The sequence below is a fragment of the Eublepharis macularius genome, chromosome 3 (assembly GCF_028583425.1).
Source record: "Eublepharis macularius isolate TG4126 chromosome 3, MPM_Emac_v1.0, whole genome shotgun sequence".
In the NCBI taxonomy this organism is placed as follows: Eukaryota; Metazoa; Chordata; class Lepidosauria; order Squamata; family Eublepharidae; genus Eublepharis; species Eublepharis macularius.
Genome location: NC_072792.1, coordinates 188,075,035 through 188,144,919, shown reverse-complemented (window position 1 = coordinate 188,144,919; position 69,885 = coordinate 188,075,035). Strand labels below are relative to the sequence as shown.

Sequence of the window (69,885 nt, the reverse complement as noted above, 5' to 3'; positions counted from 1 at the left end):
CTCAGTGTTTGGGTCCATGCAGAGACCCGTCCCAGGGTCACTGGCAGGAGCCCCCCCTCCCTCCACTGGGTTTGGATGGGCCCAGCCTGGCCTGTCGGGATGGTGGTGCCCCTCCATGCGCTTCGTTCTTCCTCCAGATGGACCACGGAGCATCTGGGCAGACTGACGTGGGCCACGGCCAAAAGCCACCATTTCCCCAAGAGAGGCCCTTCACAAGCAGGGAGCCTGACACCTCCCCCCCCCCGGTGTGGTAAAGCAGGTGCCTTACGGGGCTTTTTCTTGGGGTGAATAAAGTGGGCCCTGCTTAATAGGATCGCTCCCCTAGTCTGCCATTTGTCTTCCCGAAACGCACCCGTGCTTTCCGTGCTCTTTTGTGCTGGCTGGAGAGGATGGCCGGCCAAGCCCCTGGAAGACCAGAGCTGAGCAGAGATCTCCACCGAGACAGAAGCCCAGGTCTCTTCTGGAGAAGGCCAGCCCTCCTCTCACCACGTAGTCCGGCCTCTTCCTCTAGCAATGCTGGGATTCGCACCCCAATACGAAGCACCTCGGAGGCCGCCTTCTGGAGCCGTCCCGTCCCGAGCACGAGAGCAAACACAAACGGATCACGCTCTCAGGGTAGATGGGGACGGGTTTCAGCCTCAAGCCACAGCCTGGGGTTTTGTGGCAGGAAAACGGAGATTCCAGAGCTGTAAGCCACACCTCGGATGACTGGCGGCCTAGTTTAGGGGTGAGAGGAAGAACAGCCTTGACGTGGCACTCTTTGCCTCCTTCCTTTGCTGCAGGTGAGGAACAGAAAGATTACAGAGCAGAGTTTCTGCCCTGTGGAAAGGGCAGAGTTACCACACTCTAGTCGGAGCCTGGATGTAGGAAAGGGACACCGGCCAGCCCCAAGCCCCTCTTTAGGAGGGGATCTTCTGCCCCGAGAGACAGCCGCTTCCGGGGCCCCTGGACCGCAGAAGGTCCCTCCCAGTAACCCTTCTTGAGGGGCTCCGTGCCAGCCCCTCCAGGCACGGCCTTGGGGGCCCTTTGCACACCAAGCAGGGGCCCTTGACCCACACTGAGCAGCAAATGTCTTCAATCTAGATCTGAAGGTGGTTTCTGAGAGTCACGGGGACAGACGTCTCAGAAGCATATCCGTTCGGAACACCGGTTGGTGCCAAGAACGTCCCTGCTTTCGGATCAGGAACTGAATATACACTTACGAAGGACACATTCTATGGCAAATGTTGAATATCTGAAATGGCATCGAACCCTTTCTGAAGGGGCAGCCACCCCAGGTGAATTCCCCGCTGGAATTTCTCCCCAAATGTCTGATTTCCAAAGTGCCCAGTCTGGTTTCCACCGTGGGACCCATCTCGGATGAATTCTCCATGGGTTTTTTTAGGGTTCTGAATATGGATCCAAGCCCAAGGGGCTTTCAGCAGCAGCGACTCCTGGCCAGTCCCTCCCTTGTTTTCTGTTCAGGAAGTTTGGGGGTAGCCCCATTTGGATTGCTCAAAGCCTGTGAGAAAACCCTTCCTATACCCTCTGTTTCGCATTCCTACATTTAACAATGACCATGTAAAGGCCTCGAAAAGCACAGCAAGCACTGCAAATTCATTTCCATTTCACATCAAAGGTTATAATTGTTTGTGCCCACAACTTTTATTTCTGGCCTTGGGCATGTTCCTTCCTGTGAGATGTTATTAAACGGTTGGCGCCGTGCAGAATGTTTTGATTACAGTGACCTTTCATGGTGAGACCTGTCATTCCATCGTATTTATTTTATTATGTTTATATCCTCTCCCCGTGAATGGGCTCAGGGCAGTGCCCAACAATAAAATACAAGAGTGACAAAATTAACAGCATAAAATACCAAAAATCAAGGACAATAATCTAAAACATCAGGCGTCAACAGATACAAAAGTCTATGATTACAAAAGCTACACTGAGGAAATCGTGTAACTTTGATTTATTTGAAGAACTGGCAGTTCATAGGGCTGTAAGAGATCCTCTGTGCTGTAAACAATATTGTCTTGTGTTGCCGGAAAGGTGTAAATGCAGATGCTGACAGGTTGTTGCTATGCACCCTGTAGTAATAGGGTGTGCATCAGGATTATGTGAGAACTTCTCATAATAAACCTTTTCCGCTTCAAAGATCACCAAGTGTGAAGCCTTGATTTATTATTCGGACAAAGAGAGAAGGGGGACCTCAAAATTGGCAAGCAGAGGTAAGAAAACTTCCCCCCAATGTTTTCTCTGTTTGCATAGAAGGTGCATGACTGCACAGACATTTAAATCGTTCCAAAAAAGGGGATTGTACCATTTGCTTCTATATTAATAGACAGTATTAATATCTTGCCTTTCTCCAGAGTTTCCACATAGGCGAATAAAATGCCAGCAGCCAAAAAGTACAATAAAATATATCAGTAACGATGATAGAGACAGCCACAGTACAACAACCATAAACGTGCTCATTTGCCCCCTACACAATTTCCCAGGACCCCCCAGCCATCAGCGTCAAGAGAGGCTCTTTGGAAGACGACCGATTTGCAAACCCTCCTGTGGGTGCCCTTGGAGTCTCCTCTAGCAAGTCTTTCCAAAAACAGGTCCACTGATTGCCCTAGAATGGGCACTTCCATGAAGGTACTTTCAGGTAGGTAGCCGCGTTGGTCTGCAGTAGAGCAGCAGGACTGGAGTCCAGTAGCACCTTAAGAGACGTCCCTGTACCTGAAGAAGGGAGCTCTGACTGTCGAAAGCTTATTCCCTTGAAAAATCTTGTTGGTCTCTGTGGTGCCGCTGGACTCAAATCCTAGAAGGGACAGAGGAGGGATGAGCTGGCTGAGTGAGGAGGAGCGCAGCTGGCACGGGGAGGGGGGGGGGGACACAGCCAGACTCTTTGGGGGCTACGCCCCCCCCTGCATCAGTGTGCCTATGGGGTAGTGTACCTTGAAAAAACCAACAAAAAGCCTGATGTGCTCATATGAATGGTTGTATCAAGAAGTCCATTGTTGTGCGGGATGGACAAAGGCACTAGTGTGCATGACAGAGCATTGCGCATGAAGAAATTGGTTATGCAGTCACAGGAACGTTTATCTTAAAGATAACGGGTTGTTTGGTTTGTGCCGTGTGTCAATGCACAGAAGTTGCCTGATGATGGAGACAGAAGAAAAGGTAGCTAAAGGTGAGCTGAAGGAGCTGAATTGGGGGACTCCGAAGTTCTCTTGCATCCAGCTTCAATGCAGACGGAAAGTCTTATGAGGAGAGGTCCAGAGGAGTTAGTCGTGTTAGTCTGTAGTCGCAAGATAGTAAAGAATCTAGTAGCACCTTTAAGACTAACTAACTTTATTGTAGCATAAGCTTTTGAGAACCACAGCTCTCTTTGTCAGATGCAACTTTATTGTCGCATAAGCTTTCAAGAACCACAGCTCTCTTTGTCAGATGCAACTTTATTGTCGCATAAGCCACATAAGCTTTCGAGAACCACAGCTCTCTTCGTCAGATGCAACTTTCTTGTCGCATAAGCTTTCGAGAACCACAGTTCTCTTCGTCAGACAAAGAGAGCTATGGTTCTCGAAAGCTTATGCGACAAGAAAGTTGGTTAGTCTTAAAGGTGCTCCTGGACTCTTTGCTATCTTATGAGAGTGACTCCCTGGAGTCCAAAGGAACTGACTGGGGGAATTTGTCCGTCTCTAAGACAAACAGCCGCCCCCTGCCCCCTTTGGCCTGATAGGTAGGCAGAGGGGGAGCAGCTTCCAGCTAAGAAGCACCAGGAGCTGGTGGGGTGGCAGAATTTCGTACTCGTAGCTTTTCCCTCTAGAATTTGTTATCCTGTCTCCTTTCTCATAAGGAGTCTCATAGGTCCTCGTTGCCTTTCATACATCTAAACAAGTGAGCTGCGACTCGCAAAGGCTCATATTGAAATGAATGTAGGTAAAGACACCACCGGGCTTTTGTTTTTACTGCCCTCGATTTCTCCAGCCTTAGGGCCGGGTGCTTCTGTGCTCGCAGTGGTCTTCCGCCATTCAGACGCTTCCCCTTCTTCTCTTTCTTTTCAGCTTCCTCGTCCACTGGGTGATTCTGTGCCCCTCCTTTGCTTGGTCTTTTTGGGTGACATTTTTGGAGTGTGCTGTTTGCATCCTTCTCCCTTCCACCCCACCCACGTCATGGCTCAGCCCTGAAGTTTGCAGAGGCACCCTCCGGCTGATGGAAGAAGCCAACCTCACCCGCTTCCAGCCTGCTTCCTTCCACCTCACTGGCTTCCCAGGCCTGGAGCCTTTCCACGCTTGGATCTCCATCCCTTTCTGCGCGTTGTACTTCACCTCCATTCTGGGGAACTGCACCATCCTCCTCATTGTTGCGCAGGACCGGCGCCTGCACGAGCCCATGTATTTTTTCCTGTGCATGCTGTCCTTGAATGACTTGGGGGTCTCCCTCTCCACCCTTCCCACCGTGCTGGCCATCTTCTGCTTTGGCCTCAGGGACGTGGCCTTTGATGCTTGCCTGGCTCAGATGTTCTTCATCCATTCTTTCTCCTTCATGGAATCCGGGATCCTGCTGGCCATGTCTTTTGATCGCTTTGTGGCCATCTGCAAACCCCTCCGCTACTCGTCTACATTAACCAACCCTCGGATCGCAAGGATCGGCCTGGCCATCGTCCTGAAGAGCACCGTCATGCTCTTCCCCTTCCCGTTCCTCATCAAGCGCCTGCCCATCTGCCAGTCCAACGTCCTCTCCCACGCATACTGCCTCCACCCAGACATGATGCGGCTGGCCTGCGCAGACATCACGGTCAACAACATCTATGGATTCTTCGTGGTTCTCTTCACCTACGGCCTGGACTCCACGTTCATCATTGTGTCCTACATCCTGATCCTCAAGGCCGTCTTGAACATTGCATCCCGGGAGCAGCGCCGGAAGGCCCTCAACACCTGCGTCTCCCACATTTGCGCTGTCTTGACCTTCTACGTCCCCATCATTGCTGTCTCTATGCTGCACAGGTTTGGAAAAAATGCCCCTCACGTTGTACACATCATGATGTCCAACGTTTACCTTTTCGTCCCTCCGTTGCTGAACCCCATCATTTACAGTGTCAAGACCAAGGAGATCCGTAAGGGAATCCTTAGGATTTTGGCATGAGTAGGAACACCACTTGTGCTCGAGGGCAGTGGCCGAAGGCTTCCTCAGCCCCGCCCCCTCCTTCTGCTTCCAGGAGCAGAGTCCATTTTGCCCGTACTCTGAGTTCACAGAGCACCAGTAACATTTGTGGACAGCTGATTTAAAAGGAAATTTTGCATGTAGTTGAAATCTAGGAAAATATCAGATGCAGGCATTCTCAAATATTGCTTCAGGATACTTTTTAAAAACTCCTTAAACTCTTCAGTCTGAAGCTACTTTTCAGCCAGTGTGGTGTAGCTGATAGAGTGTCAGACTATGAACGGAGAGACCCAGGTTCGAATCCTTGCTTGACCACGGAAGCTCACCTGGGGACACTGGGCCAGTCACACTCTTAGCCTAACCTACCTCAGAAGGTTTTCGTAAGGACAAAATGGAGGGGAAGAGACCAGTGTAAGCCTTTTTGGTTCCCCATTGGGAACCAAAAATGAAGCAAAGTAAAAACTGAAAATGGTCCCTTCTAATACATTTATATGTTGAAATGTTCTGAAGGTCCCCTGCCATTTTCTTTTGTAAACAGTATATAAATCTTGGAATGTAGAGGGGAGGGGCACAGAATATTAATTTAAATTTCAGAACGCAAATAAACGTGAGGATAATTTGCTTAAGGATTCTCTCGCCCCCATCCTAATTCATTTTCATTTCATTGCGGCACCCAGCATGGAAGCCATCTTCGGAGATGAAGAGTAACTTGGAGACTCAAGTGGACTTTGCCCCCCATGGTGGTGGCCAAGGGAGTTCTCTGCCTTTTGGGGATGAAGCGCCTCTTCGTCGTTTAGGCTGTTAGGGTGGGGATACATGTTACAAAGTGCCTGGGGACGGTCAAGTGCACCTCATTTCAGGTGTGCCCCCTCCAACTTCCCATGCACTTGCTCGCACAGGCACACTTTCATTTGCTGTGTGTGAATACATGCACCCGTTCAATATCTTTGCTTTGCTTTCTTTGCTTGCCCTGTAGTTAATATTTGACAAGGAACTTCTCTGTTTACAACTGTCAAATTCCCAGTTTCCCCCACCTCCTGCATCCATTCATTGACGTGCAAATCTTGACACTTTCTCACACCTTAAAGAAATGCAGATTGGCAGGTCAGAGGAGCCTGAAGTCTTAAAGGTGCTACTGGACTCTTTTTGATTTTGCTACCACAGACTAACACGGCTAACTCCTCTGCATCCCTGAGAGTTTTTGCTGTGAAAACAGAGCTGAATCGGCGCTCTGCCCTCTCGACTCGCTTGCAAATGCAATCACGTAAAGGGAGCTCTGGCGAAAGCGGCATGCACGTATGTCGAGCAAGTGACAGCCTGCACGTGAATTGAGGACCACACCTGAAATCATAGAATCATAGAAGAGTTGGAAGGGGCCATACAGACCATCTAGTCCAACCCCCTGCCCAGTGCAGGATCAGCCTAAAGCATCTCTGACAAGTATTCATCCAGCCTCTTCTTGAAAACTGCCAGTGAGGGGGAGCTCACCACCTCCCTAGGCAGCTGATTCCACTTGAGCTTTATTCCCCATTAGAAAATCTTTTCCAACCCTAAGAACGATTCCATCCATTTGGTGTAGTGGTTAAGAGCAGCAGGATTCTAATCTGGAGAGCCGGGTTTGATTCCCCACTCCTCCGCTTGAAGCCAGCTGGGTGACCTTGGGGCAGTCCCGACTCTCTCAGGGCGCTCTCAGCCCCACCCACCTCACAGGGTGATTGTTGTCGTAAAGATAATAATAGCATACTTTGTAAACCGCTCTGTGTGGGTGTTAAGTTGTCCTGAAGGGCAGTATATAAATTAAATGTTGTTGTTCTTATTATTGCAGTGACTGAGGACATGTGATGCCCAAGGGACGGGCAAACAGGGCCCCTGCAGCCATTTCCGCTATGGAAAATGGTGTGGGAGGGAAGGTGGAGGGTCCCCCCCCCAGCACTTGGAGCTTCACTCAGCAACCCCATGGATTTTCAAAGCGAGTCCCCCAGTTTTTCCTTTTGACTGTGAGCCAAGTTGGGGGATGCCCGACCCAGCTGGCGCCGCCTGCATCGTTTAGACGAGCTCTCGGTCTGCCTTCCACTGCCCGCCCCACTGCCTGGGTGAACACAGAGGCTGCTCTGGTCAGCAGAGGGGCTGCCAGCCGCGCTTTTGGCCTCAGCGGACTTGTCCCTCTGTGCTGTGTGGGAAGTGAAGGACGATGCCGCGGATCTGGGCACAGGCGCCACTGCTGTAGGGTGTCCAGCAACAAGGAGGGGTCGGATCATGTTTTAAGATTATGCTAACTTCAAATATTCAATATCTGATAGTTAATGTTATTTTTTATTTCAAGCTAACCTGTTTATATAGTTCACTAAATATCTGTTGATCTAATGACAAGTTTTATTGCAACAGAGGGAGAAAATATTCTTGAGTGTTACGACGAATATGATGTATACCTGAATTTTTTAATCTTAAATGTTATATGTTTATTACATTTTGGACAGTCCTTGTAATGTGTATTTCAGATTCCTTTTCTAAATCTTTACCCCCTTTCCCTTTTTTTCTTTCTGTACCCCTATTCTGTTTTACTAAATAATAAAGGGGAACAAATCAATAGACAGACCCATATACTATTATACTGACATGCCAATTGCCCATAGAAAAACTTACAAAGCCCCATGATGGTATGTGTGTGTTGTGTGTGTTGTGTGACTGCCATGGTGACACATACAGGGGAAATGGCTGCTGTGTGGGTGAGACAAGAAAATCTAGACTTTCCCGCCCACATAGCAGCCAGCCTGACTTTGCTGCCATCTTTCAAAAAATATGGCAGCAAAGCTGGTTTGGAAACGATCGTTGAAAAATCAAGGGAAACGGGGGTGGTGCAGAGAAGCAGAGAGAAAAATCCCAACAGCTTCAACCCCAGGGCACATCACTCGTGCGGGAGTGGCCTGAGCGGAGTTTGAACTGGTTTGGTGCCAACTCCCTCCCCTAGCCTTCGTTTACTTCATTTAGAAAATAGGTATGCCACCGGTCCAGAACCTGTTGGTTCAATGCTTTGGTTTAGTTTCTTACATAAATTGATTTGTTGGGTGCTTTGGAGATTTAATTGAAAAGTGGGATCTAAAGTGATGCAAGTGATGCAAGTGATGCAAGAACCCAAATGCCCTTTCAACAGCCACTCTGTGGACATCAACATGCCGGCATTTTGCCATCGACACAGTGTGAGTGGGAGGTGCAAAGAGCCAGTTTGGTGTCGTGGTTTTTAAGAGCGGCAGGACTCTCATCTGGAGAGCCAGGTTCGATTCCCCCCTCCTCCTCCGCTTGAAGCCAGCTGGGAGACCTTGGGGCAGTCACAGCTCTCTCGGATCTCTCCCAGCCCCACCCACCTCACAGGGTGTTTTGTTGTGGGGATAATAATAACGCACTTTGTAAACCGCTCTGAGTGGGCCTTAAGTTGTCCAGAAGCGCGGTATATAAATCAAATGTTATTAAAGACGCAACTGCCAGACAGCCACAGCCGAGCACAATTCCTTGGCTAGTGTTCACAGCAAAGCTATAGAAACATTTCTCCAATCCACATGCAAATTATACGAACAGGCAGGAAAGACCCAACTGTCCTGTGAAGCGCTCTGTTCCCTAACAGAACTGCGGCGTTTTGTCCCCGAGTGCGCCCCCCCCCTCACTTTTAACCCCCTGGGTCAGAGTAAGCACGGCAAGCTAATTTGCCTTTGCGAGCGCATGGCTGCTCCCAGGGGCCACATGTTGTGCCTCCCGTGAGGGGGTGCTGTGGTACAAATGCCATCTCTCAGAAAGCCTGGACTCGCACCCCAGCATTGTGCATGAGGAAGCACCTTCAGCAGCTGTGAGGGAGGGGGCTGAGCAGAGAGAAGCCGCAGGTAAGACCAGAATGGATTTCCAAAGAGAGACACTCAGGGCCAAGCTACAAGTCATCCGTCACTTGTAGCTTGGCTCTTATTGAATGCTGCTGAGGCAAAGGGACAGAGGGGCATAGGGAACCATTCCATGGCTTTAGAAAGTCATTTTACCTGAACGCCTCTCTTTCTTGATCTGTTGCAAGTAGTTTTTACGTGCAACACACACCAATTATTGTTACACAAGAAGAGAACTTGGTGCCCAACATAACGCATTCCAAAAAAGCCTGTCTCTGTGTGAAGTAGAGAACTACAAAATAGAAAAGGGATCTGTAAGCCTCCATTACCAGTTACTATTGCTTTGGAGATCATTGGCAAGCCATTAATTTGTCCTGAATAAAACCGTCCCAGGGCTTCAAAAGGCCCCTCTTTTTTCCTTAAGTTCTGTTCTTGTTTTCTGTTGTGCCGTGACTTTAAACCTTGGATCTGCTAAAATACTGTGCATTAGTTCCTGTAGGGGCTACCTTGGATGCACTGATTGAGAGAAAGGAAAGGAAACTGTGTTTTCTGTCTCAAAGGCCTCACTGACCAGCACAAGAGGAAGAGGAGGAGAGTGCCCTCAAGTTACAGCTGGTGGGGTTTTCATGGCCAGAGACTGAGAGAGGTGGCTGGCCATTGCCTGCCCCTGCAGCCCCGGTCTTCATTGGAGGTCTCCCATCCAATTACTAACCAAAGCTGACCCTGCTTAGCTTCTGAGATCTGACGAGGTCCGGCTCTCCTGGGCTCTCCAGTTCAGAGCAATAACCACAAGAGCCAACCCCAAAAAGTACAGTCAGCCACAGCATGATAAAAACACCCAGAGTGCCCTCAGGGAGCGAAATGCTGTGATGCGGCCCAGGATCGCCGGGCAAGCTTCCCTGGCCGAGAGGGGACGTGAAGCCGCTCGTTCCAGGCTCTAGTCTACGCCGCCGCTCCACCTGCAGGGCTAGACAGACACGGCACCTGGTTGTAATGTTAATCGGGGGTATTTCTGCACATGCAGAAGCTGGACAGGAGAATGTTTCTCTTCACGGGTTCGCTCAGAAACCAGAGCTTTGCCTCGCCCACCTTCCTCATGACAGGCATCCCAGGCCTGGAAGGCAGAAGCACCTGGCTGGCCATCCTTTTCTGCTCCGTGTACGCGGCTGCCATCTTGGGAAACAGCATCGTCATTCTTGTGGTTGCCATGGCACCTAGCCTCCACAAGCCCATGTACCTTTTCCTCTCCATGCTGGCTGGGAGTGAGCTGGGGGTGTCCCTCTCCACCCTCCCCACCGTGCTGAGCGTCTTCCTGTTTGATGCCAGAGAGATTGGGATGGACGCCTGCCTCGCCCAGATGTTCTTCATCCACTGCTTCTCCATCATGGACTCGGGAGTCCTCTGGGCCATGGCCTTGGACCACTTCGTAGCCATCTACAACCCCCTCCAGTACGGCACCATCCTGACCAACTCCAGGATCGCCAAGATAGGCTTTGGTATTGCCATGAGGAGTTTCATTCTAATGACGCCCTTACCCTTTCTTCTAAAAAGGCTGCCGTTTTGCAGAGTCAACGTTCTCCCTCACCCCTACTGTTTACATTCCAATTTAATTTGGTTTCCTTGTGCTGACACCACAGTCAACAGCCGTTGCGGGATGTTTATTGTACTCTCTACTTTTGGGCTCGATTCCCTATTTATTGTCCTGTCCTATGTAATGATAGTCAAGACGGTGCTGGGCATTGCCTCCAAGGAAGGCCGCCTGCAAGCCCTGAACACCTGCGTCTCCCACATCTGCGCAGTGCTGGTGTATTACGTCCCCATGATCGGCGTGGCCATGGCGCACCGCTTCAGCAAACATGCGTCTCCCCTCCTGTACTCTGTCATGGCCAACCTGTACCTCCTGGTGCCCCCGGTGGTCAACCCCATCGTCTACAGCATCAAGACCAAAGAGATCCGCATGGCCCTCAGCAGGTCTTTCTTTCGTAAGAGGTTCTTCTGACCTGGAATGGCAAAGACGTCTGCGAAACCAGGGACTCCGCGGTTTTTCAGCAGCAATAATGTGAGTTCTCATTTGTCTGGAAAGTCTTTGCAGTAATTTCCCCTGTTCTATACCTTCCTTGTAATGGTCTAATTATATTATTATAGAAAAGAGCAAGAGTCCGGTAGCACCTATAAGACTAACAAACTTTGTGGTAGGTTATGTGCTTTTGTGCGTCACAGCTCACTTCTTCATATCTGAGGCTAGATGGCCACCTGACGGCAATGCTGATTCTGTGGACCCAGCCAGTTCATGAGAGGGAGGGCAGGAAGGGTTGCATCAGTGCTTCTTAGTTCTCATGGCCTCTTCTTACATGCGCAGAGTAAGGCCGATCACAACCTTGGGGTCAGTTAGCAATTTTCCCCCAGGCCAGTTTGGCTACAGATCCTGACGGTGTCTTGCCATCTTCTGGGCATGGAGTAAGGGGCACTGGGTGTGTGCGTGTGGGGGAGGAGGGGTATTTGTGAATGTCCTGCAGTGTGTAGGGGATTGACTAGATGACCCTAGATGTCCCTTCCAACCCTAGGATTCTATGAGTCTATGGCTCAGAACAGCTCCTACCCTGCCATAAATTTTGTTAGTCTTATAGATGCTCCTGCTCTTTTCTACTGCTGCAGACAGACTAACACGGCTGCCCATCTTGATCTATATTATTATAGATCTTGCAACAGAGGTGATAGGACTGTGGAGGAAGAAGAGCATTCATCAGGAAGCAGATATTTCCAGCACTGTTGCCTCCATCTTGCACTAAGGGTCTCTTTCATTTCCCTTATTCCTCTGCTTCCCCCTACAGCTGCCACCCGCCCCCCCCCCCGCCTGCTGCTTCTCGCCTCCTAGAGCCGGCTGTCAGACCGCCTGAGGAAGACCAATATGGTGGTATGATACTGATGTAAGCATTTGCAGTAAGTTGATGGAGCTTTTATAATGTGTATTATTTATTTTGGATTGTGCAGCATTGCACTGTATTTTTAAAATTGTGTTGCTGTATAATAGATTTGAATGATATGCCTGTGAAGAAGTGATATCACGAAACGGGATGGCGGAGGCCACCTAATGTGATCAGACTCCCCCTTCAGAGTTTGCCCGTGGCCACTTCCACAACCTGTAGATCTGTTAATGTTCCTACGTTACAAGCTCCACTGCCGAGTGGCTCTCCACACCTTAACAACAACAACATTCAATTTATATACTGCCCTTCAGTATGATATTATTATTATCCCCACACAGAGGCATAGCATGGGGAGGACCAGGGGGGCGGCCTCCCCAGGTGCAAAATTTTGAGGGTGCGCCATGTCCACGCCCCCCCCAGGAGCATCCCCGCTCACCTCCCCACCTCTTCGCTGCCACCACCAACACAGAAGTGACATCATCGCACAGGGCCCTGAGCACGCGCGCGAAGTGCGGCGGTGGGGGGGGGGGCGAAGGCACCACCTCCTGCCCCAGGCAGCACTAAGGCATGCTACGCCGCTGTCCTCACAACAAAACACCCTGTGAGGTGGGCGGGGCTGAGAGAGCTCCGAGAGAGCTGTGACTGACCCAAGGTCACCCAGCTGCCTTCAAGCGGAGGAGAGGGGAATCAAACCCGGCTCTCCAGATTAGAGTCCTGCTGCTCTTAACCACTGCACCAAACTGGCTTTCCAGTGGCTTGGCTGCACCCTTGCCTCTTCCCAGCTCCTGACCCTGCTGGTGCTGGCCCAGAACTCGCCAGAACTCGGCGACCAGCCCAAGTCATGGTGTCTCCCTTGTCTCTGCAAAACCACTGGCCAGGTAAGGGGAATGGGGCAGTCTCCGCACTGTCTTGAAGTAACCTCATTAATTTAGTTTCCTAGTCCGCTTTTCTCTCTGGCAGAGAGACAAAATGGCTTCCACTGTTCTCCTCTCTGCCATTCTATCCTCACAAGAACTTTGTGAGGTAAGTTTTTAAAAAAATCTTAGAATTTTATTTGAAAGAAAAATACAAATAGCTATAGAAAGTGCATAGAAACTTATAAAAGCAAAACACTAAATCTGAACTACAACAGAAAAACATATTCAGAACATGTGGCAATACAAGTAACTTATGGAATGTTTCTCCTCTCCCTCTCCTTAATTACTTATATCTAAAATTTCATATCAATAATCTTTAATCAGTCATCTATTTAATATTTTTATACTTAACATGTTTAAGGTCTCTATTTTATAGTTAATCTATTTCCATATTAACTGCTCTTAATTTTTCTTAACTTCGAGCTACGTAAACAAAGAAACCTCCATTTTTTCTGGAATTCTGATATTGGTCTGTTATGCTCATAAGAAGTTAATTTAGTCTTCGATGCATATTTGTTAAGGTGGGTTTGGCAGAGGGTGTGTGATGTCATCGCTGCCATTTTATTTGATCTCTTGTGTCACTGTGGCTGAATCCACATTACCTCGGCGCGTCCCGGCGTTTCACTAAATGTTTGCTAAACACTCGGAAGTATAGCGTCTTTCTAGCGCAATTCAGAAATCGCGCTTGAAAGACACTATACTTCCGGGTGTTTAGCGAACATTTAGTGCAACACCGGAATGCACTGAGGTAATGTGGATTCAGCCTATATCTAAAATTGAACCGGGAACTCTGCTTTGTTTTAAAAGATCAACGTTCCCCACATTCTGTCACCACCACCACCAATCTGAAAGGGTGCCTACTCTTCTTGAGTCCTTTCAAAAGGAAGAATTTCCAGCGATCGTCGCCATTCTGTCTTTTTTCCACATCAGATTGTAGTGGTAGAGATCACAGACCACCTCAAATAACATCACAAAAGGATATTGGCGTGGCATATTATGAGTCTCATCTTTTCTTCCCAGAGAAATTGGGATGCTGGTCCTAGACTTCAGAACCTCTTACATTAGCACAGCAACTTTGCATCTTTGGTGAAATATTATTTAGGCCTCCTAAATCAAAAGCTGCTGAACTTTCTCGCTGCATATTAAATTCTGCTATATCCTCTCCTACTCCGAATTAAGCAAAGGTGCCCAATGGAAAAAGAGGCATGCATGAAGTGCCCATATTAAGCAGCCTAATTTACATTCCACATAAACTCTAAAGGTATAAAGGGAACCCCAAAAGAACCGTCCTGTGTCTATTTGGATTGAATTGCTCTTTGTACTTGCTGTATCATCAGCCTTGATTCTTGTCCTTTGGAACCAAGTTACACTGTTTGGGCCTTTTGGAGCACTCCTGTTCTACACCAGTTTGGTGTAGTGGTTAAGAGCATGGGACTCTAATCTGGAGAACTGGGTTTGATTCCCCACTCCTCCGCTTGAAGCCAGCTGGGTGACCTTGGCTCCGTCACAGCTCTCTCAGAGCTCTCTCAGCCCCACCCACCTCACAGGGTGATTGTTGTGGGGTAATAATAACACTTTGTAAACCGCTCTGAGTGGGTGTTAAGTTGTCCTGAAGGGCGGTATATAAATCGAATGTTATTATTATTATTATTTTTGACTAAGTCTCATGTTAGATTTTAGAGGCTGAAAGTGGCATTTACATCTGCCTGGTGAATGGGAAACGCTAGTGTAGATTGGTCTTCTTGTTGCTCTGTGTTAGCTGTAGTGTGGTTTTTGTTACTGCCTTCATTGTTATTCCTGTATATGTTTATCTTGAATTAGCCAGTTTGGTGTAGTGTTTAAGAGAGCGAGACTAATCTGGAGAGCCGGGTCTGATTCCCCACTCCTGCACTTGAGGCCAGCTGGGTGACCTTGGCTCAGTCACAGCTCTCTCAGAGCTCTCTCAGCCTCACTCACCTCACAGGGTGTCTGTTGTGGGGATAATAATAACACTCTTTTTAAACCTCTCTGAGTGTGTGTTAAGTTGTCCTGAAGGGCGGTATATAAATCAAATGTTATTATTATTAAACATTTTTATACTAGAAGCTCCTGAGTTGTCGAAGTGATTATTTTGAAGGTGGTCAGATGATGTTGATTCCCCATTAGAAAGCTGCAGCTTGGCAAAGGGGCTCCTCTGAGGGGCAAACGTGGGTAGCCATTCAGATAAGAAGTGTGTGGCTGTCCCAAGGTTACCCAACAAGCTTCCATGGGGAGGCAGGAAAGGTTGCATCGGCGCTTAGTTCTTGCGGCCCCTCCTTACATGCCCAGGGTAATGCAGATCGCCACTTAGGGGTCAGGAAGCTATTTTCCCCAAGGCCAGTTTGGCCAGGGATCCTGGAGGTGTTTTTCCATCTTCTGGGCATGGAGCGGGGGGGGGGGGGCACTGGGGGTGGGGGGAAGTGTTTGTGAATTTCCTGCATTGTGCAGGGGGTTGGACTAGATGACCCTGGAGGCCCCTTCCAACCCTATGATTCTATGATTCATGGCAGAGTGAGAATTTGGACCAGACTGTCCCCAGATATTAGTCTGACACTGCAAGCAGGACAGTACACTGGATCAATCCCACCGCTTCCATGATGGCTTTCCTGCTGATGGGATCCACCCATTCCTCTCCAGCTGCCCTTTAGCATTCTCCCCCCCCCCCCTCCAGTTTTGCATCTCCCACTTTCTGGTGGATGTTTCCGTCACCTCAATATGTCCCAGACAAAACTCCTGATCTCCATTCCAAGCTTTCCTTTCCTCTCCACAGAATCCACGCCCCCCCCCCCCCGGAGGAAATAAACCCTGTAGAGAAATGCCTTCCAACCTATAGATCACATTCGTATTCCAGAAAAGAGTCCAGTGGCACCTTTAAGACTAATCAATTTTACTGTAGCATAAGCTTTCGAGAACCACAGCTCTCTTCGTCAGATGCATCGTCTTTCATTCATAGGGTCGCCGTAGGTCAGAGGCGATTTGACAGCTCTACAGCTGACATTTCTTCCAGGGGAACTGGTCGCTGTAGTCTGGAGGTCAGTTGTATTTCTCGGAGAACTCCAGCCCCCACCTTGAATTTGTTATCCCTACCCTAAGCTGGCCTAACACCTGTCTTAATGTGTTTTAACCTGCCTTGATTTAAAAGAGCTCATAGTGATGCTTGTGGTTGTGCCTACTTTATTTTACCTTCAGAACAACCCTGCGAGGTAGGTTAAGCGAAGAGACAATGGCTGGCCAAAGTTAGCTTCATGGCAGAGCAGGGACATGGACCCAAATTTCTCAAACCTCGGCCCAGGATATTATCAACTACACCATACTTGCTCTCATTGAAAAGAAGTTGATAGGAAGCGCTGAATGCTTGGATTATGTGCACTGACAACAAAGAGCCAGCTCTCTCATGAAGCAGGAACAATCCCCACCTGAGAGAACAGGTGCCTTTAGCCCCAAATGCCTTCCCCTGCTGGCAGTCCCCCCCCCCACCACCACACACAGACCAGAGGAAGCAAAGGGAGCTAACTGGCCTGGTCTAAGTCCACGACGGGGTCCCTGTGGCCGCCTGGAGCTCTTCCCATGAGGGTGTGCGATGGTACAAATGCCACTTCCTGGAAAGCCCAGCCCGGGCACCCCGGGCCTTCTGCATGAAGGAGCACCTTCAGCTGTGGTGAGGGAGGGAGGTGGTTTTTTTTTTTTAAATAAACCTAAGCTGAAGATAGTGATAGAAGTCTTGGATTCCATAATATCAGCCACTCTGCCAAAAGATCGGACTCCTCCTTACCTCTGGAACAGATCTTTATCACAATCCATTTGACAAATTCCACTTGAAAAACCTTTGCAACAGAAATCTTCCTTGTGAGTTTACTGGGAGGAAAATCAGAGCCCCTTATATGTTCAGATCTTGGGTTACATAGGAAATGACACCATGAAAAATTCTGCCCACGTCAGACATTTTTAGCACCAAATAATTGCTATATATTTGCTATATATGATGACTCCCATGCGTGTCCTTTTGACATGGACAGTCATAAAAGGACATTTATTTATTTATTTATTTACTTACTTACTTAGGTTATTTATAGACTTCCCTTCTCACTGATCAGACGCAAGGCAGTTTCAAGGTCTTACTCCATCTTTGACAGGAATGGTGTTTCTCTACAAGTTTCTCTACTCCCAAATCCCCACCCCCTTGAGGTAACGGTCAGCTAAGGTCAAGCAAAAGACCCCCAGTGGGGAAGAGCAAAGCTGATGCAGGAAAAGTCTCGAGGTCCCTGGCAAGCCCCTCCTCCCAGGCTCAGGCGAGAGGAGTGTAGGAGAGCGTGCAGATAAGGGCAGGGACAGCCCCTCCCTTGCGTACTTTCACATCACAGACACAAAACAGCCTCAGCCTTTAGTTATACCCCGAGCATCAGAGCACAAACAAGCATTGCGCAGGGTGTTGTTGGGTAGGACAGGTGAACACACCTGACATCCCATTGGTTTCATTGGGATTTGACCGGCGTAGCACTCCTTAGGATTACACTGTAGTTCTATTAAACAACATAGGAACTATCTAGGAGGGTCATCCTTATAGCGACCGACAGCGCATAAAGCCTATAGTCCCTCTCCCTTTACTCGTGCATCTCTCAGAAACCACTTCCTTTCCGTCCTGCCCTCCTACTGGAGTAAAAACCCCTCTTGAGTAATTCAGTTTTCAGTTGGACATAGTTTGCACGCAGCAGGGCTTTTTCTGTGGTCACACCTGTGCTGTGCTTGTCTCAAGGGTGCCAGGGCCATACACCGGCACTTCCAGACGTGGTCCCTCTTGGAGATAACGTGAAACTGGAAGGCCTCGGGTTTGCCCCTGTGACATTTGTCTGATCCGCTAAGAACAGATTGAAGCCCTTCACAGAAACCCAATAACAACAGCCTCCATCACTCTCATGCTGGTTGTTACACGGGGCCAAAGAGCCAATGCCTATTTCATGCTAACTGAGATGTTTCTGAATATACAGGTGATAAATAGGAGAATGTTTGCTTCGTCATGGGACTCTTCAGAAACCAGAGCGTCGACCCTCCCACCTTCCTCATGACGGGCATCCCAGGCCTGGAAGGCAAAGGCCTCTGGCTCGCCATCCTTTTCTGTTCCGTGTACGCGGCTGCCATCTTGGGAAACAGCATCGTCATTCTTGTGGTTGCCATGGCACCTAGCCTCCACAAGCCCATGTACCTTTTCCTCTCCATGCTGGCTGGGAGTGAGCTGGGGGTGTCCCTCTCCACCCTCCCCACCGTGCTGAGCGTCTTCCTGTTTGATGCCAGGGAGATTGGGATGGACGCCTGCCTCGCCCAGATGTTCTTCATCCACTGCTTCTCCATCATGGACTCGGGAGTCCTCTGGGCCATGGCCTTGGACCGCTTTGTAGCCATCTACAACCCCCTCCAGTACGGCACCATCTTGACAAACTCCAGAGTCGCTCGCCATGATAGGTCTGGGGATCGCCACAAGGAGCATCATTGTTATAGCCCCGTTGCCCGTTCTGCTGAGGAGGCTGCCATTTTGCAGAGCCAACCCACTGGCCCGTGCCTTTTGTTTGCACCCAGATTTAATTGGGCTCCCTTGTGCTGACACCACAGTCAACAGCCGTTGTGGTTTGTTTGTTGTAGTCTCTACTTTTGGGCTCGATTCCCTCTTTATCTTCCTGTCTTACATTCTGATAGTCAAGACGGTGCTGGGCCTTGCCTCCAAGGAAGGGCGTCTCAAAGCCCTGAACACATGCGTCTCCCACATCAGTGCAGTGGTCATATATTATGCTCCAATAATTGGCTTGTCCATGGTACACCGATTCGGCAAACATGCTTCTCGTCTTCTTCACTCGCTCATGGCCAACATCTGCTACCTGGTTCCTCCGGTACTGAACCCCATTATCTATAGCATGAAGACCAAGGAGATCCGCAAAGGCCTCAGCAGGTTTTTCTCTTAATTTTTTTTTAATGTGGAATAACAAAGACTTTAGTGAAATAATCCTAGACCCCTCTGGTGTTTTAGGGGTGTGACCGTTTGGTTGCCAGTATATGTATTTAAGGGCTGTGTGCCTTGCTTGTTCTATATGCTGCCTTACGCCAGGCCTCGCTATTCCAGAGGAAGAAGAAGGGCTGCCATAAAGCAAGACAGTCCAGAAACATGGGCCAGGCTTGTTGCTGGAGGCCTTCTTCACTCACCTTTCGACGCCTGCTCCCTCCCCTCTTCTCTCTCACCCTTTGGCTCCATCTCCCAGCGCTTGGTGCTTGCCCCGGCGCCTGCTCCTGCCTCTTGAATCTGCCTTCTCCTGAGTCATCATCACGGCCTCCTCTGATCGGCAGCAGCACTCCAAGATCTCCCACGGAGGTCTTTAACCCGATCCTTTGGAAGTGGGGATTGAACCTGGGCAGGAGCAGATCCACTCTGAAACTACTGGAGCTTAAGCTGGAGGGGCCCTGAGGCGACCTTTTTTTAAGGAGCGGATTTTTCAACAAAATTGATGGAGTTTTTTAAAGTGTTTGTTACTAAAATAAGGCTATTTTAGTGACCGAATCATAAGCCAATGGGTTGAAGTACTTAATATTGACTTTAGAATATGCTCCGATACCCATTTCATATGACCCCAAAATGTCCCTGTAATTGGTCAAATTTCAGAATTTTCTCGGGGGCTTCCACCCAGCCGCCCAGCTGTTGCCCTATTTTTGCTGGTTGAGAAGGGCCCCCCGTAACAGTTCAGGCTTCAGGGTCCCAAAAACTATAGGCCCGCCCCTGAACCTGGGACCTTCTGCATGCAAAGCAGAGGCTCCACCGCGGAGCCCACCCCAAAGGTCTCTCCGTCAGCTCCTCTCTGCCCCTGTGGGAACCCGGTTTCTGTCCTCTGCTCTCTCATCCTCAATAATCTCCTCCCTTGTAGGTGCAGCATTCTCTTATTCCGTCTTTGTCCTCCTCCTTCTTTCTCCTGCTTTTGATAAGGTTTCTCTCTCGGGTGACGTCCACCTGGGCTTTCCCCAACTGCAGCAGATGCCGCCCAAGCCTTTTGCTGTCTGAAACTAGCCTTCCTATGGTTCCCCCCTGCTTTCTCTGTGCTGTCTCAAATCACCTTGGCTCCAGGGTTTCCTGCTACAGCTACCCAGCCCAAACATGTTTGCCTTCCGTGTGGAAGATACGCTGCTCTTCATTTTTTTACAAGGAAGGGAGCCACTAGCCCTTTTCGTGGCTGAGCTACCCTGATCCCTCTCTAGCTCTTCACAGAATGGAGACTTACAATGCTTGGAAGTTGAAACCTGGGAATTCATAGAACATAATATGTAGACTGTTATAATGGTCTAGCTATTTCCCCCCTGAAAAGGTCTTAATGGTGTGAGTGTGTGTGTGTGTGGGGGGGCAGCTAAGGAGGAATGGGGCCGGGAACCTAAAGGGAATCGTTAACAACAACAACAACGATTTATATACCGCCCTTCAGGACAACTTAATGCCGACTCAGAGCGGTTTACAAAGTATGCCATTATTATCCCCACAACAACAATCACCCTGTGAGGTGGGTGGGGCTGAGAGAGCTCTGGAAGAGCTGTGACTGACCCAAGGTCACCCAGCTGGCTTCAAGTGGAGGAGTGGGGAATCAAACGTGGCTCTCCAGATGAGAGTCCCGCTGTTCTTCACCACGACACCAAACTGGCTCTCCCAGTTGCCCCCACTCCCTTGCTCCCATCATTTCCCAGGATTCCGTCACTCCATCCTCTCCCGACTTTCATTTATTTACAGAATGCTGCGGCTAGGACGTTGACTGGAGTGGGTTGCATGGACCGTGTCCCTCCAGTCTTGTTCCATCTACAAGGCTGAGGGCCTTGGGGATGTTTAGTTTGGAGAAGAGGAGGTTGAGGGGGGGACATGATTGCGCTCTTTAAATATTTGAAAGACTCTCATTTGGAGGTGGGCAAGGAGCTGTTCCAGTTGACAGCAGAGGGTAGGACGCGAAGCAACGGGCTTAAATTACATGCACAAAGATACCGGCTGGATATTAGGAAAAACTTTTCCACGGTCAGAGTAGTTCAAAAGTGGAATCAGCTGCCTAGGGAGGTGGTGAGCTCCCCTTCACTGGCAGTTTTCAAGAAGAGGCTGGATGAATACTTGTCAGGGATGCTTTAGGCTGATCCTGCACTGGGCAGGGGGTTGGACTAGGTCGTCTGTATGGCCCCTTCCACCTCTATGATTCTGTGATTCTATGATTCTATGATTCTACAACGGCTTCCAATTTGCTTCCGGGCCCAATTCAAAGTGCTGGTGTTGACCTCTAAAGCCCTATATGGCTTGGGACCAGCATACCTCAAGGACCACCTTGTCCCGTATGAACCTCCGGTCCATCCCAACCATCTCTGGAGGCTTTGCTTTGAGGGCCCCACCATCTGAGACAAGACAGGTAACAGCCTGCAAAAGGGCCTTCTCAATTGTGGCACCAAAACTTTGGACTTCCCTCCCCAGGAAGATTTGCTTGTCTTTCTTTGTCATTGTCCTCCGTTGTCTTTCTGTTTTGTTTAGCGTAACACCCAGTAACTTTATTAGCCCTCATCCCTAGTTGTGTTGGTTTTTATTATATGTTTTTACTGTATTGTTAATTTTTATATATATTTTGAATTCTGTTTTAATGTTTTTAATGTTTTAATACCTGGTATTCACTGCCTTGCTGTCCCTTTATGAGTGGGAAAGTGGCATATAAGTTCATACATAATAAACAAGCAAGCAAGCAAGCAAATATTCTGTCGCCCATTCACCATTTCCACAGAAGCTCATCCTCTGTCCATGAACCTCCCATGAAACTTTTCTTTTTTTGGCCCTCCTCTCTCGGCTCTCCCCACGTGGTCTGCTGTGACTGCATCATTCTATGGCTTCCAGGGCCACGTTCTTGGTGAGGGCCTCCCTCTCCGCCTCTCTGGCTGCCCTCCAACATTCCTCCCCCCACCTTGAGTGCTGCACCTCCAACTGCCTGGCTGATATTTCCACCATCTCAGTGTGCCACAGACTGGATCTCTCATTTCCCCCGCAAGACTGCCTTCCCTCTCATCCAGTCCCCCCAGCACCTGCAACTGAAAGACCCCCACCTGAGGCCCTGGAGAGCCCCTGCCAGTCCGAGTAGACAGGGCTGACCACGGTGGACCAAGAGACCAGCTCAGCAGGCGGCGGCTGCCTGTGTTCTGGGCCTTCCCCTTGGGAAATCTCTGGTGGGCGCCCCGGTCCTCTCTTACCTTGGCCACTGCAACTCCACTCGGGCCAGCCATGCCTAGACCCCACTCTCCGTACAGGTGGCCAATTGACATGAAAATCACTGGCCTCCTTCATCATTCTAAGTAAGTGACACCCCTTATTACACTCCAGCAATGGCTTCCCTGCCTCTCTGGGATGCGTCACAAACCACTTGTCTTTACCTTTAAAGCACTCCCTGCCATTGCCACCCACCTCCTCCCCCTGTTTTTTTTAATCGTTTCCCCCCCTGCTGAGGGATCACAGAAACCTGCAGTCTGAAAGGCATCAAGGTGTGGAGGAGGTGGTGGGGGGGTGGAGGAGGAGAGAATCAGCTGTTGCAAAAGCAGCAGAGAGAAGGGGAATATCCCTTGGTGCACAGACTTGGGTTCTCCACCTTGGACTGCCTGAAACTCTCCTGCTCACTTAAATGACTTTCTGCATCTGACCAAGAGAGCTGTGGTTCTTGAAAGCTGATGATACATCTGACCAAGAGAGCTGTGGTTCTCGAAAGCTGATGATGCATCTGATGAAGAGAGCTGTGGCTTTCGAAAGCGGACGATGCATCTGATGAAGAAAGCTGTGGTTCTCAAAAACTTATGGTACAATAGAGTTGGTTAGTCTTAAAAGTGCTACTGGACTCTTTACTATTCTATTACTTCTCTGTCATGCCTGAAACCTCCTCCCAGATGACCAGTCTCTGGTACCAGCTAGCTCCCTCCCTTCAGATCTCTTCTGAAAACCCACTTTCTCCATGGAGCTTTTGGCACAATCTCTTGGGGGTCTCCTCCACGTAAGGAAGGATGTGCCATGGGGATTATTACAGATTTTCCTGCGTTATCTCCTTCCTCCACTTCCCTCATATCCCTTTGTTTCAGCTTCACTGTAACCACCTTGGGGCAGAGGCCTGGCCTCTTGTGCCGTGTTTACTGATGGTAACATATGAATGAATAAACAAATAAACAGCTGCCCAGTATTTGGAGGACTCTTTAGGGCTCTAAGTCCCATTGGAAATGGGACTGGGACTCAGTAACAAGTGGAAGCCAGTTCTGGAGTTCTGGGCTTTTGCTAACAGAGCCAGGCTAGAACTCTGCTAGCTGCAAAAAAATAAATAAATCCATTTTCTCCATGGAACTTTTGGCATAATCCCTGAGGGGTCCCCCTGCCCTGCTTAAAGTAAGCCCAAGGAAGGACATGGCAGGGGAAATGAAAATAATAATAACATTTGATTTATATACCGCCCTTCAGGACAACTTAACACCTACTCAGAGCAGTTTACAAAGTATGCCATTATTATCCCCACAGCAACAATCACCCTGTGAGGTGGGTGGGGCTGAGAGAGCTCTGAGAGAGCTGTGACTGACCCAAGGTCACCCAGCTGGCTTCAAGTGGAGGAGTGGGGAATCAAACCCGGCTCTCCAGATTAGAGTCCCACCGCTCTTAACCAGTACACCAGACAGATTCTTCCTACCCTGTCATCTCCTTTCTTTGTCTCAAATTTTAAACTGTAAGCTGTTCAGGGCAGGGACCAGCTCTGTAAACTGCCATGCACTGAATGAACAAATAAATGGCTGCCTTTTTCTCTTGTGGCAAGAATTCGTCCAATTGTCCATTTATGTGAATCTGCGGGTTTTAAATCGCCTGCAAGCTTTTTTTTTTTTGCAATGGGGAAGTCTCTATTCTGCCACAACTGCCCTCCGACTAATAGAAACACACCCCAAACATATTTTGTAAAAAGGGAAAGACGAGAGACCTAAGATGCATATTAAGCCACTTAAACCCTTCTCGAACAAAGCGTATTCCAACAGGATTATTCCAGAGCACCTCTGTGAATGAATCAGAGGAGATAGCCGTGTTAGTCTGTAGTAGTAAAGAGTCCAGTAGCACCTTTAAGACTAACCAACTTTATTGTAGCATAAGCTTTCGAGAACCACAGCTCTCTTCGTCAGGTGCATTATCAGCTTTTGAGAACCACAAGTCTCTTCGTCAGATGCATCTGACGAAGAGAGCTGTGGTTCTTGAAAGCTTGTGCTACAATAAAGTTGGTTAGCCTTAAAAGTGCTACTGGACTCTTTACTATTCTGTGAATGAATGTGTGTCAAGTTCTGTTACACTATCGCAATGCGAACATCTCACATTCAGTGTATGTGTAAGAAGCAAAGATGTGAATGCTGTTGAGTAACCTCTCCCCTACCCCCATAGTGGGTCAGGAAAACCTGGACCGGAGTATCCCCCTGCCCTTATTTGACACCTGATACATGAGGGGCCTGGTATAGTCCGGCTCGTATCTTGCTGTCTCACAAGCCATAGCCTACAGTTCAGAGAAGACAACAGCCTTGACTTGAGGCATGTCCAGGGAAGCTCTCTAAGTGGTTTCATTCACCAGTTTTGCTGAGCCAAGGCATTGTTATAAATCTCACTTCTGCAACAGCTTGCAGTTGTCGTCTCAGAACACGACTCCTCTTCACACAAATTAGCTGAATGTTCAGGAAAGACCCGACTGTCTTGTGAGACAGCAGGTCCATTTGGGCTGCAGGTGCCCCTCCCCGGCTGGCAGCACCTCCCCAGTCAGAGTCAGCACAGCAAGCTAATTGGCCCTTTGCAGGGATGGTCCCCTGCGGTGGTCCGACTCCTGACCACCTCCTGTGAGGGTGTGCACTGGTACAAATGCCACCCCTCAGACAGCCTGGCCTGGGCACCCCTGGGCACTCTACGCGATGGAGAGACTTTAGCAGCGGTGAGTGTGGAAAGAGACCAGAGCAGCAGCTGTTTTCTGTGAGTGTTGCGAAGAATATCTTCCTATTTGCTTATGGTGTTGAGGGGTTTGGAGACCAAGTCCTATGAGGAAAGGTTGAAGGAGCTCAGTATGTTTAGCCCAGAGAAGAGACGACTGAGAGGGGATAGGATAACCGTCTTCAAGTACGTGAAGGGCTGCCATATAGAGGATGGTGTGGAGTTGGTTTCCGCTGCCCCAGAAGGTAGGACCAGAGCCAGTGAGTTGAAATTAAACAAATGAGTTTTCGGCTAAACATTAGGAAGAACTTCCTGACAGAGCGGTCCCTCAGTGGAACAGGCTTCCTCGGGAGGTGGTGGGCTCTCCTTCCTTGGAGGTATTTAAGCAGAGGCTAGATGGCTACCTGTCAGATATGATGACTATGATTCAATATCAATTTAGGCAAACCAGGAGAGGGAGGGCATGAAGGGACGAGCCAGTGCTCGGTTCTCGTGGCCCTTTCTTATATGCCCAGGGTAATGCTGATCTCCACTTTGGGGTCAGGAAGGAATTTTCCTCCAGGACAGATTGGTCAGGGATCCTGGAGGTTGTTTGCCTTCCTCTGGGCTTACAGCAGGGTTCACTGGGGGAGGTGAGGGGGAAGACAGTTGTGACTTTCCTGCATTGTGCAGGGGGCTGGACTAGATGACCCTGCACAGTCCCTTCCAGCGCTATGTTTCCATGTTTCTTGCTCACAGTGAGCATTTGAAGTAGAGCCCAGATACTGCCTTCTAGTAGGAACCCAGTTTACTAATCCTTTAAAAACATTCTCAACAGCTTAGTATAGCTTCTGTAAACAATAATAGGACTGTGCTTATATGCCGCTCTTCTGGACCTATGAGTGCCCCACTCAAAGAGTTGAACAAAGTCAGTGTTATTATTATCCCCACAATACAGCTGGGGAGCTGGGCTGAGAGGAGGGGCTTCCCCAAGGCCACCTGCTGAGGCCAGGGCAGTGGTGGGATTCGAACCAGCAGAGGGCTGATTTGCAGCCCAACCATTGAACAACACTGCCACAACAGCTCTCAAGGAAATTAACTTTTAAGTTAGCAGCACAGACCATCACTCTTAGACCAAGAGCTTTGTTAGTGGCTGCGCCTACGCAGTGGAATGGCTTTCCTGAGGTGGTGAGACAGGGTTGCCGGTAATGTCATTTCTGGAGAAACCCAGAAAGGATCAAGATGGGTAGCTGTGTTAGTCTGTCTGGAGCAGTAGAAAAGAGCAAGAGTTCAGTAGCACTGAGACTAACAAAATTTGTGGGAGGGTAGGAGCTTTCGTGAGCCACAGCTCACTTCTTCAGATACAGCTAGAATGTGAGTCCATCCGTCTTTATACCTTGGAGAGTGGCGTGATTACAGAAGCCAAATGATAATAGCTGGTGAATGACAATAGCAGGCGTGACTGGTGTTAGAAGAAGGGACTGGCAATGTCTCTTGCAGAGAAGAAGGAAGGCGACAACCATAGAGTCACTGAGATAGAGAGGGTGCTATCAGTCTCCTTCTTGCCAGGGGAACGTCCTTCCTTCCTTCCTTTCCCCCTCCTCTCTCTCTTCTTCCCTGCATGCACCAGGAGAGGCAGCATGGTGTCTCCTCCTGAGAGAGATGGTCTACTTTCGATCTAAAGCCATCCTAGCTAGTTAGATCAGTTACTAGTTCTTTCTCTCCACTAAACTTATGTAAATATATTTCTTTAGATAAATAGTTATTGATGGTTGTTGTGGGTTTTCCGGGCTGTATTGCCGTGGTCTTGGCATTGTAGTTCCTGACGTTTCGCCAGCAGCTGTGGCTGGCATCTTCAGAGGTGTAGCGCCAAAAGACAGAGATCTCTCAGTGTCACAGTGTGGAAAAGATGTTGGCAGGTCATTTGTATCTGCTCAGGAAGGTGGGTTTGGGCTGAGTCATCCTGTAAGAGTTTCCCAGGGTGTGGAATGCTAATGGCGGGAGGCTTCACTGTATCCTGAGGAGGTTCTTTTGCATATTGGTGCTTGATACACATATCAAGTAATATCAAGCACCAATCCATATGCAAAAGAACCTCCTCAGGATATAGTGAAGTCTCCCTCCATTAGCAACATCTTCTCCACACTGTGACACTGAGAGATCTCTGTCTTTTGGTGCTACACCTCTGACGATGCCAGTCACAGCTGCTGGTGAAACGTCAGGAACTACAATGCCAAGACCACGGCTATACAGCCCGGAAAATCCACAACAACCATCGTTCTCCGGCCACGAAAGCCTTCGACAAAGAGTTATTGGTTCTCTAACTTGGATGAGAGCTTTCTGCGTGCAGTTTAGTTAACGTGCCTTAACTAAAACCGAATAACTGCATAGGGTGGGGTATGCAGAGGAGTGGTGAGTGTGGAGAAATCAGCATTGGTAACTGACAGGAAGACAATGTCATGATTCAGTCCAGGTGAATGCATAGTCTTGAACTTTGTTATCAGTTGCAATTCAGCAGTCTCTCTTTCTAATCTCCCTTTGAAATTCCTCTGCAGAATAACTACTACTTTTAGGTCAGCAGCTGAATGTCCTGGAGAGTTAAAATGTTCCTCCACTGGTTTTTGAACGTTTTGGTTTCTGATGTCAGAGCTGGGCAGAAAGGATGTTGCACCTCTCCAAGAACTGCCGAAAAAACTTATGGTTTTATTATAGGGTATCCAGTGATTCATAGAGAGGCAAGACATCACTTCTGGAGGAAACCAAGACGTGATGTCACATCTTTTAATTTTTTTCTCTCCTGCTGGCCACTGGAGTACCCACTAGGAGCAGAGATCTCCTGCCCTCTGCTGGCATATGGCAACCCTACGGAAAGAACAGATGTCATATTGTTGAGGTCACTCAAATTATGCAAAGCAGAACCATTCTAGAGGGTATTATTTTTTATGCTCATTTTAACCCACTAAATCTGGTTTTAGGGAAAGGTGAATTCAAAATCCAGTAAATACCTAAATATAAGTTTTTGAAAGTTTGTCTCTGTTTGCCCCACCCAGAGAGAAGTGATCTGGGTCTCAATATAATAGGGACCCTTCCTCAGCATTCTCTTCCTTGCACTCAGGAGGAAGCCAAATGGGTTTGGAGATGAGTGAGCAGAAATTTCACTTAGTATTCTTTTTGATAGAAGGTAGCTGCTTAGCTGGTTTCGAAGGAGAGTCGAAATCTCGAGGCCTGCTTCTTGTTTTCTTCCCTATTGATGGATTCAAGCTTGTTAGCCTTAGTTAGGTTGCTCACAACACTTCCAAGGTTGCAGCTACTGTGTTATCAGAAACTGGGCATTCATTCAAAAATTAGATAGGAGGCTCGGGTTGTTCTTCCAATTATTCAAAATAGGGCCAGTTTGCACTCTCTCAAGGAGCTAATTCTGGAATTAAATTCCGTATAAACAATAAACCACAGAGCTACTTAGAGGAGATGCTATCTCGCCGCCATCTTGGCTGCGCCCCTGGGCTTTGGCTTGCGTCCCTAAATATAAAAGGAACTTGGAGTATTTGGTCGTTGGACTTTTTCAGTCTTGAAAATGCACATGATTCAGCGACTTGCAGCCCTTGCCAGACATGGTTGCTCTTGGAGAGGACCTGCAAGCAGCAGGGCACTGGGTTTGCTCCCTGTGTGGCAATCGTGCTTTCAGTGGCCTGGCCCCCTCTCATAAGAACAGATTGAGGATCCAAAGCCCTTCACTGAAACACATTACTACAGCGTGCATTATGCTCACAACAGTTGTTATACAGGACCAGACGTCGAATTCCTGTCTCCATTCCCAGGTTTACACTTAACTGGCTTATTTCTGTACACGCAGGTGATAAATGGGAGAATGTCCCACTTCCCAAGACCGCTCAGAAACCAGAGCGTCGACCCTCCCACCTTCCTCATGACGGGCATCCCAGGCCTGGAAGGCAAAGGCCTCTGGCTGGCCATCCCTTTCTGCTCCATGTACATAGTCGCCATCGTAGGAAATTTCATGGTAATTCTTGTGATTGCGATGGCCCCAAGCCTCCACAAACCCATGTACTTTTTCCTGTCCATGTTGGCGGTGACTGAACTGGGGGTGTCCATCTCTACCTTCCCTACGGTGCTGAGCGTTTTCCTGTTTGATGCCAGAGAGATTGGGATGGACGCCTGCCTCGCCCAGATGTTCTTCATCCACTGCTTCTCCATCATGGACTCGGGAGTCCTCTGGGCCATGGCCTTGGACCGCTTCGTAGCCATCTACAACCCCCTCCAGTACGGCGCCATCCTGACCAACTCCAGGATCGCCACAATCGGCTTGGGGATCGCTACGAGGAGCGTTGTCCTGATGGCCCCGTTGCCCGTTCTCCTTCGGGGGCTGCCCTTTTGCAGAGCCAACATTCTCACTCACCCCTACTGTTTGCACCCAAATTTAATCCGGCTTCCTTGTGCTGACACCACAATCAACAACCGTTGCGGTTTGTTTGTTGTCCTCTCTACTTTTGGACTTGATTCCCTCTTTATCTTCCTGTCTTACATTCTGATAGTCAAGACGGTGCTGGGCATTGCCTCCAAGGAAGGGCGTCTCAAGGCCCTGAACACATGCGTTTCCCACATCAGCGCAGTGGTTGTATATTATACTCCGATGATTGGCTTGTCCATGGCACATCGTTTTGGCAGACATGCTCCCCCTCTTCTGCACTCTCTCATGGCCAACATATACCTCCTGGTTCCTCCAGTATTGAACCCCATCATCTATAGCATGAAGACCAAGGAGATCCGTAAAGCTCTCCACCAGCTTTTCTTTCAAAAGAAGTTCTGATCTGGGATGGCACAGAGTTCAATGTTAAAGAAGTTCAATGTTAAAGAAGACATTAATAGAGAATCATTAATGCTATGCAATATGTGCTAAAATGCTGGCTTCAGACACTGGTTCTAACTAATCCAGCAATATTGTTGACCAAAACAAAACGGTATCTTTGCTCACCACTGTAGCCTTCTATCATAAACTATTTGTAACAGTAATATGTTCACAAGAAGATTACGCTTCATCTCTGAAAGCCAGTTTGGTGTAGTGGTTAAGAGCAACAGGACTCTAATCTGGAGAATCAGGTTTGGTTCCCCGCTCCTCCACTTGAAGCCAGCTGGGTGTCCTTGGCTCAGTCACAGCTTCTCGGAGCTCTCTCAGCCTCACTCACTGGGTGTCTGTTGTGGGGATAATAATAACACTCTTTTTAAACTGCTCTGAGTGTGTGTTAAGTTGTCCTGAAGGGTGGTATAGAAATCTAATGTTGTTGTTACTATTATTACCAGTGATCATTTGGTTGGGAAGCATGTCCCCCTCTGGCAGGAGGCTGTTTGGATTCTCAACCACCATATGCCTGGCGGAACATTTCTGTCTTACAGGCCCAGCAGAATGATAGCAAATCCTGTTAGGCCTGGGTCTTCTCAGGCAGAGTTCTCCCAGGTTGGTGCCAGGACCGATAAGGCCCCGGCCCTAGACGAGGCGGAGTGAATCTCCTTGGGGCCCGGATCACCAATAGATGACTATTTGCTGAGCAGAGCACCCTTCGGGAAACATATGATTGAATAATATAAAACTGTCATAACATAGGTCCATGAAAGGAAGACTTTTACTGTAGAGTGATTTTTTAAAATCATGAAACAATATTCCAGAAATATGGGCCAGATCTTATAAAAGCCTATTGACTCACTTTTTCTCATGACACAATTCAGTTCCATGTATGCCCAACTTGTTTTCCAACTGGGAATTTCTTGTTCAGCCATAGCTTTTGTTCTGTAGCTTGGCTCCAAATAAGAGATCGCAAAGGGGTAGCAAAATGGGTGTGTGTGTTTTTGGTGGGGGGGAAGTCCAGTGGTACAGTAAAGACTAGCAACATTTATTTCAGTATGAGCTTTCAAGAAACACCGCTCACTTTTCCAGATATGTGAATAAGAGAAAATATTCTTTTGGGGGTAATCCTGGTGACAAGGGAAGGCCAAAACGTAGCCATCGCTGGAACGCAGGAAGACTCAAGTAGCAAGTTAGAACTTTTCAACGCTTCCAGCTCCAAAGGGACAGTGACCAAGACGGACATTGTCAGATCCCTCAGCCCCTCTCCAGTGAACACACTTTGGTTCCAACAGAAAAGGCTTTATTCAGGATTTTACGGTTCAGGCCTGAACTCCATCACGGAGCTTGGTAGAAGTGACAACTCAAAACAACAGGTCAATATTATACTTGAGTTTTCCTGCGTTTCAGCAATGGCTACGTTTTGGCGCGCAGGGTTACACGGGTCCTGTGAGAACCCATTGTAGTTATGGCTAAGCAGTGAGTACACAATACTGGATTCCCAGCATCTGGGCAAAGTAACAAATGCAGGCGCCTGGAGTCTCCGAGGCCGTCTCTCGCTCAGAGATGCATAGTTCTGTAAGACAACAGGGGGCCCATCCTGGCTGGAGGAATAAGAGCTATCATATGAAAAGAGCATGGCTACTGAGAGAAGACAGCCGCTTAGACATTAGGCATTCTAGACACTGCGGCATCAGTGACAGAACAAACAAGCAAACATGGCGTGGATATACACAGATGTGACAGACATTTAGGATGATAAAAAAAGGGGCAGATTGTGAAGCGCCTCAGGAGGAGCTCTCTAAAGTGAGTGAACGGGCCACACCCTGGCAAATGAAGTTCAATGTTGGTGAGCATAAGGGGGGAAAACTCCAAATATATGCTGACAAGGTTGTTACCAGAACTGCTCTTTATTATAATGGGGAATTAGCTGTAGCAGTCTGTAACTTAATATTAAGCGCGGATCATAACCTATGTATACGGAGGTCCCGATCCCAGACACTCTAGTGAAAAAGAGGCAGACAACAAATAAGTTCCAAACACGTGTATTTAGTGTGGCGTAAGCCTAACTTGCACAATCATACAAGGAACACACAAGATCTAGGAAATATAGAGTAGGAAATACAGAGACGTTCGCATTAGCGGGTTCCCAACGATGATAAGGGAAATACTCACAATCCTGGAGCGAAGCAGAGACACAGCAGCGAGGGTGGCCCAATGCCAGCACTGGGACCACAGACGGACAGCAAGGAGGTCTGGATAGGGAATGGCCTGAGCCACGGACAGAAAGGGGGGGGTCTGGATAGGAATGGCCTGAGCACCGAGTGGTCTGGGAGACCAGCTTAAATACCCCAAAACGTACCCTGGGGCTGGTGCTGTACTTGGTGGTTCTCACAGATTAAAACAAAGGGTCTAATGGGCTACTGAATGGCTTGGATGGGCCACTTTGGTAATCTGATTGTGATAAGTGACACCTCAGGAAGAGGGGACAAAAGAGGGAGGGGGAAATCCAAGTGGGCTGAAAGGATGTTCCAGCGGACAGGGCTTGTCCTGATGTCATCAGCTCTGGAATGCGGAGGTTTCTTTGAGATGCATTCTCTAAGTGCTTGGGATGGTCAGCACTTAGCTCTTCTCCGGGGCGGCTCCTAAGATATGCAGAGCGGGGCGAGGGGCTCTCGCTGCGGACGTGGTGTGCCCGCCTCGCCGAAATGGCTTCCCAAAGCAGTCTTTTCCTCTGGGTCTTCTGGGTGCCTGAGAACATGGATGCCGGCTGGGCATAGCTGGGGCTGGATAGCAGGCTGCCCGGTAGCGAGGGCAAGCTCGGGGACCGGCCCGCGGGAGGCTCCAGGCGGGAACTGACCAGGGAGCGCCTAGCCAGGCTCGCTGGAGGTTTCCCCGGCAGGCGCCCGGCTGCTAGCAGCGGCTTGGGCCCATATGAGGCAGGTTTCCATGGAGGCAGGGGGAACAGCACACAAAACACAGTCCAAAGCAGTGAACAGGCACGGTCCGTGGCAGATGGCAATGCAGGCACGGGGCACACTTGTAACACAGTCCAAACGCACACTCGGAAGTCCAGATACAAGTCAGGGCAGGGTTGCCCAGAAATAGAGTCCTTTGTGCAGTTATCCAAACATGGAGTCAGTAAACTACACAGTCTATAGCAGTAGCAAGGCAATTGACACGCAGGCAGGAAACTGACACGTGTATTAGAACACACACGTGCAAAGCAGTCTTTGGTGCAGCAGTAAAACAGCAACGCAGGAAACTTTAACACAGTTCATAGCAGGCTTTAAAGCAGGGGAGGGGACCTACTTGGCAACAATTCCCCCCCTCGGAGACCCCGTGACGTCAGGCGCGTGGGTCTCCGAACTTGACTTCAAAGGCGAGGTGGTCGGCAATGTCCGGTGTTCGAGCTTCGAGCGAAGAAGGAGTGGGAAGGGAAGGAGGGGGGAGGCGTCACTCAAAAATTTAGTTTGGAGAACCACCTAACCGAATAAGTGCAATTTAGATCAGCCAATGGGCTGCAGGTCTCTGGGATCACACCAGGGGGTGTGCTAAGTGCAACCGTCAGAATAAATAGCAATAATTCATAAGCGATAGCAATTCATAGTTACATCAGCAGTAATGAGCAATTCATAGCGATGAGTAATTCATATGCAGCGGCAAATTCATGGGTATAAGGTTAAAAGCAAAGGCAATTCATGAGCCAATTCATGAATACAGGATTAAAAAGGCGAAGGTAATTCATAAAAGTACAAGCAATTCATAGATAGGTGATAATTCATACAGGATAAAAGTGAAATGTGCAAGCAAGGCATAGACCAATTCATCAAGGGTGGAACAATTCATAGGTGATTAAAACCATAAATACATATATAGGATTAAAACAATAATTCCGGAAGTTAAAACCAATTTCATAGATAAAAGCAGCAATAGTAAAAGCAAGTGCGGGGAAACAATTCATGAGGGGTAAGCGGCGGAAGGGCTCATGGGGGCAGAAAAATAAACTCCACAATTAAAAAACCAATTCATACAGTCAGATTAAAACCAAAATCATAAAAGAGACCGTTCATGGGAGGTCCCGGTTAAAACCAAATTCATAAAACGATAAATAGGCTAGAATTACCTCGGCGGAGGGAGTCAGGTTAAAAAGGCAATTCATAAGGTTAAAATCAAATTCATAGGAGCAAAAATTGATAGGGGGTGATTAAAAGATCCCAGTTCATGGGAAGATCATGGGCGCACTTGCAATAGATAGAGTGAGGGGTTAATTCGGGGCTAAATTCATAGGGGGAAATTCATGAAAGCAATAGCAAGAAATTCGTAGAGACTTAAAACAACAGGGTGGCACAGATCACAGACGGCTCAGTCCGCAGTACAGCTGCTAGACTGGGTTGCATATTTACAGGAACAAGCAAGCTTAGTCCATGTGTTCCAAAACACACTTCCACCCCCCCTTGCTGTCTGCGTCAATCCGCAGAGCAGGGTCGGCGAGCGGCGAAAAGGGCTTCAGACACACAGTTCTAGTCCTCATGGAGGTGGCGCCGCTGGCGGTCGTTCGTAGGCGGGCCATGGGCTGGGAGGCAGAGAAATATGTCCCCCCCTAGTCCACAAGAGGGCCTTGGAGCGGTGTCCGGCAGCAAAGCGTCCATGGGGCCGGTGCAGAGTTCTTACACATAAAGGCACAAGCATAGTTCATACTCACACAAGCAACAAAATAAACAAGGGCTAAAAACGGGGCGCTAAGAATACCCATTAAGGCAAGAGGAGGTCGGGGTTATAGCGATCCATGCGGTGGGACATCTGGAGTTGCTGGAGCTGTCGGCGGCTCCAACAGCCCAAATAAAGTAGTGAGGTGCACAACAAAACTTGGAAAGCCAAAATAACAATGATCGGGTGCAAAGCCAAATTGTAAATTCCAGTGGCAGTGGGGCTCCAGCCAAAGAGGGTCTCCCACCACGAATGCTCTCCGGTGGTCTTGATCCGCTGGGCAAGATCCAAAATCTCCTTGCCGTTGTGGGACACAACCAACGCAGTAGTATCCCCGTCCCTCTGGATGCTCTGGAGGGTGCGGTGGAGCTGCGGGTGGGTCAGGAGCTCGTGGATTAGCTCCAGACCGATGCCAAGGGAGACTGGCTTCACATAGCGATAGATGGAGGGTGCCACCAGGATCTCTTCTTGGGTCCAGACCGGTACCGTGTAGGTGAAGTCGCAGGCTGCCACTGAAGACAGGTTGCAGAAGCAGCGGTTGACTCCCGGGATCACGGGCTTAAGCTGGAACGAGTTCAGGATCACAAAGTCGCAGGCCGTTCGCACGCAGGCACATCCTTTCCCAAGGTAGACCACGGCGGAGCTGTTCTCCCGGACGACCTCGAAAGAGCACTCGTTGAGGGCGTCGACTTGCGGGGCTACACAGGGGTGATGCGGTGCAAAGGCTTGGTCTTGGCAAATGAAGCCGGTCTGGTCTCGATGCTGGCACCCTTGGAGGCTGACGAGCTGCCATCCGATCGGGGTGAAACGGGCCCAATGGTCAGGGTGGCGGGCGTAGAGAACCTCGGTGTCGCTGACTTGGAGTCCCAGAGGCACGACTGGATACACGTGGAATGACTCGTGCGCACTGGCCGTTAATAAAAATAATTTAAGCTCCTGGGTGGTCGGTGAGAATGAGGAATTTACGAGAGACCACCAGGATTCAAGCTCCAGTTCTATGGGTGACAATTTGGGCATAATCAATCTTTTAATTTCCAGGGGCAAGTGCCCATCCGTGGCTTGCCGAATTAGCCCCATGGCCACAGCCTGATTTAATTGTTGGGCCTGCATACATGCCATGGCTATTGACACGTTGCGTTCAAAAGACTGTGTTCCTTTGAGCAGCAGAGAAAAATCTCTTTCAATTTGACTCTCCCAGTTAACTAAAATGGAGCTGATCTCGTGTTGCCCATTCGAAATGGAATTTAGGGACTGCACCACCGGTTTACCTAAGTCGGAGATGCTGGTCGTGACATGGGCAAACTTATTAGCGAGAGTCTCAATATTGACCGAATCCAGGATTGCTAAGCCTCCGGCTGCAGGAGCAGTCCAGTCGGCAATGCTTCGTCTGGCACGCGAGAGAGAGGGAGAGGGATCGATCCACAGTTGCAGCCATGCATTCCAACCCTTGCTACCGGCCTCCAGATAGGGAGCGCACTGCGGCAGCCTCTGGGTTACATTTAGCTCAGCTAAGTCTATGCGGATCTCTTTTAAAGACATTTGCGGGCGGACTAGAACTCTCTCTCGAATGTCAGTCTTCAAAACATGGGAGCCCACTATATGCGTGCCCCCTTGGCTTAATTGTTCATTGCTAGCAATCAAAGGGTCAATTTGGATGGTATGGGTCTCCTGGGTCCGGATCAGCAGGGAGTAATTGCCTGGTTCGTGAGTCAAATTTACAAAGAGCAGCCCAAGCCAGTGAAATTTCTCTACTAGGGGCTTGGTTTGGCATTCGGGCGTCCGTTGAACCAGTATCCAATCGGGTGGGCCGTGTTTGGCTAGGTCTTCCTCTTTTACGATCCAGGTCAGGTTCTCCCAGCGCTCTATAGCGAAGGAGAGAGCTGTGCCTGAAGGGGGCGTGATAGTGACTGATGCAGATTCAGTGGCAGTGGTGCCTAGTAGGATGGTCATTCTAAAGGGGTCTCCTGCCTTCCATACTGCGGCCGACACTAAAATAACTTCACAGTATGGTCCGAAAGCCTCAGTGACAAAGGGCGAGGTTTCGACATTGGCAGGGGTGGTATATTTGTCTACCACCGGGACTGCGGTGGGGGCTGGCCTTATACGGGGAAGGAACATACATGGGATCGGAGCAAGTGGTGAAACCGTGTCAGTAGGTGAATAGCATACTAATTCTTGGGACATAGTCTTCACTCCCACACATAAAATAACAAGCTCTGGGGGTCGGATCCACTGCTCTTCACAACTGCGGAAGTTTGTGCGATCCGTAGGGGTGGTCATATTGCTCTGCTGTACAACCTTGCAGACCATCATTTCGTTTCCTGCTAGTGTGTTGATACATCTCCAGTGGGGGTAGGGCATTAATTTGGACGGGCGTCCCTCTATTAGGGGGCCTGCCAGCACGAGCAAACACAGAGTAGCCAGGTGCCTCATCTCCTGGCCTTCTTTTCCTTTCTGTGGTGAAAATATCCTGGGGAGACCTGCGGATATAAGTACAGGTTCCCTGAGTTTGTTGCAGCAAAATAAATGAAGTGAAGTAGGGAAGAAGAAAAGGGAGGGCGTTTTTCTGCCAGCACTGTATGTTAAGCGGGGTTCGAACAAGAAGTCCCAGGGGCACTAAGCGAGCCTTCCAGCTTGTTGCTCTGGGGAACTCCTGTGCGGAGGCTTCTTCCTATAGCATGTATATTTCAGGGGGAACGTCTTTGCGTCGATCAAGGGTCGGCTGTGCGTTAGGCAGGATTATGCAAACTCGCCCTAGGGGTCCCTGGGTGCCTAGACTATGTGGCCTTCAGGTGCCCCTTGCTTGGTGGCGGGCTGTTTTTATTTTGCGGGCTGAGAGCTATCGGTCCGGCTCGGCCTGGCCTTGCCGCTTTAAAAGGAAAAAAAAAAACTAGAGAGCGGTTTCCATTAACTATAAGGGTTGCTGCAGACGGGGGCCCTCGCTTTAATTTTCAAAAATAGGCCTTCGTCATATATTTGCAGGACAACCAATTTTTGGAGGGACTCCCTCGGGAGGCCCCATCCTCTGGTTTAAAAAAAGGTACACCGGGCAAAAAGAAAAAATACACTGAGCAAGAAAAATATAAGGAGCAAGAAGCATACGGGTCTGGGGTACTTTTAGGTTGCCCTTACTTGGAAGGCCTGGCAGAGCTTCATTATGACTTCAATATGTCTCCCCCCCTTCTTTTCCCTTATACGGTACGGGCAAGGGAAAAGATTACTTGGGGCGGGCGGCTGCTGGCGGAAAGGGCCGAAATGGAGCCGAGGGCGTTCGGCGGCGTTTATCGAAAAGCGGCGGAGACGGCCGAGATCTGCCGGCGCCACTGGGTCTGGGTTGTTCGGGGGTCATCTTGGCGCAGGGGATCCTGGCTATGTAAATGAGGCACGCTGCCCCTTGTGCGTAGCGAACGCACCTCAATAACATATTCCAGGGGTGACATATTTACAAAATACTGGCGGGTCTTTTACCTTTGCACTAAAGCGTACTGGATGGTGGCGCCGTATAGCAACTCACCATGACGAATATGAACATTAGTAAAAGAGGGATGTTGGGTTTCCTGGGGGTCTTTTTCCAGGGGAGGCACGGCCCTCAAAGCCAAAGCCGACCATCATGCGAAAGCGTGGGTCTGGCAGGTGAGACCCCGAATCTACGTAGATGCGGGATCTTCACCAGCACGGCGGGTGAAATGTTTTCAAACAAAGAAATCACCTTTTTTGGTGGTTTCAACGTTGGAAGACTGCATTCACTTTTGGGCTAAAGCCTCTCCAAACACTTTCACACACAGCAAATCTCTTTTGCCTGTGCAATTTTTTTCCGAACATGCGGCTTAAAAATCCAATTAAGAATCACTTTCGGTGGTGGTCCTATTTGGCCTTGGTTGCCGTGTCTTCCCCAAGGGTCCCAACTGTGGGGCCCGCCTAATGAAGTTAAAGAATAGAACTGGAAAAACTTTTGACATTCACACCTATATCTACATATTCTACTGTTTCTTTTATACTAAGGCTACAAAGGTCTGGTCTAAGGGGACACAGGGTATCTCTGGCCCAGGGTGGAGGGATATCTGGCGGATCACTGGGCAGAGGGGGGCTGGGGTGGTGGCGACTCCCCCGGGGTCATACACAGGAGGGGCGGTTTGGAGCGGCTTCCCTTTCCATTCCTTTAATTGAGAGGCGTGAAAGTATTTTAGCCAAGTGCCTCCCGTCTTCCTCTGGATAGCTACCTGATAGACGGCTGGGGAAACTCTTTTCGTGATGGGGACTGGGCCTTGCCATTTGGCTGCTAGTGAATGCGCCTTTTGTGAGAACTTCCTGTACAGAACGAGCTGTCCTTCCTCCCACTGCCTGGGGTTCCTGACCCATCCTAATTTGCGGTCCATATCTTTCTGAGCTGTGCCCAACTTCTGGGCTACTTGCATGTGGACGGCGTGTATGGATGAGAGCAGGTCCTGGACCCAAGCGTCATTAATCACTACGGGCTGCATATCAGAAGGGAGCTGCGTATCTAGCCAGAAGGCCTCCGGGAGCTGCATTCTTCGCCCTGTCATTACCATATGGGGTGTGAGCCCATGAACTGCGGTAGTGCCTCTGATGGCCATTAGGATTATGGGGAGTTTTTCATCCCAGTCTCTCCCGGAGGAGCGAACCATCTTGCGGAGAGCCTCCTTGAGGGTCCGGTTGGTTCTTTCTATGGCGCCTGAAGCTTGAGGGTGGCCGGCTATGTGGAAGCGTTGCTGGATGCCTAGCGCCTTGCAAAGCTCCTGTGTGACTTCTCCGATGAAGTGTGAGCCTAAATCAGAGTCCATGACTCTCACAATGCCCCATCTTGAAAAGACATTGTTAGACAGTAGTTTGGCTGTGGTGGCTGCATTGTTGCGCTTACAAGGAAACGCTTCGACCCATTTGCTAAAGGGGTCTATGACAGTGAGACAGTAGCGATTGCCACGAGGAGTGGGGGGAAGGGGGCCGATAAAGTCAATCTGTATGCGAGCCCAGGGTCCGTCAATTCTCTGATGCTGGAGGGGAGCTCTAGGTCCGGTGGGGTCTGCATTGACCATAGCGCAGGATAGACAGTTGTCTACCCATTGCGCTACTTCGGTGCGCATGCCAGGCCACCATCCAACCTCTTTTACCCTTTCCAGAGTCAGGTCCTTGCCTCGGTGTCCCTGCTCGTGGACGAACTGAATTAGGTCGGCCCTAACTTCCAGTGGCACTACCCAGTGGCGTTCGCCGGCTGTATCTACTGCCCAAACTATGCCTTCCTCCTCTCGGATCATTAGTCTTCCTGTCTGATCCCTTCCTGCGGTTAGGAGGTCAGCTACTTCTGGGTCAGACAGCTGTAGTTGTGCGAGGTCTAGTGTTCCTGCGGTTCCCTGAGCCTGGCTGCGGGCTTGTGCCCGGGTGGTGACAGGGTGTAGGGGACAATCGGTGGCTGGTTCCGATAGGGGAGCGTTTTCAGTGGCGGCTGCCTTGGCTGCGAGGTCTGCCTGGTCATTCCAATAAGCGGTCTCTGAGTTTGTCTTCTGGTGTCCCTTGACATGGGTAACCTGTGTTGGGCCTGTGCGGGACTGAAGGAGCGCGGCTACTTGCTGCCATAGCTGTAGGTGAGCTACGGGTTTCCCATCACTGGCTCTCCACCCCTGATTCTGCCATACCGGGAGCCAGACCGTGGCGGCTTTGGCCGTCCAATCCGAGTCTGTGTAAATGGCAAGTGGGCTTTCTGGGGGCTCAAACTCAAGTACTGCCAGAAGCGCTTGCACCTCAGCCGCTTGGCTGGAATGGGGGCGGGCTGGACCTTTGAGGATATGAGCGTCGCTCACTCGCACGGCGCCGTAGCCTGTCCGAGGGGAGCCTCCAACGTGAAAGGAGGAGCCGTCACAGAACCAGCAGGTGAAGCCGTTCTGTCGGGCTTCCTCTAGCGGGACTCCCCAAGTGACTGGCCAAACAACCTGCGGCGGCGGGTCCAGGGGGCACTCGTGCTCAGTCCCGGTCACTAATAGGCCATAGGGAGCTGGTGGCTCGGTGGTTTCCTTTTTGAACTCTACTCCGCGGTTGACCAGGGCCAGGGTCCATTGTGCTATACGGGCGTTTGAGACTTGGCCATCTTGTATCTTGCCAGACAGAATATATTTAAGGGGCGTGTGAGTGGTTTGAACTATTGTGCGTGAACCTCCTATGATAAATTCCCAATGGGTCAAACTCCAAACTAGAGCAAGGCATGTCTTTTCGCATGGGCTGAACTTGGTCTCTACTGCGGTTAGGTTGCGAGAGGCATAGGCTACTACTCTAGCGGTTCCCGCTTGCTGCTGGGTGAGCGTGGCTCCTATGCTCTTGTCTGACACGGCTAACTGAATAAAGAATGGCTGGGTAACATCCGGATGGGCTAGGGCCGGGGCTGCGGCCAGGCTGCGCTTCAGCTTGGCTAAGGCTGTCTGTTGATCCGGTCCCCACTCCCAGGGAGTGTTCTTCTTGAGGAGAGCATAAAGGGGGCGAGCTTTGTCTGCAAAGGACTCGATGAAGTCTCGGGAAAAGTTAAAAGTTCCTAGAAGGGCTCTGAGGGAGGGGACATCGGTGGGTGCAGGCAGCTTGGAAATGACCTCCATTCGCTGGGCGTCCGGGGTGCGACCCTCGGGTCCTAGGGTCAGACCCAGGTACTTGACGCTGGTCTGAACCAATTGGGCCTTTTCCCTGCTTGCCTTGAACCCAGTCTCGCGGAGGAGTTCCAGGACTTCCCTGGTGATTTGGCGGGCTAATTCTTCCGTGGGGGCGTGGACTAAAATGTCATCCACGTAGCTCAGTACGTGGGGCCTCGAGGAGGGTTGGAGGCGTTCCCACATCTGGACTATGTGGGCATGACAAATACTGGGGCTGGAGTGGAATCCCTGGGGTGTCCGCTTGAATGCGTATTGCTGGCCGCGGAAAGTGAACGCGAACTTGTACCAGCAAGACTCATGCAACCGGATGGAGTGGAAGGCGTTGGCCAGGTCTATGACCGAGTAGAACCGGGACCCAGCGGCAATGGCCGTCAGGATCTCATTGTACTTGGCCACAACCGGGGCAACTGGAGGGGTGGTGGCATTCAGGGCACGGAAGTCGACCGTCATTCTCCAGGTCACTCCATCTGCTTTTAGAACTGGCCACAATGGGGCGTTGCAGATGGACTGCATCGGGAGTATGACGTCCCACTCAAGGAGTCCTTCTATAGTCTTGGCTATCCCTGCCTCAGCTTCCGCTGGGTACTTGTACTGTCTTTGGGGAGGGGGGTCCTTTCCTTCGATCAGGACGCAGGCGCCCTTCACTATCCCACACTCGGCCTTGTCTGTCACCCAAACTTCGGGAAAGTCCTGAACCCAGGGGTCTCCTGTAATGGGGGCGAGAGGAAGGGGGGCCTTAAGGGCTGCGCATCGATGGACCGCATTGACAAAGTCTGGGCCTCCTGGGATGCGCCACAGGAGCCCATTTGCTAGGTCAATGGTCAGTCCCTCGGCACGAAAAAATGGCATGCCCAAAAGTCCATCATCCTCTCCCCGGTTTGCGCATGCCGAAATCCGGGTGGCCAGGTTCCCAACGGAGAGGGGGATATCCTGCCAGACCGGGGATTCCTGCATGCCGCCTCCGAAACCGGCGAGCTGCATGGTGGTGGGGGTCTGAGTTCCCTTTGTGACTAAGGTGGGCCGGAGTATATTAAGTGAAGCTCCGGTATCTATGAGGAGGGTGGCAGGCTTCTTCTTTTCCCCGGGAGTCCCGATCCCTGCCTTTACTGTCGGTCTCCCCCATGTGTCCGGCTTTAGTTTGGCAACTATGCCCACGGAAGGAGACTGGGACCCGGGGCAACCCTATTCTGATCCTGCGCCCTGGTCGGTGGAAGCGGCGCTTCCTCTAAAGGGGTTGTTGGGGCTCGGGCGTTCCCGGACCGCAGCTATCGGGGGACTCGAGAAGGGAGGGTCAGGCGGTAAAGGGGGCGCTGACGGAGGTACTGGGGGCTGTTGCTGGTCTTCCCACTCCATGATCGCCTTCATGAGAACGGACGTGGGCTTTCCATCGAATAGGTCCATGTTCACTCCCATGTTTTTGAGGCGCATCCAAAGTTCCCAACGGAGGGAGTCCCTGGACTGGGGCGTGCTGCCACGGTCCCGGTAGCCCTCGTGGTCGCCCTGCGATGCTCCCCAAGCATTAGACTGATCTGGAGGCGGGTAGACCTGATGGTTGTACGGGTGCGATGCTCGCGAGTGAGAAGGGGCTAGGGGCGCATCCTGTAATCGGGGCTCGTGGGGTCCCTGCTGGGAGGAGGAGCCGTAACTCGGGGTGGGTGCAAAGGAAACTCCCGGGCGGTAGTCCCTTGGTCCTCTTCCCCAGTTAAAGCTGCTGCTCCTTCCCCTCAGGATTCCTCCCCTTGCCTCCGAGTACGGGCTGCGTCCCTGCGGTCGGTACTGAGAGTGGGGGCCATGGTTGGCATAGGTGACTGCACTTATCGGCTCGCTCTCCTTCCTACGAGAGGCCGGGGACTTCACATGACGGATGGCGCCGGTCTCTCGCAACAGGCCAGCAATGCTCCTGATGCGGGATTCCAGCTCTCCCCATGTAATGCTCCCGGGCTCTACTCCTGCTAGGGCCAGGCGAGTGGTGCTGTTGAGTCCATCTATGACTGCCCTCCTGAATTCCAAGTCATCGAAGTCAGGCATGTCGCTCAAGTCTAAATCTACCTCGTCTGCTAGTTCGGCTAGAAGCTGCTTTCTGGCTAAATATGCCTCTGGATCCTCTCCGGGTTTTTGAGACTCTGCTATGTATAAGGCTTTCAAGCTCTTGGTGGGCCAGAGGAAGGCGCACAATTCCTTCATGGCACCATACTGACTGCGAGTGGCTAGTCTCCGGTTAGAAATATATGCGTTGAGAGAGGTGACTATTTCGGGGCTGGCACAATGGCGAGCCAGCTGAGCTACATCGGAGCCACTGGCAGAGGGCTGGGACATGGTCACGTGTGCGAACCACTGTATAGCTGAGTCTCGGTTCAGGGGTCCCATGCGGTCCGCTATGGCTTGGAGCTCATCGGGCCTCCAATTACGGGTCTCTTTAACTATTCGGTCTGTCTTCCTGCCATCCTCGTCTGTGGAGACAATTTCCTTGGTAGCTATCGGATGGAGGGGCTGTGGGGCGTCCGCAGGCTGGGGCGAAGGGGGTGACCAGCTATCGGTACTACCTTCGGGGAGGGCCAAGAGGGCTGCGGGATGCACGGCGGAAATTACGGCCTGCTGCATTCCCAGGTGCTGCTTTAGGGCCTCTAGCTCCCTCCTACAAGCGGAGTGGTCTGCTGCGGCTATCTTTGCGACTTTCTGCTCTGCCATGAACTGGGCAGCATGGGTTAATTTGGCAATTTTCTCCTGTCCTTCAATTACTGCGTGCTCAGCCATATCGGCACGAGCGGTGGCTACTTCAGCCTTGTGCTGGGCGTCTTGGAGGGCAGTGGTTAGTCCCTGCTTCTCCAGCATGAAGTTAACGCGTTCTGAACGCCACTCGGCTGCTTTCTCCTCATGTTCCTTCTTTTCTTTCCTTAGCTTTTCTATCTCCTGTTCCTGTTCTTCCTGAGCTACCTGTAGCTTACTAATTAGGGACACGCTGTCCTGTAGGGCGGTGAAAAGTGCCCAAGCTCCATATCTATCTTTCTTACTGGACCTGGGTTTCTCCTTTTCACAAAAATCTTGGAAGGCGCTTCTGACTATCTGGAGCGGGTCGGGTCCCTTGAAGGAACCGGCTTCCCAAGGGCAATCTCCCTTCTTCACTAGCCACTTCTCCAGGCGGGGCACGGTGGGGGCTGCCCGGTACATTTTACTTTTTATTTAAGGCTGATCTCGGGACGGTTAAAGAGTGGATCAGCGACACCAGGGGTGGGGCGATTAAAGCTGCTCAAGGGTTTTAACAACTTCTTCCTCTCTATGTTCCTTTTGGGAGGTTTATCCTTCCCTCAGGTCCTCAAGGGTTTCTACCAGGGGGTTTTAAGGTCCTACTTTTAGGGTTAAAGGGTATTTTAAGGGTCCTACACTCGGTTCTTCTCCACCGGGGGAGAAAGAAAAATTCCTATTCCCGTTTCAAGCTTGCCTACAAGCCACGGGACCAGGAAAAGTTTATTGGCACAGACGGTGCTCTCAAGCTTCTCTAAGCCCAAGAACCAAAAACGCTCAGTGCTCCCAAGCCTCTGCTCAGAAGCCAAAGCTCAGGGGTCTCCCAAGCCTATACTCGGAAAACCAAAGCTCAGGGGTCTCCCAAGCCTATGCGCTCAGAAAACCAGAAAGTGTTCCCAAGCCTCTGCTCAGGAACTGCAACTAAGGGGGTCTCCCAAGCCTATGCTTAGGCAACCAGAAATGCTCCCAAGCCTCTGCTCAGAAGCTGCAAATGCTCCCAAGCCTCTGCTCAGAAGCCAAAATGCTCTCAAGCTCTCTGCCCAAGAACTAAACTCAAAGTGTCCCCAGGCCTCGTGCTCAGAGACAAACGGTTAAACTGTCTCCAAGCCAAGACCAAAAGACTGAATGCGCTCAAGGACTGCCTCTGCAAGTCCCCAAGCAAAAGTGCCCAGGAGTAAAACTACGGTACTCCCAAGCGGAAAAAGCGCTCAAGAGTTCAAACAACTCCCAAGCAGGGTGCGCCCATGAGTCTGACTTAAAACTCGCAAGCGGAAAGGCGCCCAAGAGTCTAACTTAAAACTCTTAAGCACGGTGCGGCCGGCTGCCGCGGGGCTTCAGGAACCTGGCTTTAGATTCCCAAAGCTAAACTAAAACGAACGGACTAACGATCCCTTCACGTTTCCTCCGGAGCGGGGATTGAAGCCTAAGTGCTGGCAGGAACGGGGGTTTGGACGGACTTAGGAGAGACGGGGGAGGGCGGAAGAGAGTTTTATATGTGCTGCTTCAGGATATATATATAGAGAGAGAGCCTACTTCTGGGATCCCACCCACATAGACGCGTTTAGGCGGCCCAGAAGGTGGCCAGGAACTTCACCAGTTCAGAGGTCCTCACCCACAGTACACCGGTTATAACGGCTGGAGGGCCTCGCGGTGCACCACAAAAGGCAAGTAGTCCAAAGCTGGCTGAAGGAGGAAATGGGGGAAAAAGCCAACCCACAAGATAGAAATGCTCGCTAGAGCCACACACACTCACACTTTTAATTCCCTGAGCTAAATTGCGCTCTTTACACTGAGGTCTGGAAAATTTTCCTCTAAGTCAGTTCGCTGAAGACACGCGTGTCGACTCACGTGCATTCACACGAACTGGGTTATGCCCGCATTCTCCACCAGTAAACTGTTACCAGAACTGCTCTTTATTATAATGGGGAATTAGCTGTAGCAGTCTGTAACTTAATATTAAGCGCGGATCATAACCTATGTATACGGAGGTCCCGATCCCAGACACTCTAGTGAAAAAGAGGCAGACAACAAATAAGTTCCAAACACGTGTATTTAGTGTGGCGTAAGCCTAACTTGCACAATCATACAAGGAACACACAAGATCTAGGAAATATAGAGTAGGAAATACAGAGACGTTCGCATTAGCGGGTTCCCAACGATGATAAGGGAAATACTCACAATCCTGGAGCGAAGCAGAGACACAGCAGCGAGGGTGGCCCAATGCCAGCACTGGGACCACAGACGGACAGCAAGGAGGTCTGGATAGGGAATGGCCTGAGCCACGGACAGAAAGGGGGGGGTCTGGATAGGAATGGCCTGAGCACCAAGTGGTCTGGGAGACCAGCTTAAATACCCCAAAACGTACCCTGGGGCTGGTGCTGTACTTGGTGGTTCTCACAGATTAAAACAAAGGGTCTAATGGGCTACTGAATGGCTTGGATGGGCCACTTTGGTAATCTGATTGTGATAAGTGACACCTCAGGAAGAGGGGACAAAAGAGGGAGGGGGAAATCCAAGTGGGCTGAAAGGATGTTCCAGCGGACAGGGCTTGTCCTGATGTCATCAGCTCTGGAATGCGGAGGTTTCTTTGAGATGCATTCTCTAAGTGCTTGGGATGGTCGGCACTTAGTTCTTCTCCGGGGCGGCTCCTAAGATATGCAGAGCGGGGCGAGGGGCTCTCGCTGCGGACGTGGTGTGCCCGCCTCGCCGAAATGGCTTCCCAAAGCAGTCTTTTCCTCTGGGTCTTCTGGGTGCCTGAGAACATGGATGCCGGCTGGGCATAGCTGGGGCTGGATAGCAGGCTGCCCGGTAGCGAGGGCAAGCTCGGGGACCGGCCCGCGGGAGGCTCCAGGCGGGAACTGACCAGGGAGCGCCTAGCCAGGCTCACTGGAGGTTTCCCCGGCAGGCGCCCGGCTGCTAGCAGCGGCTTGGGCCCATATGAGGCAGGTTTCCATGGAGGCAGGGGGAACAGCACACAAAACACAGTCCAAAGCAGTGAACAGGCACGGTCCGTGGCAGATGGCAATGCAGGCACGGGGCACACTTGTAACACAGTCCAAACGCACACTCGGAAGTCCAGATACAAGTCAGGGCAGGGTTGCCCAGAAATAGAGTCCTTTGTGCAGTTATCCAAACATGGAGTCAGTAAACTACACAGTCTATAGCAGTAGCAAGGCAATTGACACGCAGGCAGGAAACTGACACGTGTATTAGAACACACACGTGCAAAGCAGTCTTTGGTGCAGCAGTAAAACAGCAACGCAGGAAACTTTAACACAGTTCATAGCAGGCTTTAAAGCAGGGGAGGGGACCTACTTGGCAACAAGGTCTGAACTGGCAGAGGCGGGAATCAATCTGTGTGGAGTGTGATAGTTTGAGGAGTAAGTTGACGCATCAGTGTGTGTCAGTGGTCGATAAGGTTGCCAGGTCCCAATGGGCACTCAGCACTCGCCTTTTTAGAAGTCAGGCTGCCTGACGCCGTCACTTCTGGGAACGCGGTGTCCTTGCGCAGGCCATGTGCTGCCCCCGGGAGTGCTCCTGTGCTCCAAAGCGGGCCGATTTTGGAGGAGGTGCCTGGGAGGGTAGAGTCTGGGGAGGGAACTGGGGGGCTGCTGAACAGGACGCTATGCTGGCCCTGATCCAGCAAGGCTCTTCTTTTGTTCTCGCACACCAAGAGGATCTCCTGCAGCCCGGAATCCCTGACAGGAAACCTGAGGAAAAAACACGTCTGGAGGCGGCAACAAGCAGCACCCGAGGTGCCCTCCTCTGGCCAAGCAGGCGCTGGCTCCAGAGCCCTGAAAGGGAGATCTCGCAGAAGAGGGGCTGCGTTTAGTGCTCTGCCCTTTGCTCTCGCCCACCAACCTATAACAACTGCCCCCCCTCAGTCACTGCTCTTAGGCATTTCTCACGCTTAAAGAGGCACACACGGCTGGGTAGGCCCTTCACCAGCCTTGCCAACAGAGTCCTCCTCCCTGCCCCAGCCGAGCCCCCCCTCATTCACGCTGGGGTTGCCCACCCAAACATGTTTCATAAGCCCACACAGGCAACAAGCCCATTGGCCTTCCTCCTTCTTCCTTTTACCCCATTCCACCCGCACCCCCCCACGGAGCCCCGTGGCGCAGAGTGGAAAGCTGCAGTACTGCAGCCCAAGCTCTGCTCACGACCTGAGTTCGATCCTGGCGGAAGCCGAGTTCAGGTAGCCGGCTCGAGGTTGACTCAGCCTTCCATCCTTCTGAGGTCAGTGAAATGAGGACCCAGTTTCCTGGGAGTAAAGTGTAGATAACTGGGGAAGGCAATGGCAAACCACCCCGTAACAAAAAGTCTGCCAAGAAAACCTTGACCTTTTTACCCCGCCCCCCCCTGCCCCCCAGCTGTGGATCCCAGGCTTCCTACTTGGAGGCATCCCTCTGGGGCCCGCTTGCTTCTTTATGGCCAAAAGCAAACGTGACTCAGCTGGAAAAGGCTGGGCACACAAACCAAAGCACAGCCCAGCTGTCAGAGAGCAAGGGGCCTCTATAAAGAGAACCACACATCACCAGCTCACTTCTGCAACAGGTGGCTGTCGTAGTCTTAGAGCACGACTTCTCTGCACACATCCAGGGATTTTGGCCCCGATTCCATCCCCTCTTCCCACTAGCAGTCCCCCGCTCCCGGCAGAGTCAGCACAGTGAGCTAATTGGCCCTCTGCAGGGCCGCTCCCCGGTCACCATCCAGACTGCCTCCCATGGGGGTGTGCATTGGTACAAATGCCCCCAGATGGAAAGCGTGGCCTGGCCTGGCACCACCGGCATTCTGCGTGGAGGAGGGACTTCAGCAGGGGTGAGTGAGGAAAGGAACCGGAGAGCAAAGGCTGTTTTCTGGGGCTGGGCGTAAAACAGGGGGCAAGCAGTGCTGGCGGCGGCTGGGCGGGGCAGGGGGGCAGAGTCCAAAGTGGCCGAGCGCGGGAAGGGGCAGCGGTCCGGATGGGGCCTGTTTGTGGCCAAGGAAAGATGCCTTCCCTCAGCTTCCCATCTCACTCCGCTCTCTTTTTTGATCGGTTACTTGTAAATAATTTTTACAAACTTAAAAAAAATAAGCATTGTCACCCATAAGGCAAATGAGGCGCTCGTCAGGAAAAAAATAAAGAACTGAAGGAGACCGCATGGTTTTGGAAAGCCATTGATTTTTGTAGAATAAACATTGTCTAGTCTTTTTTTAAAAAAGAATCCTTCTTTCTTAAATTCTGTTCTTGTGTCATGAATGTAACACATCTACTAAAATACACGTGATAGAACATGGAATCCTGTTTGTGCTACCCTCTTTTTATTGAATGAAGGCAACTAAAGCTGACTCAACTCTTAACAAATCTGACAATGGGTATTTCTCCAAACATACAGCCATCATCCAAAATGGTTGTAATTAGTTTTTTAAACCTTCCTTCCTTCCAGGGCAAGCAGTGGCCATCCATAGAACTGGGGAATGCCTGAAGATTTGGAGGTGGGGCTGGGGGAGGGCAGGGTGTGGGGCGGGGCGGGGCTACAGTTGAATATAATGCACCACCTGCCCAAGCAGCCATTTTCTCCAGGGGAACTGATCTCTGTAGCCTGGAGATCAGAGGTCTCGAGGCTCCACCTGGAGGTTGGCAACCCTATCACAAGTCTCCGTTTCAGTTAATCATATGAGATTTGTGCTGTTCTGCAGTGAGCTCTGACAGAGCCACGCTGTGATTCTCCATGGAAGCGCATTTCCCCTCGTCATTTCCTTTAGGATACTGTCTCTCCTTTTTTTGCAAGAGCAGCACAAAAATTAGAACAGGACTGAAAAGGGGGTACACTTAGCAATTTGGGTTTGTGCCAAATTGTGAAAGGACATGGGAGTGTCTGCGAAAGGAAAGCTTCCCCATGAGGCAGAGCAGCAGGACTTTGGCTGCAAAGACTCGTGAAAGAAGGCACAGAAGGGTGGGGGGCCTGCCTTGCCCGGGCATTCTTGACCCACACATCAGCAGAGGATGTTCTGCAGGGGGGGCTGCAAGTGCCGGTGGGCTGGTTGAGGGCAAACAAGCTGCAGGTTAGTCCAGAAGAGGTGCCGATTCAGCCGGGGCAGAGGAATCTGGCTGCCCAGAAGGGGGGGGGGCAGTTGTAATAAAGCTCATAACTCAGATCGTGTGAGATTTGGGCCAACAGGTGGAAGACGGTCTCATCTCTGGCTGTCATGTCTTCAAAAAACAGCGGCTGGTGCAGGAACCCTGCCCTTTGCTTCAGAAGCAGGATTTGGCCCCAGGGACCGTGTTCTACGACAGTCAGGTTGGATCACCACAATATGCTCCATATGGGGCTGCCTTTGAAGACTGTAGGGACAGACCCATCGATGCGGACAGCATTCTGGCATGAGCTTTTATGAACTCGTTTCTCTGATTTTGAAGGAGCTGCACTGGCTACTTGTAGGAAATCACAATTGGCAATGAGGCCAGGTGGGCGAAGGACGAGGAAAAGATTTCTTGGTGTCGAGGTGGGTCAGTGATGGTGCCCCTCCTTTGGACTGCCTTCCCCGCTAACATTCACCTGAACCCAGTTGAGAGGCTTTCTGCACAAGGGAAGACTCTTTTCTTCTTTCCCAGGCTACTGGGTCATTCGGTGTCCCACACAACGGTATTCTTCCAGCTCTCCCTCAGTGTTCTTTCCCAGCACTTATTCCTTGGCTTTCACCGTTGCTGCCGTGCAGTTTCACAGAATCTGTTGGCTCCAATTCATTTTTCAATTGATAAATGACTTCATTGTTTTATTTTTAACATTGGAAAATACTTCTGAAGGCAGTGTGTGAAGAATTTACAGAACATTTCAAATTACATTTCTCAGTGAAATTGGGACCTCACAAAAATGTGTTGCAACTTGAAAGATATTTTTTAAAAGGCCAAATCTGGAGATAGTGATAGAAGTTTTACTTCCAACAACTTCATCAATACAAACTCTCTATTTTTGAACAGATCTTTGTAACTCTCCATTTCTTTTGTTTTGACAGAAAAGAACTGGGGAAAAGAGACCCTCCTTCTTGGTCTCTTGGGAAGAAAATCACAATCTGTGTATGTTAACAGACCTTTGATTCTATGGGTTTGATGCCATGAAAAATTCTGTCCAGGGCAGACATTTTTAGTACCAAATAATTGCTATTATTTGCTATATATGATTATCTGATGTAGACCACCATAAAACGTCTTTGCTCATAGCAGGGCCTTTTCTGAGGCGGCACCAGTAACCCTTATCCACCTGTGCTACCCTTGGCGCAGGGGCACAAGAATGCCAGGCCCATAGACTGAAGCTTCCAGACATGGCCGCTCCTGGAGGAGGTTTGAACTGGCAGGGCATTGTGGGTGCTCCTGTGACATTCCCACGCCTTCACTCATCCGAGCCCCTCTCAGAGAAACAGGCTGACGATCCCAAGCCTTCTCATGGAAACAGAGATGCCGTGAACTTGGTTTGAACTGTGCCCTGGATAGCTGTGATTGCTCGTGTGTGTCGAGCAAGCCATCTCCCCACCTTACTGCGGTTGGCCACAAATGCCTGCTGAAGGGGCAGCAGGGAGGCAGAGGGAGGCGGTGGCAGGATTCCAAGCACCTGCAGCGGGGGGACACACTGGGCAGTGGGGTGGCTGTGGCAGCAATTGTCGGGGGGAGCAGCATCTGCTGAGGGGCCGGGCGCTCCTTGCCAGGCCACTGCGGTCATATAGTGCTCCATGCCAGGAGAGGCCCGACCCACAGAAGCAGGCCCTTTGCAGGCAGCTCCCTGCTCATGATGACTGGGCAGGTGGGGAGGGGGGATGGCAGGAGCTGAGCTGGGTGCTGTTGGGGTGCCCATAACAGAAATGCAAGTGACTTGAAAGAATGCAATGCAACGATTTAAGAAACGCCTGCTCACACCACGAAATGCATTGCCTCCCTATAATAAATACCACAATACAGTCAGCAGCTGGGTCAGAAGATACATGTACAGAAAACATATCTCATTGTAAGCCTTCCTGAGCAGCGGTCAGAAGAGGAAGCATAGAAATATCCTAAATAAATAACTTCTTAATACAGTCATACCAGTATCTTCAAAATAACTAAACCTGACTGCAATGCTGCTGTGGTGTGTTCTTACTTTATTAGTAATTTATTAGTAGTTATTAGTAATTATCTTCAATTTATGATCATTCATTATCAAGACTAACTGATCTAATTATTCCCCCAATAATTATTTTTTAACAAATACCTATATTTTTACATATATAGACCTACCATGCCCTGACCTTCATAGCCCAGGTGAGCCTGATCTTGTCAGATCTCAGAAGCTAAGCAGGGTCCGCCTTGGTTAGTCATTGGATGGGAGCCAGTTTGGAGCAGTGGTTAAGAGCGGCGAGACTCTGGAGAGCAGGGTTTGAGTCTCCTCCGCTTGGAGCCAGCTGGGTGACCTTGGCTCAGTCACAGCTCTCTCAGAACTCTCTCAGCCCCACCCACCTCACAGGGGGATTGTTGTGGGGATAATAATAACACACTTTGTAAACCGCTCTGTGTGGGTGTTAAGTTGTCCTGAACAACAAAAACAACAACAACAACAATAATGAGCGAAGACCAGCGTTGCAGAGGCAGGCAATGGCAAACCACCTCTGTTAGTCTCTTGCCATAAAAACCCCACCAGGGGTCGCCATAAGCCAGCTATGACTTCACGGCACTCTCCACCACCAGGCTTACCGTATTCATAAAAATGCTATGCAATTAAATAAATCTATAGGAAGATGTAATTCTTTATGCCAACATGCATAAAACGGCCACCTGCATGTATTATACATTTTGGGGGAAAAGTTTTCTTAACATGATCATTCCTCAATTGAACTCGTTCTATTAATTTCAATAATTTTTGACAGTTTCCAAACCTTAGTTATCCAGCATTTAATTCTTAACTATTTTGTGTTCTTCCAATTGCTTGTTACTACCATCCTTCCAGAAACACAATTGTTGCAGCATCGATCCCTGACACTTTAGGTGTCATACAGTACAAAACAGCTGAGCTCCTTCGCCCCCACTGCCTCAGAGGTAAGTGGTATGTTTCTATGCTTGCAGGTGATCAATGGGAGAACGTCTGACTTCATGGGACTCTTCAGAAACCAGAGCGTCGACCCTCCCACCTTCCTCATGACGGGCATCCCAGGCCTGGAAGGCAAAGGCCTCTGGCTCGCCATCCCTTTCTGTGCCATGTATGCGGCAGCCATCTTGGGAAACGCCCTCATCATTCTTGCGGTTGCCATGGTACCTAGCCTCCACAAGCCCATGTACCTTTTCCTCTCCATGCTGGCTGTGAGTGAACTGGGGGTGTCCCTCTCCACCCTCCCTACTGTGTTGAATGTCTTCATATTTGATGCCAGAGAGATTGGGATGGGTGCCTGTTTTGCCCAGATGTTCTTCATCCACTGCTTTACCCTCATGGATTCGGGAGTCCTCTGGGCCATGGCCTTTGACCGCTTCGTAGCCATCTACAACCCCCTCCAGTATGTCACTATACTTACCAGTCCCAGGGTTGCCATGATGGGTTTTGGAATTGCTACGAGGAGCATCGTCCTAATGGCCCCGTTGCCTATTCTGCTGAGGAGGCTGCCCTTTTGTGGGTCCAACGTGTTAGCCCATCCCTACTGTTTGCACCCAAATTTAATCCGGCTTCCATGTGCCGACGTCACAGTGAATAACCAATATGGCTTGTTTGTTGTTCTCTCTACTTTTGGGCTCGATTCTCTAATTATAATTTTGTCCTACATAATGATTGTCAAGACTGTCTTAGGCATTGCCTCCAAGGAAGGGCGCCTCAAGGCCCTGAACACTTGCGTCTCCCACTTCTGTGCTGTCGTGATATTTTTTATCCCTATGATTGGTGTGTCTATGGTGCATCGTTTTGGCAGGCATGCGTCTCCCCTGGTGCACGCCCTCATGGCCAACGTCTACCTCCTGGTTCCTCCAGTACTGAACCCCATCATCTACAGCATGAAGACCAAAGAGATCCGCAAAGTCCTCTACAAATTTTTCTCCTGAAAAGAGTTCTAATTGGTAACAGCAAAGAGTTTATTGAAATGCTCATGGACCTTTCAGGCTTTTATGTGGTGTAATTTGCATGACACTCAGATCTCATCATTCCATTCCAGGAGGGTAGCCATGTTAGCCTGCAGCAGAACAACAACTTTCGAGCCCAGCGGTCCCTCCCAGACCAGCAAGATTTTCAGGGTGTAGGCGTGTCATGATCTGGCTGTGCCAGGAAGGCCTAGCAAGGCCTCAGAAGCCTGTTAGCAGTGGGAGTAGGCCTGCCTACGATTCCCAGGAGCCCCTGGGCCATTTTGGTGCACTTTTTGTCCAATCAGAACAGAGGGGGCTAGTGCTATATAAGCCTGAGAGGGGAAAAGCCTGCGTTCTTCCTCCCAGGGAGCAGCAGGCCAGAGGGGGTCTCTGCTAGGAGGGAGAGGCCCTCATCCAGGGAGGGTGAGAAGGTAGGCCTGGCAGACAGAGGGGCAGGGAGTTCAGTCGCAGGAGGGCCTTTTGTTTATTGTGCTTTCATCCTTCTATTGTTTCTAATGCACCTTGTTTGATATTAACTGACCTCTTTGTAAATAAATCCTTTTGTTTGTTGTTACTCTGCTGGGTCCTCACGCCTGCTTATTGGCCAAGCTACGGAGGTCAGAAGGTTTGGGACTAGGAGGGTACTCTGGGCCTTCCCAAGGGACCCTAAATCTCAGAGTGGTGGCAGCGTAAGGGGGCTCACCCCACCTGAGACATGACAAGGCTTCAGAGTTGACATTCCTTTTATCATCCTTTTGCGCAAAATCTCACGAAACACATTCCCTTGCATTAGCCAAATCTTTCCCAATAAATTATTTATTTGTTTGTTTATTATATTTGTAGAGTGCCTTTCTTGCTGAAACGTAAGGTGGATAACAGGATATAAAACAGTGCAACCAAACAGCATAAGCCACTCAGTGAACACTACGATACAACTAGGATTACAAAATCAGAAAACGAGAACAACAAACTACCTAAGATAAGGTATACCATAAACAATAGATAGAGTTGACTACAAGATATAAGACAATGCAGTAAATGCAAATGATACCTTCCATAATCATTGGACTGAACTACAATTGTACTCCATTATCAAGGTGTCTTCCTGTGCTACTCCATTTTACTACAGTTGTAGCATCTTTTTTAAAGAGCGCCCTCCTGGACATTTCTGTTTTTCACATTCTGTGGAATGATAGAAATGTGGGAGCTTTCTTGACCACCTCATGCAGGCCAGTCCACAAGGTAGGAGCCCGAACCTCCGTTGAGACTGCATGCAAACAGGCAATTGTTGATATTACCCATTTGCAGGGAGGCACCGGCAGAAGGCTTCCTGGAGACCAGGAGGAAATACAGTCATCCAGGCTATGGTATTCTCCATACTAGAGATGGGCATGAATCGAAATACGAACCAAATTTCGGCATGAACTGGGCCTGTTTGTGGTTGGTGAACCAGCAGTTCATCAGAGCCCATTTCTGATGAACCACCATGAACTTTAGGCTGGTTCGTTTGGTTCTTCACTGCAGACAGCCTGGAGCTGATCGATCAGTTTCCTAGGCAACAGGGGATGGACTTCCTGCAGACCTTCTGCTGATCCAGAAGTGACCTGCTGTCCTGGAAGTGACGATTTGCTGACCTGGATGTGACATTTTCACAAACTAAACAAACCGGTTCACGAACCAGGGCAGGTTCATGAAAGTTTGTGGTTTGTGGTTCGTGAAATGTGACGAACCACGAACCGCATGGTCCTTTTTTTCTGGTTCGTGTCCATCTCTACTCCGTACTAAATGATTGCTGTGCGTTCCATGTGCAGAATGCCTTTGAAGGAGTTTTAACCATAGTCCAATGACGACCAGCAACTGGCCCTGCAGACCATGAGAACCGGCTCCATTTTTGAACCCGGTTGAGTTCTAACAGTGAAATAGAAAGGTTTGGCTACCTCCACTCCCTGCTGCTGAGATGAGTCTTGCTCCAAAGGAAGAAGTCTTTCCCTGACAGAGAAAGAAATGCTCCCCCCCCCCCCGGGCACAACTGGTCACATGAAGGACAGGAGTTGCAGGATCCAACCCGTTACGTTTCCGTTTTGTTAACGGAAGATGCAATTTGCCGTTGATGCAGTCATCAGTTTTGGACAGTGACCGGTCGTGCCCTTCAGGATGAAGAGTTCCCGGAAAATGAGCTTGGTTTGTTGCACAGGAGTGCAAGTGATGCAATAGCTGACCTGGGCCTTCTAGTCAAGCAATTCAGGGCAAAGGAAGTGGCACTCAGGGGTTATTAGCACATTACTGCCTACATGAATTCTGGTAGCCAAGGGGCTGGTTCTTTCTTTTCCATATCAAAACCCCCAGACAGGGTAGTAATACTGGGGCATTCAGTTGTCTTTGGAGAAAAGCAGAAAGCCACTTCCGTCCCCAGCAGGATGCAGCAGAGCCCTTTGGCACCTCTCAGGACATCTCATGTGCAGGAGAGAATAAACAAGGCCAGCATAACCAGTTGCCTGGTTTGGGGCCAGGGTAGAGTTACCAAGACAGCCATGAATTGGGCTGCTGTAGCACAGCCTGCCTTTGAAATAATCAGCCATTTAAGAAAATAAACTCTTCCGTTCTCCTGTGTGTTCATTTGAGGTGAGGAGGATGCTGTCAATACATTCTTTTGGCTACAGATCAACTGCTTTATGGTTGGTACCATCATCGTCACATACTGAAGGCAGAAGAAGAGGTTCGTGAAGCTGTTCCGGATCAGAACCCTCTCAAGGACCCCTCCCCCTGAGGGTGTGCAGCAGTCAGTGAGGTCCAGATGAACCCTCAGCCTGCAAATATCACCCCACTGTCTGCTGCCGGGGGGGGGGGGGAGGATCAGACGTGGCACAGCAATTAAAGTAAATTGGCCCATTGCAAGCCAGGGCCTCCCTGGGGCTCGCAAGAGAGCCTTTCTTGAGGGAGTGACCAGGTACAAATGCTGCCCGGCGAGGCGCCTGGCCCTGGGACGCTGGCCGTTCTGCGGAAAGGAGAGATTTCAGCAGTGGTGGGTGAGGAAAGCCAGCCGAGAGCAAAGGGGGGCCTGCAGCTGAGCTCATGCGACAGCTGAAGGCGTGGAAGGTAATGGGGACGGAAAGGATGTGGGACCAACATCTAAAGTCGCCTGTGGTGGGAAGGGGCAGCTCCCCAAACAGGGACTTCTTGCGTAGCCCAGGAAATCTCCTTTCTCTTACCTTCAGGTCTCTCCTTCCTTGAATGGTTTTAAATAACTTTTGCATTGCAAAAAATTATAGTTACTGAAGAGGAAAGATGCTGATATTAACACATTGGTAATCTATGATCAAAATAGCGCCAAGCTTTATGGGGTGGCACCAAATCTGATCTGTTCCAGATTGGCTCGTTTTAGGGCTGAACCAGGCAAGAGCCTGGAAGGTCGGTCACTGCGTCTCCAGCATGGGTTTATGTTTGTGCATTTACACACCAGTGTTTTCATTTAAAAAACTGAGAACAGGTCTCTGTTCAAAAGCAAGCGGAGAAATTGAGTGTGCTCCAATCCTAACCTTCCCCACGTGTTTCTGAGATTGCAGCCCTATGAACTCTTTACTCCATGCAGCAGAGTATACTTTTGGTGAGCGTGCATGCGTGGGATCAGGCTGCAGATGAATTCACGGAGCGCTGGCTTGCCGAAGGCTCTTTTGCCCCCTGCAGTGCAGCCTGGCTGACCAAAGGCTAAACGATCTTTTGAAGAGCTGTCGCTGTGTCAAAGTGCTCCTCACCTTTTCCCCGTATGCACGGTGAAGTGCTGAGCGATCTTACCGAGAAGTGTGTCAGACTGATACAAGTCCAGAATGGAAGTCTGTTGTTGCTGCAGAATTAAATCTTATCTGGCACATTTTCATCCAGCACTTCGTTCAAGGAGCTCAGGGCTGAGAGGGGAGAAAAGCTCAACCGCAGCAGCAGCTTTCCTGACTCAGAGCTTCAGCACATGTATGAAACAGACGCTCTTGAGGTAGATTAGATATATTTATACTAAAAGATGCAAACCACAGAAAGGCACGGGAAGATTGCAAAATGGTGTTTCTGCTTGTAGGGGTGTGTAACGAAATGGTTACCAAGAGTGAGATGAGTGCTGGTTGCAGTTGATCTGCCTTAAAGAAAAAGGAAATGTTCCCCCTGAGGTTTGATGGGCTGTGGGGCCAGGGAGGGGCCTGCAGGAGTCTTGGTAGGGGGACGCCCTTCTTCCTGGACTACAACTCCCAGCTGCCCCGGGGCCAAGAAAGCCTCTATAAAAAGAGACCCAGCCCATCTTGGAAGGGGAGTCGCCTTCTTGGTTGAGGAAGGAGAGGCTCCTGCTGCTGGGTGCCTGGGCCCTCAATGTGGGGGGCCTGGGAGGCAGCAGGAAGGAAAGAAAGAAAGGGGGGACCTTCCCTGAGACCCCCACCAGCCCCGTAAGGCAGAGTCGGGAACAGTGTGGTAGGGAAAGCAGACGGCGGTTCTCTTCAGTTTGATTTTCTGCCCTAGGAGTTCTGAACGGGGGGGGGGGGTCTATACCCCTGTGTGTTGTGCCTTTGCCTGCTTTGTATATAGTGCTCTGTATATAGTTATTAAATTATACTTTTTTGGAATATAAAGGACCTTGTGGTGCTCTGACTACGTAAGCTCCCCCACTTGGCACGCTACAGGAAGGGAGGGAGCCCGGGAGAAACTGATACGGCCAGACCTTGGTGGGTTGCCAATTCTCCAGGGCCCACCCAAGGATGGGGGAATTCACTTCCCAGTAGGGAAATTCAGCCAGAGGGGTCTCACTGCCCCTCAGTCAGGCAGTGTACAAATCAGTGAGGGGTGGCAGTGACGAAGAGTGTGAGCCACGCCCACCAGGGACGGTGGGAGGCGGATAGCGGGGCTAGCAGGCCGTTGACGGCGGCTCGGTTGCCCGGACTGAGAGCCAGTGCCCGTTCCGCCACAGGGTGGCTGATGGGAGAAAGCGAATGAGGCTCCCTTAACTACCTTCCGGCTTTCTAAAACAGTACACACCGTGACTGAAGTCGGGGGAGACAGAAGGGGGGCACATTTCAGGGGAACACACGTTCCCCCACCAAGGCATGTTCCCCCATCCTGGAGCCACACCCAGCCTAGTTTAGGTGTAAACCTCTCCCTCTTTTTAACAGTAAAAAAAAGGAGGACTAAAAGATTTGTTTTGGGGTCTAGTTTGTGATGTTAGTGGAATGGCTTCAGGTCATAGAGTTGCGAACCCTTGCTGGGGGTAGGAGATTCCCCCAACCCCAGCTGCCTCCCCCACCCCTGCTCGCCTGCTTGGTGGAGGGGGGGGAGGAATCGGGAAAGAGGGGAGGCAGACTGGTAGACATACAGGTGAAATGGGTGCTCCCCCCAATGACTGCATCATTTCCTGTATGAACTGAAAGTGACAGGTCCCAAACATAGTGGAAATGTTATGTTTTGGGGTGATTCTTAAAGATTTGGCCCTTGGCATGACCTGTCACGTCTAAATTGTGCAGGAAATGACATAATTGAATGGGGACATAGATCAAGATAACCCACACTAAGGTATCCCCCATTACTATGTATGGATGTGAGACTTGGCCACTGAAGAAAGCTGACGGGAAGAAAATGGATTCATTTGAAATGTGGTGCTGGAGGAGAGTTTTACGGATGACACAGATGGCCAAAAAGGCAAATAAGTGGGTACCAGATCAAATCAAGCCTGAGTACTCCCTAGAAGCTGAGGCTATCGTACTTTGGACACATCATGAGAGGACAAGATCCTCTGGAAAAGTCGATAATGCTTGGAAAAGTGGAAGGCGGCAGGAAAAGAGGAAGACCTAAAACGAGATGGCTGGACTCCATAAAAGAAGGCACGCCCTCCAGTTTGCAGGATCTGAGCAAGGCTGTTAACGATGGGACATTTTGGAGGTCTTTCATTCACTGGGTCGCCATAGGTCGGAAGTGCGCACGCATGTATGCACACAAGTAAGTACCGTCACTCCCTGCAACGCCATCTCGGTTTTGGGTTGGGGGACCTGGCAACCTTGCTTGAAGACCAAGGGAAGGCCGCTCCACTAGCCGTCTCCCGTGGAGAGCCCGGCCCAGCTCTGCACCTTTGCAATCTGAGCGATTCACCCAAAGAAGAGGAAAACTTTAAACCCTGCCTGGACCTTGACATCTCAGCTCATTTGCCTGTATATTTGCCTGTAGTGGGGGGGGGCGCGCGGGGCTCATCCTGGTGATTGTGTCAAGATGTCGAGAGCATGTGTGGATCTTTAGAAATACAGTTCTGTTTCACAGTGTTGTTGGGAGGGATTCTTTGTGTAATTTCTTTGCTTCCCTAATGCATGTTGGGACACCAGCCTGCATGGGTGTGGAAGGGTAATAGTCTGTCCTGCAGAATTCTGCTCAGCCAGAAACGTTTAGCATCAAACTATGGCGAAGGAGGATCAGTCCCACGCTGTGTGCTCCCAGCCCTCTCTGTTCTACCGACACATAACTAATGCCAGTTTTACCAACTGGTTTCTTTGTATATATCAGCTCCTTTTAAAAGCATTTGTGCATTTGTCATTTCACAGATTATTAGCCCGGCTGAAAGGTTCAGTGGACGCGCTTATGCAGACCCATCACAACAGTAGTGGCTATTGTTCTCTGTTGTTTCGTATTTGCGTCCAAGCGCTCTTTTCATTTTTGGTTGTGCTTCTTCTAAAACCAGAAGTGCGATGGAGACACCCCACACCCCCTGCCTATAGCGCAGTAGCCCACTCCTTCCTGAATATTACAGCTGCTGCAGAGACATATAATTCGTTGGAGGTGCGGCTTGCCCTTCTCTGGCAATCCTGATTTCCAAGGATGGTGGGCTCTCTGCAGCAAAGCCCCCTCCCCAATCCATTGCACGCTTGGTTCTTTCGATACGGTCTTCCCGCAAAGATGGCAGGATGAGACTGGACGCAGCCCATCGCCCCCCCCCCTCTCTCCTGACATCCGCACCGTTGGGGAGCAGCACTTTCCACGTGGGCTGCCTCAGGCTCCGGGGTCCAGCACCACAGGCGGATGTGCCCAGACATGGCTACTCGCGGAGGGGGTCCTCAAGAGGGTTTGGGAGCCCACCTGGGAAAATTTGTGGCACAGGAATGCCGTTAGCCATGCAGAGTTGCACCGCATCAGTCTGTTACTCACCGGCTATTTTGTAGGAGCGTGAACAACACTCCAGGATCACAACCAAAGTGCTCTTTGTGTTTTTACGCAGGTGCTGAATCGGGGAGTGTCCATCTTCATGGAATCCCTTCAGAACCAGAGCCGTGTTCCTCCGGTGTTCATCCTGACGGGCATCCCAGGATTAGAAGCCGGAAGCGCCTGGATCACCGTCCTTTTCTGCTCCATGTACGCTGTGGCCATTTTGGGAAATGGCGTCGTTCTCCTTGTGGTTGCGAAGGATCACAGCCTGCACAAGCCCATGTACCTTTTCCTCTCCATGCTGGCTGGGAGTGAACTAGGGATCTCTCTCTCTTCTGTTCCTACGGTGCTGAGCGTCTTCCTGTTTGATGCCAGGGAGATTGGGATGGACGCCTGCCTTGCCCAGATGTTCTTCATCCACTGCTTCTCCATCATGGACTCAGGAGTCCTCTGGGCCATGGCCTTGGACCGCTTCGTAGCCATCTACAACCCCCTCCAGTACGGCACCATCCTGACCAACTCCAGGATCGCGATGATGGGTTTGGGGCTCGCGGTGAGGAGCATCGTCCTAATGACCCCGTTGCCCGTTCTCCTTCGGGGGCTGCCCTTTTGCAGGCCCAACATTCTCACTCACCCCTACTGTCTACATTCCAACTTAATCCGGCTTCCCTGTGCCGACATCACAGTCAACAGCCGGTGTGGCTTGTTCGTCGTCCTCTCTTCTTTTGGGCTCGATTCTTTATTTATTGTCCTCTCCTACGTCATGATTCTGAGGACCGTGCTGAGCATGGCTTCAAAGGAAGGGCGCCTGAGGGCCCTGAACACGTGTGTCTCCCACCTCTGTGCTGTGGTGGTGTATTACATCCCGATGATCGGCGTGTCCATGGCGCATCGTTTCGGCAAACATGCTCCCCCTCTTCTGCACGCCCTCATGGCCAACATCTACCTCCTGGTTCCGCCAGTGTTGAACCCTGTCATCTACAGCATGAAGACCAAGGAGATCCGCAAAGCCCTCGGGAAGTTTTTCTCTTTAAAAAGCTTTTTGTAATAGTAAAGAATTTACTAAAATACTCATGGATCTTTCTGGCCTTATGTATCCAGCGGAGGGGCTGAGACTGATCGTGTGCTGGACAATATTCCCCCAATGTTTGCGGTTTGGGGGCACTTGGCTACACAGCAGGTGCGTCTGCAAGCTTTGGGACCCCTTTAAGGCTGCAGATAAATGTGAAAACTAGAAAAAACCATGGGGGGGGGGTGTAAATCCCCCTAAAAGCCAGTTTGGTGTCGTGGTTAAGAGTGGAGGGACTCTAATCTGGAGAGCCGGGTTTGATTCCTCACTCCTCCGCTTGCAGCCAGCTGGGTGACCTTGGGGCAGTCGCACCTCTCTCGGAGCTCTCTCAGCCCCACCCACCTCACAGGGTGTTTTGCTGTGGGGGTAATAATGGCATACTTTGTAAACCGCTCTGAGAGGGCGTTATCTTGTCCTGAGATGCGGTATATAAATTGAATGTTGAAACAACTGAAAACAATGGCTGTGATGCTCCCTGCCTGATGCTCCCCATTGGGTGATGGTGGCTCCAGAGTGGCAGAGGAATGCCTAATGCCTGGTGGCATCCCTCCTTTGCAGGGGCCTGCTTGGCCCACAGCTTAGGGCACTCATCTTGGGCGTGGGTGCTGTGGGTCCAAGCACAGCTGTTGTCTTATGTTTTTCTGGCAACTGGCTATGCTGCCGTGCGTTTGTGCGCTCTGCAGTGGGGGTGGAGTCTGGCAGCAAGGAGCCGCGGCTGCCTTGATGGGCTCCTTTGGCTCCACCTGTTTGTGCCTGTCAGGTCTGTCACCCACAGCTCTTCCATATTGCTTGCCTGATGTATTTTTCCCAGTACCGTTTATGTTCACAGGAGCAGCCTGGTTCCCGAGCTAGGAAGGCTCACCACAGAGACCTTGAGAGACAACTCCTTTCACATTCCCACCTTCCGTACAAGCCGGGTAGACACCGAGGGTGGGGGCTGGACGAAAGGGGTGATATACTGTAGCAAGCACTTAACACATCATTGTCAACAAGAGATCTGTGTACAGCCAAAGCTTCTTTTAGCCTTTGGATTACCTATGGACATACCTTCTGAATATATATATTCTCTCAATAAACAACCATTGACTCAAGAGACCTTGGATTTCTTGCTGCAAGGGGTGGGAGACGAAATCAGTGTATCCTGCTTTCCATAGACTGACAGTGCCACTCCGAAGAAGGCCACGGGCTGCTGCTCCATAACCGGTGGGCATTGCTGGGGGACGCCAGGGACTCCGGCAAACTTGCTGTGGGTCTGTGCCTGGCAGAGGCGCCCGTGCTGCGTCCCGTCCCCCCAAAAGTCGGTAGGGAGCTAGCCCACCAGCAGCACTGCTGTTACACTTGCAGGGGCCCCCCACCACCCCAGCAGCCCTCAGGATGGAGCTGCCCAAGCCCCTTTCTGACATCCCAGTATGTGCCGTTTGGAGCCTGGCGTTCTGCATACTTTTTGCTAGGACTGCTGATGGAGGGAGAGAGAGCGCCAGGTAAACTGAAGCCTTACCTGGATGCTTTTAAGGTGATTCGGAGTACAGCAAGAGCCGCCAGGATGGGCAAACTGCGAGAAGAAAGGAGGGAGGGGCTGGATGGGCCCAACCCAGTGGGGTTTTGTCGACCCACTGAAAGCGGTGGACCTTAAGTCAGCCTCCACTGACTCCTTGATTTTAATGGGACTAAAATCCCATTTTAATGGAACTAAAAGATTAAGTAGAATTAATCTTGTTCAGACTGGGACCTATTTATTTATTTAAAATATTCTATATACTCACCTTTCTCCCAAGACCTGGGACCCAAGGCACATAGAACACAGTTCTTATGCGAGCTGCATTGGTTGCCAGTGGAGTACCGGATCAGATTCAAGGTTCTGGTGTTGACCTATAAGGCCCTGTGCGGACTGGGACCAGCGTATCTACGGGACCGTCTCTCCTCATATCTTCCCCAGGGGACACTCCGGTCAGGGGACAAACAGCTGTTGGAGGTCCCTGGCCCCAAGGAGGCCTGCCTACCCTCGACTAGAGCCAGGGCCTTTTCGGTCCTGGCTCCCACCTGGTGGAACGCTCTGTCTACCGAGACCAGGGCCCAGCAGGACCTACTATCTTTTTGCCAGGCCTGCAAGACAGAGTTGTTCCGCCAGGCATATGGCTGAGGCTGGGCCTCCGCTGGCCTGGAAAAAGGGGTGTATAAATCTTAACCCTCCATGTGAAGGCTGTCCACCATCCTGTTTTAAATGTGTTGTTTTTAATGTATATGAATTTTTAAATTGTATTTTCAATATGTTGTTATCCGCCCTGAGCCCGCTCGCGGGGAGGGCGGAATACAAATCTGAAATAAATAAATAAATAAAATAAAGGTGGGTAACAACAAGGTACAAACAGTATAAACAGTTTAATAAACTAAACCATTAAAATAACACGTTAAAACAAAACCTAAAACCATTTATGCCCTAAGTATCAGGGTATGCCTCTGCCCCACAAGCTCTCTGGACTAGTTCTGATTTACAATCTCGCTGGAAAACCAGGAGGGTTGGAGCCCCCAGCCCTTCCCAGGAGCCATGGGGCAGCATGGCGCTTAGAATGGCAAGAGACTCTGCTTGGCAGGTATAGCATTAGGCCTCGTTAGATCTTTATTGTTTTATCTATCTTTTTGTGCGTTTGCCAAAATACAACAGTTTACTGCACCTTTAATGGATAGCCCAGGTGAGCCTGATCTCATCAGATCTCAGAAGCTAAACAGAGTCGGCCTGGGTTAGTGATTGGATGGGAGACCTCCAAGGAAGACCAGGGTCGCAGAGGCAGGCAATGGCCAGCCACCTCTGATAGTCCCTTGATGAGAAAACCCCACCAGGGGCCGCCATGAGTCAGCTGTGACTTGAGGGCACTCTTCCACTTCAATGCACCTTTATAATAAACAACATATTCTTTATGGTGGGGTGGTGGCTCTTTGATCCTTGGCTTCGATCTAACCACCAGTCCAGCTGCCTTTGTAACTTTGCTGTTACCCAATAGAGTTTACTCTCAGGTAACCTCCAGTAAAGCCAGGGGCTTGTTTTCCCCATTCTCTGAGCCAGGGCTTGTTTGGGGGAAATGGAGGCAGTGCTACCAATGCAGTGTCCAGGGGTGTCCATTTAGGACTGGGACTTTAACCCCCAGTTCTACTGGTTCTTCCTGGACCACACTGTGGCTCAGCGGAAGGGCCTCTGCTTTGCATGCGGAAGGTCCCTGGTTCCGTCCCTGGCAACTCTGCCTAAAAAGAACCACGCAGCCAGTGATGCGAATGACCTTCTCTCCACCCGAAACCTGGAGAGCTGCCGCCAGTCTGAGCAGAGAGTTCTGACCCAGATGGTCTCATTCCACAGCAGGCAGCCTCAGGTGTCTGTGTGTTCACCATGGCCACAGCCAGCACTGCAGGGGCAGTGTGGGTCCGGGGCCGTTTCAACATCCAGCCTGCCCCTGCACAGCCTTCCTCTCCCCTGCTGTGTTGTCCATTTGGGGAGACCTGGGCGGGAGGAGGATGCAAGGCCAGGAGGAAGGTGAGTCTCAGGTCTCTCGTGTGCTTCCCCTAGACCCCGGAATATGGCCCTGCCCTTCCACTGGACTGTAGGCGTTTTCCTTTTAGAGTTTGGTTAATGTTTCCTCCTTGGAATCCCCTTACATCACTTCACTGGAGACAATGCTATTCATTATCTTTCCTTTTTGCTATTCAATATCTTTTTGCTATTCATTATCTTTCCGTTTTGCTATTCAATATCTTTCCGTTTTGGAGCAGCAGCTGCAGCCTCCTGCCTTCATTAGGTGCTTGAATGCAGAACGCTCAGGGCCAAGCTAGAAGTGACGAATTACAGACGAATTACACTCGAATGGCAAGTGAACAGACTCACATGTATTCCTCCCTGTTCACTTGCACTCCACTTGCACTCCACTCGAGTGGAGGAATACGTGTGAGTCTGTTCACTTGCCATTCGAGTGTAATTCGTCACTTCTAGCTTGGCCCTCAGTGGAGGACATCTCAGCTCTCCCACAGTGCCATAATTACACCAGCAGGGGGCATAAAAATGCTCCTCCTGCGTTCCATGGATTGTGTGGAACTGGGCATCGCCCTGCATCTCTCAGGCATACAAGGCAGTTCGGTGGAGGGGGAACCCGTAGCAGACCCTGCCACAGCAAAGAGCTTTCATTCTGCATCTCGGGAACTGGGTCCCTCTGGGTCCCTGCTAGCTGCAGGAGGGAGGGCTCACCCCTCACCTGCCCCCCCCCGAGATTCCCCCAAGCTGCATAAAGTGTGCCACAGCTGAGACACCGACCGCCCCTTTCCAGCAGCTAGCAGAGACTCCAGAATTTCCATCAGTGGAAGAGCTTGGTGAGCTATTTTGTATTCAGTAACTTTTTGAACATTTTGAGCGCGAGACACCAAACAAGAAGAGGCGTGAAGGAGCTGGACTGGGGAGCCAGGGGGCCTTGCTTGGCAGGTAGCCCTCTTCCAGCTCCAGTCTTGGCAGCTGTAAAGGCACCAGCATGGCGCTTAGGCAGTTCTGGTTTCTCTGGTGTGCGCTGACCTGAGTTCAAGAAAGGGAATGGAGGGGGGGGGGGAGACCAGCTTTTTGGCTCTAGAATGTCCACTGGAATCTAATTGGCATCTCTTTGGGCCTGTTTGGCACATGGAAACCATTTTCCTGGGCTGACAGAATGATAAATGTATAAAATAAATGGCACACCCAGATGCAAAGCTTCTTCGGATACACCTTAGCGAGGCTTCCAGGGTGGCTTTCCCACTTGGATCTCAATGCATTGCTGTAGGCCTTTAACGACATTGATTTATTATAGGTTTATTTTATTCAGTTCCAGCAATGTAGGCAGAATACCAAGTTTTATATTTTATCTTTCGTCTATCTAGTACATTCTTTACCCCTCCATTCCTTAGAAGAATTCCCGGTCCTCAGATCCTCTCGGTCTGAGGAATTTGCAATTTAAATGCGGCTTCTGGAGGGAACATCAGAGAGGGGGGAGTGGTGGTGGGGGGCCCCACATAGGTCTGAGCCAGAGGCTTCGAGGAGGGGCCAGAAGGCCATGAAAGAGAATGGGGGGGGGACAGGCTGCCATGGCCACGAACACTTTAATATGCACGTGAGGTGCCTGCAGCTCAGCAAGAAAAACTGGGATAGGCTAGGAGTGATGCCCCCCCACTAGCCTCATTCATTCTTTTTGAGGGGGAGTGGCTTGGCCAGTGGCTTGTTTCTATTTTATTTTATTTTAGAATCATAGAACCACAAGATTGAAAGGGTCCTCCAGGGTCATCTAGTCCACCCCCTTGCACAATGCAGGAGATTCACAGCTACTTCCCCCCCCCATACACACTCCCAGTGACCCCAGCTCCATGCCCAGAAGATGGCAAAACATCTCCAGGATCCCTGGCCAAACTGCCCTGGGGAACATTGCTACCTGAGCCCAAGGAGGCAATCGGCCTTACCCTGGGCATGTAAGAAGGGCCATGCAAAATAAGCACTGATGCAACCCTTCCTGCCCTCCCTCTCACAGTCTGCCCAGGTTCCCAGAATCAGTGTTGCTGTCAGATGGCCATTGAGCCTCTGCTTGAAAGCCTCCATAGAAGGAGAGCCCACCACCTCCCGAGGAAGCCTCTTCCACTGAGGGACCGCTCTACCTGTCAGGAAGTTCTTCCTAATGTTGAGCTTAAAACTCTTTTAATTTCAACCCATTGGTTCTGGTCTGACCTTCTGGGGCAGCAGAAAACAACTCCGCACCATCCTCTGTATGGCAGCCCTTTATTTCATTTCATTTCGTTTCATGTATACCCCACCTTTCTCCCTTACAGGGACACGAAGTGTCTCTTCTCCTCACAACCCACCCTGTGAGGTAAGTTACGTTGGCAGTTTTTGTGACTTGCCCACGGTCTCCCAGTGAGCTTCCGTGGCAGGGCGGGGAATTGAACCGGGGTCTCCTGGATCCTAGCCTGCCACTCCAGCCCTAAACCGCACTGGCTCTCTGCTGAGAGGCTGCATCTTTCAGACGGCCTTCAAGGGAGGGCTGGAGGGTTCATGGAGGGGCTGTTCGCCGCAGTGGCTGAATGCGGAGAAGCATTTCACCTTCGAAGGCCAGCTGCTGATGGGGACGGCTCTGGCTTCTGTGCCTCCGTGGTGGGCCTCCCGGGGCATCTAGGGGGACCTCGTGGGGAACAGGATGTGGGCCAGATGGCCCCGCCTTGGTCTGATCCAGCAAGTTGGACTGGAACGCACGGCCGCTCGCTGCTGCTCCTTCAGAGCCGAGCGCCTGGCTAGTGCGTGCTTGGCCGCAGACAGGTAGCCCACACCGGACTCTTGGCTGCCACAGACCACGTGGATGTTAAGAGAGCTTCCCTTCACTTCCCTGCATCTCTGTCTTCTCCATCATATGCATGTTTTGGGTTGGATCCTGCAGAGTTCTGCACTGGTGCAAGTGGCACAAAGAAAAAGCCCCCCTGAGCAGGAGGGACGGAGCTGCAGGGTCCAACCCTTTGTGTTGAAAGTCTTGAACACATTTCGTCACAGCTTGCCTACTTTCTCCGTGTTAAAATATTGCTGTTGACTTGTTTTCAGAGGAGCTGGCCAGAAGTCTCGTGAGGTTCAGCGGCTGACATGTTGGACTAGGAACTGGCTCAAAGACCCGCTCTGCCACACAACTGGCCGGGTGAATTGGAGCCAGTCATTCTCTCCAACCTACCTCACAGGGCTGTTGTGGAGGTAAAATGAGGGAGGGGCAAAGCCACTCCAAGATCCTTCGAGGAAGGGTGGGATGAAATTTCTGAGCAGAGTCAGGGTACTTGAAGAAACAGAGAAGTAGGCGGCAAGCCAAAGCTTATGTTAGGGGGGGACTAAAATGGAGGTGGGGGCTGAGCTGAAGCCCAGGGCCCATGCTCAGGTGGCAGGGCCTCTCACGTCGCGCATAGTCCCAGGGCTTTGTAGGAGCATCTGAGGCGCTCTGCCTGGGCAAAGCAATTCTTTCCCTGCAGAGGAGATGCACAGCGCATGGAGACAGCTGGGCGGACAGCGATTGTGCTAAAGTCACAACAAGCCTTGACTGGACAGGGCCTGCGGCCAGCCCTGCAGCTTCCCTTCTGCTCTTACTCTCACACACAGATATGAACTTGCCACATTCAGCACAAAACAGAACTATGCCGCTCACTGTCCCAGCTGCACTTCCCCCCTGATGTGTTAGTTTTCTGTGTGGCAGGATTATTTCCACTTCAAGGGGCTTTTAAATATGTAAAATGAAGAAAAATCAAATCAAAATAAATATGCATGTGTGTAGCATATGTGGCCACCAACAGCCCTTCACAAACAGTCAGAAACCTGGGAAGCATGCAAAAGAAAAACAAACAGAAGGTATCCAGCAAAGTTGTAGTGTCCAAAGGTAATCATTGCAGAGATATACGGCTTTGCCTCTCCTCTTGTTGCGTTCTCTTTCCCCCCATGGCAAAAGTCATCCCGACCTTCTGCTGCAGCACCAGTGCCCTTTGCTATGACAAAGTCATAGATCCAGAGGAGTTAGCCGTGTTAGTCTGTAGTAGCAAAATCAAAAAGAGTCCAGTAGCACCTTTAAGACTAACCAATTTTATTATAGCATAAGCTTTCGAGAATCAAGTTCTCTTCATCAGATGCCTGATCAAAACTGGGCAGATACAGACTCTGTATCTGCCCAGTTTTGATCAGGCATCTGATGAAGAGAACTTGATTCTCGAAAGCTTATGCTATAATAAAATTGGTTAGTCATAAAGGTGCTACTGGACTCTCTATGACAAAGTGAAGCTCTTCTCCCAAGCATGGAAAACCCACGTGCACTCATGAACCAGAAGGTCCATCTCTCGCGCCCTGGC

General features: G+C 50.4%; 5 protein-coding genes and 1 pseudogene across 5 annotated transcripts; all 6 read left to right on the top strand.

The window, feature by feature from the left end:
* Positions 1-4,185: 4,185 nt before the first annotated feature.
* LOC129325882 (olfactory receptor 51I1-like) lies at positions 4,186-5,118 on the top strand. Its single transcript, XM_054973845.1, has one exon. It carries the CDS (start codon positions 4,186-4,188, stop codon positions 5,116-5,118), a length of 933 nt encoding a protein of 310 aa, XP_054829820.1.
* Positions 5,119-10,020: 4,902 nt separating this feature from the next.
* On the top strand, positions 10,021-11,001 carry LOC129326416 (olfactory receptor 51I2-like). The gene has a single exon (XM_054974575.1). The coding sequence runs from the start codon at positions 10,021-10,023 to the stop codon at positions 10,999-11,001; it is 981 nt and encodes a 326-aa protein (XP_054830550.1).
* A 6,877-nt stretch (positions 11,002-17,878) lies between these two features.
* LOC129326415 (olfactory receptor 51I2-like) lies at positions 17,879-18,815 on the top strand (annotated as a pseudogene).
* Positions 18,816-28,667: 9,852 nt separating this feature from the next.
* LOC129326414 (olfactory receptor 51I2-like) lies at positions 28,668-31,008 on the top strand. Its single transcript, XM_054974573.1, has 2 exons — positions 28,668-29,583; positions 30,950-31,008. The coding sequence occupies exons 1-2, from the start codon at positions 28,668-28,670 to the stop codon at positions 31,006-31,008; spliced, it is 975 nt and encodes a 324-aa protein (XP_054830548.1).
* A 21,845-nt stretch (positions 31,009-52,853) lies between these two features.
* LOC129325883 (olfactory receptor 51I2-like) lies at positions 52,854-53,786 on the top strand. Its single transcript, XM_054973846.1, has one exon. The coding sequence runs from the start codon at positions 52,854-52,856 to the stop codon at positions 53,784-53,786; it is 933 nt and encodes a 310-aa protein (XP_054829821.1).
* Positions 53,787-61,059: 7,273 nt separating this feature from the next.
* Positions 61,060-62,007, top strand: LOC129326413 (olfactory receptor 51I2-like). Its single transcript, XM_054974572.1, has one exon. The coding sequence runs from the start codon at positions 61,060-61,062 to the stop codon at positions 62,005-62,007; it is 948 nt and encodes a 315-aa protein (XP_054830547.1).
* The last annotated feature ends 7,878 nt before the right edge of the window (positions 62,008-69,885 follow it).

Coding starts and splice junctions, on each gene's coding strand:
- LOC129325883 (XM_054973846.1), top strand. CDS start 52,854: ATGGGACTCTTCAGAAACCAGAGCGTCGACCCTCCCACCTTCCTCATG.
- LOC129325882 (XM_054973845.1), top strand. CDS start 4,186: ATGGAAGAAGCCAACCTCACCCGCTTCCAGCCTGCTTCCTTCCACCTC.
- LOC129326414 (XM_054974573.1), top strand. CDS start 28,668: ATGTCCCACTTCCCAAGACCGCTCAGAAACCAGAGCGTCGACCCTCCC. Junction 29,584..30,949: donor CATGAAGACCAAGGAGATCC/GTAAAGCTCTCC, acceptor TGGTTCCAACAG/AAAAGGCTTTATTCAGGATT.
- LOC129326416 (XM_054974575.1), top strand. CDS start 10,021: ATGCAGAAGCTGGACAGGAGAATGTTTCTCTTCACGGGTTCGCTCAGA.
- LOC129326413 (XM_054974572.1), top strand. CDS start 61,060: ATGGAATCCCTTCAGAACCAGAGCCGTGTTCCTCCGGTGTTCATCCTG.